At 35.9% G+C, this 72,089-nt stretch overlaps 2 protein-coding genes and 4 pseudogenes across 2 annotated transcripts in view; all 6 read left to right on the forward strand.

Moving 5' to 3' along the window:
• The window catches only part of LOC120191180 (mitogen-activated protein kinase kinase kinase 1-like), a 5,850-nt gene extending 4,290 nt beyond the window's left edge, over nucleotides 1-1,560 (forward strand). The window contains exons 7-9 of the mRNA XM_039194152.1: nucleotides 393-503; nucleotides 762-1,012; nucleotides 1,261-1,560. Coding sequence (XP_039050083.1) covers nucleotides 393-503; nucleotides 762-974 — 324 coding nt within the window. The 3' untranslated portion in view covers nucleotides 975-1,012; nucleotides 1,261-1,560. The remainder of the gene's footprint in view (nucleotides 1-392; nucleotides 504-761; nucleotides 1,013-1,260) is intronic.
• Nucleotides 1,561-18,745: 17,185 nt separating this feature from the next.
• On the forward strand, nucleotides 18,746-34,661 carry LOC120191130 (annotated as a pseudogene).
• A 1,053-nt stretch (nucleotides 34,662-35,714) lies between these two features.
• LOC120191109 lies at nucleotides 35,715-39,785 on the forward strand (annotated as a pseudogene).
• A 9,780-nt stretch (nucleotides 39,786-49,565) lies between these two features.
• On the forward strand, nucleotides 49,566-51,397 carry LOC120191267 (annotated as a pseudogene).
• Nucleotides 51,398-62,578: 11,181 nt separating this feature from the next.
• LOC120191339 (probable N-succinyldiaminopimelate aminotransferase DapC) lies at nucleotides 62,579-65,250 on the forward strand. The gene is made up of 2 exons (XM_039194312.1): nucleotides 62,579-62,942; nucleotides 63,813-65,250. Exons 1-2 carry the CDS (start codon nucleotides 62,685-62,687, stop codon nucleotides 64,962-64,964), a joined length of 1,410 nt encoding a protein of 469 aa, XP_039050243.1. The 5' UTR covers nucleotides 62,579-62,684; the 3' UTR covers nucleotides 64,965-65,250.
• Nucleotides 65,251-68,558: 3,308 nt separating this feature from the next.
• LOC120191215 lies at nucleotides 68,559-70,260 on the forward strand (annotated as a pseudogene).
• Nucleotides 70,261-72,089: the final 1,829 nt, after the last annotated feature.

Here is a 72,089-nt window from a genome sequence, read left to right on the forward strand (position 1 = left end):
AGGTGTAAATTCCTCTTGCTGATCCACTATCCATTTCATGGGGCATCATTTATATGAACATGAGTTTCATCAGTCAGTTTTCAAATCGTAGCCTGAATCTTTAGCATTTTAGCTATCATGAACACTAAAAAAGACAGCCACCTGTAATTTTTGAACGACAGTTGTATTTAGTTAGACAATTAATTGCTAATGTTTGATTATGACATTTCACCTATTCTCAAAGCTATTGGCTCCTCGTTAGATCAGACTTAAATGACTTCGGGGTTCCAGTGCTTTTTCTCTATAAACATTTTTATCCTCGTTGCCTTTGCTACAGTAATTTACTTTGTGCGCAAACTTCCAATAATTTTTAGTCTTCCAGTGAATTCTGATCAACAGCTGTTGAATTACAGGTTGTCAACCAGAAAGGTCAAGGGTATGGAATTCCTGCTGATATATGGAGCCTTGGTTGTACTGTGTTGGAGATGTTAACTCGCCAGATTCCATACCATCAGTTGGAATGTGTATGTAGCTTTTCTCTTGGATACAAGCCTTGTCTAGAATATTTATTAAGTGGTCTAATATAGAAGTAAAAAGAACAGATGATATGAAAATTTGTATGTTGTCATCACCAATTCACAAATTGGCTTATAGAATTTTATTGCATGAAACTGGGTCGGAGGGAGTGGTGGAGGGATGTTCCAGTGTGTTTCATTGCTGATTGTTCATGATCAATTCTATATTGCATCTTGTTTAATGACATTTTGTGCAACTTGAAACAGATGCAAGCATTGTTTAGAATTGGGAGAGGTGAGCCACCACTGGTTCCTGATTCTTTGTCAAAAGATGCGCGAGATTTTATCATGGAATGCATACAAGCCGATCCCGATGCTCGGCCCACAGCTGCAAAGCTCTTGCAGCATCCATTTGTGAAAAGGCCTCTTCCGCCTCACTCAGGCTCAGCATCTCCTCATCTTCTTGGCCGACGGTTTTGATTGTTTAGCCTTGTAACTAAATTGCAACATGTAACGAGGTAAACATTTTCTGCTTATCACGTCTGCAATTGAAACTCTCTTATCATCTTCCATTTATCGCAAGATGTTCGGCTTTAGATCCTAAGATGCCTAAAATATCTAAAAAAAGGGGGCCATATTGATTCTTCTGAAACACGAGTTTGTGAAAGTTTAGAATGGGTTTTCGGTGTTCCGTTATCTTATTACATTGCGAAACTAAACAAGTAGGCTTCCCAGTAATCCGGCTGACTTGGATTCTTACATGCAGATCTTTATTCTCTTTGGACATGATGAAGACAACTTTGGGTCCTTGAGCAGGAATGGTTTTTAACCTTTATGAGGGCATTGCTATGGGTCCTAAAGTCAATTTCCATGGGTCCACAATGATGCTGTACAGGAAAGGACTGCTTTTAAGTAATTTTTTGAGTGGAAACATTGTTAGGGCAAACTCTGAGGTGAGAATATTGTAAGAAATACAAAGTGAGGCGGCGTTTGTTTGTAAATATGTACGTGGGTAAATGTTATTTTTGGAAGTGAATAGTAGGTATGCACTCAACTTGTTTGTTTATCTGCTTTGCTTGCTATTTGCAACTGTAAGTACTGTAAGGTCTCTTTTTTCTCTTTTGGATTTAATCGAAAGGTAGATTATAAATAGTTTGAAATTTCAGATTACATCTAAAATGTAAGATAACCTAAAAAAATCATACCGAATTTAGATAATTTTTGAAGAAGAAATAACATATAGTATAAGGTTTTAAAATCAATCTGATAGTGGAATTGCCCTGTCGGTGGGAACCTGGAAAAAAAATAAAGACATTCTCCAAGCACATCTTGGTTTAGAATTATCCAGGAAACTCGTTTTAAGTTACTTGTCGATCTCTAAAGTCTCGTTTCAATGTCGTCGTAGTAGTATAATGATGAGCATTTTCAGCATTCTCCAAGTGCATCCGGCTTTGTATTTTTTTCTATGCCATCTGTTTACTCAGCACGTATTATTTAAAGTTTTTTTTAGTACTATGATATCATTGAGGGATCTTTCATTTTGGGGTATACTATGCCGTTGACCACTTAACTATAGTCTCTTTTCATTTCGATCAGTATTTTGGAATTATTGTTAATCGGATCACCTAACTATTTAAATGCATTCAATCAAACCACTAGCCGTTAATAGTTAACGGAAGTGCTAACGAGTCAGTTAATAAAATTGGTGTAATTTACATTTAGTCCTTTTTCTTATGCAATCTATCAAATCGGTCATAATTTTAAATTAATTTAATACATTTAATCCTCAAGTTATATGATGACATGTGTCACAATATAATTCGAGGGCTTTTATTATATTAATTTATATTTAATCTAAATATTTTTCCTCTAATCAAATAGTGACACGTGGCACCATTTGATGGTAGGAAAATAAATTGAAACAACATTGTAATTGGAAGGGGGAAGGGGAGTCAAACCTAGGATTCCTTATATGGCAAGGAGTAGCCTTAACCATTGCTCCAAGATTAATTTTTGGTCTAAATGCTTACATCAACTAATATGTATCTTATAATATAATGTAGGCAACGAAAATAGAAACAACACTAAAACGATTTAATTCAAATAAATTAATTTTTTAAAATATATTGTTTATATTCAACCCGACCCACCCATAAAATATATTATTTATATTTGATTTGTCTCAATTTTGTTCAAATAAATTAATATTTTAAAATAGTTAAAATAATATAGTTATAATTATTTATTATATTTTAAATAATTAAAATAATATATTTTTACCTTAAACCTGATCCGGTTTGAATATATAAAAAAGGTAAACTAGTAATTTATATCGGTTGGGGTCGTGTCGGTGATTTCTTACCTTAAACCCGGTCTCGTCCTGGTTCAAATATATTAATACTTTAAAATAGTTAAAATAATACATTTATAATTATTTATTATAATTTAAATAATAAAAATGATATATTTTCTCTTAAACCTGACCCGATTCGAATATAGATATAAAAGAATAAACTAATAATTTGTACCGGGTTGGATCAAGTAGTTTTAGTGTTGCTTCTATTTTCATTGTTTTCACCTTCATTATATTATAATATAAATATTAGCTGATGTAAGCATTATACAAAAAATTAGTCTTGGTGTAACCCCCAGACCCGGTCTATAAGTTAGACCCAAACCTAAGTGGTCACATATCCCATTCAGAGGTTTTTTTACAACTTATAAAACATTAAATATAATATAGAACAAAATATTAATAATACAGATATATCCAAAACGATAGCAAATACATGTCACCAAATATAACCGAAAACCATATAGAGATATATGTTCATAAAAAATAAGTAGTTGATCTCTCCTGATGCCAAATCTGCTAGCTTACAGTCTGCTTTTATCTGAAAAAGGTAAAAACTACAGAATGAGCTAAAAAGCCCAGTGTGCTCCATACAGTGTATAAAAACATATTAATAAAATATTATAATAAAATTTGTTTATGCAACATGTTTTGAAAACATGAACACTACCCCCATCCTTTCACAATCTGTTTGTGTAGGTTCCCCAGAACCATACACCTCGCACAACCAATAAGGCCCTGAGCACACAGCCGAGGAGTCTGCAGAAAATCTTCCTCCAATAATATTCCCCCCAATGATAGTAATTAACATGAATGTATTCGCGTAAAACAATGAATAATTATTTAAAAACATAAGAATGTTTCAAGCTTGAAAACCATAAACAAAAATACAAAAATCAAAAATCAAATCAGTAATGTGTGGTAATTCAGATGTTGGGTAATCAGTATTCAGAAAACGGTATAAAATACCGTAACCAGAAATCATATCAGAAATATGCAGTAAATCAGAAATCAGATACACAGTATTCAAATATTTATATACTTTAAAACAATAATATAGCACTATAAGGAAACACACCTGTAACAGTCTGAGAAATCAGATAGGGAAGCCTACTACTGGGTTTGTCGATTAAGCTCTGCTGCAACGCTAGATCATACGAATTGGAAAAATCCATATTGGAATCCTAATATACATAATCTTAATATTTATTTAAATAATATACGGAAACCTACGGGTAATTCTCGTAGTATGCGCTTCGGGCTGATCTAACGAACAAACAATTCCGGACCTAACTGATCCTCTCTCAGTTGAAACACCAGTACCTTCATAAAATATTTTATTGAATCAATTCCTTAACCAAAACTCAATTAAATAATCAAAATATTAAAATACTAAGCCTTTTTGGGTTCACATGCTCGATTTAGGAATTTTGGGTCAGAATTTGGCAAAACGGACTTCGGAATCAGATTCAGGATGTCGAAAAACATAAAGTATGACCTTCCGGATATTTAAATTCTTGGTCAAAGTCAAAGTCAAAAGGGTTTGACTGATAATTTTGAGACTTTCGGGTTCGAATTTGGTGAAACGGACTTCGGATTCGGATTTGGAACATCGACAAATGTCAGGATATGTATACTCGGCCAAAATCAAAAGTCGTTTAATGCCCGGTCAAAGCCGGTCAAAGTTTTGGTCAAAGGAGGCCAATGGTCAACGGGTCGGTCGGGTCAACCCAGTTCAAACTGGTCAAACCAGTTTCAAGCTGCTGCCGAAGCTTCCCCACGCGTAGTGGCGGCGCGTGGGGGCACGTGTGACGTCCTACGGTGTCCTATAATTCACGGAAAAATTTCTAAAAATTATTTTGAGCGATTTTGAGATACTTACAAAGCTCGGTTCAAATTTTTGAACGGTGGAGAGCTCGATTTCAACAAATCGGAAACTTTGACCGCTTCACCTCCCCACACGCCACAGTCTACGGAGACCAAGGATGACACCGGTGGACTCGGAACGACACAAGGAACATGATGGTGCGGGAGGTGTCGTAAACAGAGCAACGATCGACGATGAATTTAAGATTTTCTCGACGATTGTGCTAAAAAAACGTCGAGACTTTGACTGGAAATTCCCGGCGTTTGGCAGCGTTTTGCTTCAATTAATTTAAGGGTTTTGTTCCTCGCTCGATGATGAACACGATGGTGGTTTCAAAACGACTATCGGAGGTCGGATGGCGTTTTAATCGGGTTTGGAAGTTGTGTGAAAAAAAAAAGAAATTTGAGCAATTGGTTTCTGCATAAACCAATTGCACGTCTAAATACACCAGAGCCTGCCGACACTTCAAGGGTAAATTTAGGGCTTGGTCCCTGAATTTTCTTTAACTCTTGAACAAGCTACAAGTTTTAAAAACTTTCAATTTAGTCTCCAAAATTTACCAATTTACAAAATTAAAACCTCAAATTTCATTTAAATAATATTTTCAAATTTCCGGGTTGTTACACTTGGAGCAATGGTTAAGGTTTCTCCCTATCATCCAAGGAACCTAGATTCGAATCCTCCTCCCCCTGTAAGCATATAAGCATAACGTTATTTAAATTTATTTCCTTGCATCGGATGGTGCCATGTGTCACCATCTGATTGAAGGGAAAAATATTTAAATTAGATATAAATTAAACTAATAAAAGCTCTCCAATGATATTGTGACACGTGTCATCATATAATTGAAGGATTAAATATATTGAATTAATTTAAAATTACGACCAATTTGATATATTGTGCAAGTAATAAGGACTAAATGCAACACTTCCGTTAACTGTTAACGGTTAGTTGTCTGATTAAATACATTTAAATAATTGAATAGTCGGATTGATAAAAATTTAAAAATGATAATCAAAATAAAAAGAAATTATAATTAAGTGGTCAACGATATAGTTTACCATTCATTTTATTGGAACAAATAGTTTCTTTCGGATTCGATGTAGCTGTCATATATAGTGAATATATGATGTAGATTACAAGTGGTGTGTTAGCTGTCTCTTTCGGTTTAATTCTTAGGATAGCAAACCGCGAGGGTTGAAATCGTATGTTCAAGGAAGAAACTAATTTAAGTATGTTTTTTTAGTATCAATTATTAATTAGTTAATTTTTTAATTATTTATTTGGGATATCTAATTTTTTCGGATCATATATGAATCACAATTTTAAGTGATCTGAATTTTTGGATATTCGAAATTTTAGATCAAATACTATCCAATATCCAAAAATAAACACTCATATTTCGTCCTTCAATTCACCAAGGAGAGTCCTTCGTATCTTCGGTGTGGAGAGTAGCTCTTCAGGATAGATGATTTGCAAGTTATAAAGTGTTGAAATCCATAGAAAGAACTCCAGTAAAGGCTGCCATGTGCGGATGTGCCACTATCACTCAACGAAATTTTCATTAACCCTTCATTTGTAATAAGAACAATAGTTTTGACATATTTTTAAAATAAATAAAATTGAAATTGCTGAGATAGTGGTCTACGTCTTTTAGATTAGGTAAAGTTTGATATCTAAATTTTACTTTTTACTGAATCTGTATTTTATCATATATTTATTTAGAAGGGTTCGAGAGTCAATTATATGTGAGTAAGGATGACCATCCCATATCACTCTCTCGATACCAACAAAAGTTATGAGTTGTCTTAATTACAAAAGTTAAAATCGGACCCAAAATTTAAAAAGTTATCCAAATTACTTACCTTTTGAGCATTTGTTACTTTTATTACTCTTGTTTCTAAAGATAAGGAGAAGACCTCTGTCCATAGTTGAGTCTCTAAACATTTAATGATTTAGATTATTTACATCAACGGCTAAGATAAGCCTAAATAATAGAAGATTTTCTTTTGTTAGTAGTATATTATAAAATTAAAGAAATATAATGAAGCTTTGATATTAAATGCTTTTGTGGAGTTGTTACACTCTTAATTTCTTGGATATAAATATAAATATACATTAGCATTTGCTACACTTTATCAATTGGGGATCTCCTTTCTATTTGTTTTGGATACTGTGTCGTTCTTAAATTAAATTAGCTGACCCTTATTCCCATATGTAATGGGGTAAGGGGAAGGGGAATGTAAGATAGTAGGCTACCCCCAACGCCAGGTTGGGAGCAGCTTCCGTGGGAGACCTCCAAATTATGAAATACCCTCCGTGGAACTTGATCCCACGACCTCAAGGTTAAGAACTTTGTGCTCTACCAACTGTGTCGTTCTTGTGGTTAATATATTATATTGTCATAATCATTTTTAATAAAATTAAATTTAAAAAATAATTATGATTTTATTTCGGTAAATTCAAATTTTTCGATTAATTTGAAAATTTAAAATCACCATTGACCTTTGGGTTAGGTAGGTCGAATACCTAAAAACGTCTTTTAAAATAATTTTAAGAAAAATCATTTTTAAGATGAAATTGGTCTGCGTTTACCAAAAAATTATTTTAAAAGGTTCGAGAGTCGATTACACACGGGGAAGGGTAAGCATCCCTACAACACCCAAATTTGGTACCTCTTGATTATACGTTTTCTACATAGTGAAATTTTACCTATTCGAATTCAAAATTTAAATAACGATCCTTTTACTTCGACAAATATTTTTTTAAAGGAATGAGTGAATCTATTTTTAAAATATTTGACTCGATGAATATGATTTAATTTACTCGATTTTATTTGAAAAGGGTGTCCCCTACTACGTGAATTAACAAAAATTGAGATCTAATCATGTTGGACATAATTTCGTTAACTCACAACGCAAGACAACATCGCCTTTAATTAATTTAAAAAATGAAAAAAAATAAATGATAATGATTTATGAATGCAACATTAATAAATAACATACATAAGACGAATAAAATATACACATCATAACAAATAAAGTAAAGTAGCAAACTACTAGAAAAGAACACAATGGATATTTAGTTATTAAAATGATTTTATTATATATAAAAAATATGAAAATGTAAAAATTATAAATTTACTTAAAGTAAAATAAAATACATTCATTTTCCTTAATAAACCTTAAAATATAAATAAATAACAAAATTATATTAAAACCATTATATTCGAATAACCATCGGAAGGACACCCCAGATGTTGAGAGGTCTTTCATAACTTAGTGGAATAATTAACAAGAAATCTCATAAATTTTATGTAACACCCCCTACCCGTATCCCAACCCAAATACGAGTCAGAGATATTACATTGACTTTTAAAACACAACTCATTACAAATAATAGTAAAATACTCGAACTTATATTACGAAAAATACAATAATATACATATGGTAATATAAGTTTATCAAAATATTCAGAGCATACACAACTTAACTCTTTAATTACATGCCAACATCCATTTTCATAACAAAATGACCTACTGATTAAGTTGCTTCTGATATGATAGTTGCAGGAGTAATGTTGTCCAGCTGCTTAACCTCGATCGTCTACTTTATCGGATCCTACGTGTGAAACACTCACACGCTAAGTCATCGACTTAGTGAGGCAATAATATAATAATATCAATAAACTAAAGTAATTGCCAAAATGAGATGGGTTGCATAATAAGATGTATGTAAACAATGCAATAACCAAAATCATGTTCTTAACATATACTTATCAAATTCACCTTCATAAGTTCGCCTTAGTAAGTTCATTAGCCCATGGTACCATACAGAGAACTAAGGTATGTGAGTATTGTGAGGTTGTGCACTATGCTGTCACCACAGCTCATATATTGCACCTAAGTGCCACGTAAATTGCACCGGAGTGCCGTGTAGAATTGCAACGTAGTGCCATATAATGTCCATAAGGACCACATATCATTCCTTAAGAACCATACATATGCCAAGGATCAAGTATGTGTCTCACCAGACTTCACATGTTCCAAAGAATACATATATGTCCCGAAGGACCCATATCATTCCTTAAGAACCATATACATGCCAAGGATCAGTATGTGTCTCACTAGACTTCACACATGTTCCAAAGAATACATATATGTCCCGAAGGACCACATATCATTCCTTAAGAATCATATACATATACCAAGGATCAAGTATGTGTCTCATCAGACTTCACACATGTTCCAAGAATACATATGTCCCAAGGACCACATAGACCCTCTACCCTTGGCATACCAACTATACCTATAGCTCATTTACATAACATGGGCTTTCACAATTTATCTAATTCATATCACGTAGACATATTATTTCCATACCTTTATCATGTAACTCATATAACTTTTCTTTCATATTCGTGTCCCATAATGCATATGGTATGGATTCATATCATATATCATCATATGAACTACGATCATGTATCAAAATATTGAATCTAGACTTATCACAAGTCTAGAACTGAATAAAATACATATTCATGCTATGCATATGCACTCACCTATATTTCTTTGTTTTTTCCCTCGATGATCCTACTTGTCAATGGTTTCTGGAACTCGATTAGGCTCAATATCTACATAATCAAAATTTTCAAGATGATTATCAGATGCCTAAGTCTTGAAATTAACCTCTAATAGCCTACCAATTTAAGGGATTAATAGTTTAGTCTTTCTTCTTTCTTCTTTTTTTTTTCATTATGGGGGAATCGGTCCCCCTGGGGTATCGATTCCCCTCTAGCATTCTGGAAATTCATATTCGTTGAGGGGGTATCGATTTTGAGGGGTATCGATTCCCTTTGAATGGGTACCGATTCCCCTAGCCCAGAAATCCTATTTTGAGCTCGAAAATCATCTCATTTCAGCTCAAACATTCATATTTCACTCCATTTAATACTCTTAACTTTCATACACTTACTTAAACTAATTATTATCCATTCAATACCTCTAAAACTAAAAAAAAGTAATCCTCCATATAGAATTTAAGAATCTTACTCAAATTCCAACTTGTTCTAATTTTAATTCTATCACCTCATACTTCTTAATTAGCTTGATGACAAGTCAAATCCAGTTTCTAATTCTTATTATGACCTTTAATCTAAGATTTCATTCAATGGCTCCCAACCTTTAATCTCCCTTAACTTACAATTCTTTGAGCTTCTAGGTCCTTGTTTCTCTCCATCATATTTCCTAAATCTTCATTAACCAAACTCATGCTTAACTCATAAGAATTATTCCAAAAGAAGACAACTCACCTTTGTTTGCAAGCTTCACGGTTGGAGAAGAAGAAGAAGAAGAGAGAAATATCTGGAACCTTATTTTCTCTCAAATGCTTTCCACGTGATTTATAAAATCACCTTAAGGAATATTTAATTATTTCACTTACTAAAATACTCTTTTGCCCTCTTAATTTTCCTTCTTTATAATTCAATCCTACACCAAATAACTCAAATAGTCATTGAACTCTCCATCATTTTACTTAAATCACCAAATGTTGAAACTTTACAAATTAATCACTAACCCGGCATGGAGGATGTTACAAATCTCCTCCCTTAAGAAAATTGTCATCGAATTTTCAATAAGAAAAGAGGGGGATACTGATTCCTCATATCCTCCTCACGCTCCCATGTGTTTCCTCTACTTTGTGATTCTTCCATAAAAATTTAACCAATGGAATAGTCTTGTTCCTCAATTGCTTAGCCTCATGAGGTAAAATTTGAATCGGTTATTCCTCATAAGTCATATCCGGTTGTACATCGATCTCTTCTGGGTTTACAATATGGAAGGGATCCGATCGATACCTTCGAAGCATTGAGACATGGAATACATTGTGAATCTTTTCCATTTCTGGTGGTAAAGTCAATTGGTATGCTATAGGTCCCACCCTTTTTACAATCTCATATGGTCCAATAAACCGGGGACTTAACTTTCCTTTCCGGCCAAACCTCAACACATTCTTCCATGGAGATACCTTTAAAAACACTTTATCCCCAACTTCAAATTCAATCTCCTTTCTTTTAAGATCAGAATAGGACTTTTGCCGATCAAGGCCACTTTGAGGTTATGCTGAATTTCTCGAACTTTCTGTTCTACATCTTGAATTAAATCCGGACCAAGAACACTTCGATCTTTGAGTTCATACCAATTTAATGGAGTACGGCATTTTCTTCCATATAATGCTTCATATGGGGCCATCTTTATACTACACTGATAAGTATTGTTGTAAGCGAACTCTGCCAGAGGTAAATACTTTTCCCATGATCCTTTAAATTCCATTACGCATGCTCTCAACAATCTTCCAATATCTGACTAGTTTCTCTCTGATTGCCCATTAGTCTGAGGATGAAAGCCGTACTAAAGTTTATTACGCATGCTCTCAACATATCTTCCAATATCTGAATAGTTCTCTCTGATTGCCCATTAGTCTGAGGATGAAAAGCCGTACTAAAGTTTAAACGAGTCCCCAACGCTCCATGCAAAGATTCCCAGAATCTAGAAGTGAATCGAGGGTCTCGGTCAGAGACTATGGAAACAGGCACTCCATGCAATCTAATAACTTCTCTAATATACAACTCTGCATACTTTTCCATAGAGAAATCCGTTCTAAACCGGAAGGAAATGCGCTGACTTAGTTAATCGATCAACAATTACCCATATTGATTCTCTTTTTTCGGAGTCAAGGGTAACCCCGAAACAAAATCCATCATAACATTTTCCCATTTCCATTGAGGAATGAAAAGCGGTTGTAATAATCCTGATGGAACTTGATGCTCGGCTTTGACTTGTTGACATATCAAACACTTAGACACAAATTCAGTGATGCTTCGTTTCATCCCTGACCACCAAAATCGATCCTTCAAATCCATATACATCTGGTTCCACCCGGGTGCATCGTTAACGGACTGTAATGAGCCTGTTAATATTTCTTTCTTCAAGTCGTCATTGTCGGGTATTACAATTCTTCCTTTACAATATAGATTTCCATCTGACTTAATCTCAAAGTCTTTAATCTCTTTGTCTTTACTTGTTCAATTCTTTCAAACACATTTCATCTTACTTTGCAATTCTCCTATTCGTTCAACCATGCTGGTTTAAGGGTTAATTCTGCACAAAGACCACCGTCTCCCGTTAAAGATAATCTTGCATCCATAGCTCGTAAAGCTGCAAAGTCTTTCTACTCAAAGCATCTGCTACCACATTAGCCTTTCGGGATGAGTCAATTATCAATCATAATCTTTTAAGAACTCTACCCATCTACGTTGCCTCAAATTCAACTCTTTTTGAGTCATCAGGTACTTCAGGCTCTTATGATCCGTATAAAGTAACAACGCTCCCCATAAAGATAATGACGCCAAATCCTGAGAGCGAATACTACAACAGCCATTTCTAAATCATGAGTAGGGTAATTCTTTTCATGTGGTTTCAACTGTCTCGATGCATACGCTACCACCTTTCCTTCTTGCATTAATACACACCCCAACCCATTATGGGATGCGTCACTGTATACTACAAAATTCTTGCCAGATTCCGGTTGAACCAATATCGGAGTTTCCGTCAGAATTCTCTTTAAAGCTTCGAAACTTTCTTGACATTCAGAAGTCCAAACAAATGGTACATTCTTTCTCATTAGCTTTGTTAGAGGCAGCACAATCATCGAAAAATTCTTAACGAATCTTCGATAGTAACCGGCAAGTCCAAGAAAGCTCCGAACTTCAGACACATTCTTAGGAACTTCCCAATCCATTATAGCTTTAACCTTCTGAGGGTCTACTCTAATCCCAACTGCCGAGATCACATGCCCCAAGAAAATTACTTCGTTTAGCCAAAATTCATATTTGGACAATTTTACATAGAGATTTTTATCCCTGAGAATTTGCAGAACTAGCCTCAGATGTGCGATGTGCTCTTCAATGTACTTCGAGTAAACCAGTATGTCATCAATAAAGACAACAACAAACTGGTCCAAATAGGGCTGAAAAATCCTGTTCATGAGATCCATGAAAGCAGCTGGTGCATTCGTTACTCCGAATGGCATTACGATGAATTCATAATGACCATATTTCGTTCTGAAAGTCGTCTTCGGAATATCTTTCTCCTGGATCTTCAATTGATGATAACCCGAACGTAGATCGATCTTCGAAAATACCGAAGCTCCTTTTAGTTGATCAAACAAGTCATCAATGCGCGGAAGGGGATACTTGTTCTTGATGGTCACCTTATTAAGCTGTCGATAATCAATACAAAGACGCATTGATCCATCCTTCTTCTTAACAAATAACACCGGAGCTCCCCAAGGTGACACACTTGGTCAAATAATTCCTTTTTCTAACAACTCTTGCAATTGATTTTTTTAACTCTTGCAATTCTTTCGGAGCCATCCGATAAGGTGCCATTGCAATTGGAGCGGTTCCTGGCATTACTTCAATTTGAAATTCTACCTCTCTATCTGGAGGTAATCCTGGCAACTCAGCCGGGAAAACTTTAGGGAACTCTTGAACTATTGGAATCTCCTTTAGCCATTTCTCTATAGCTCTTAAATCTATCACATTTGTCCCGGGCACTATGGCCTAACGGAGTTGTTACTATAATCTCATTACTCGTAGCTTCTAAGGGAATCCTCAATTCCTTTACTAACTTACTTGTAATATAAGAATAATTAGAACCCAGATCAATCAGTACCAATACTAATTTATCATACAACTGAAAAGTACATACTATAATATCAGGGTCATCACGGTCTTCACTTGTCTTTAGATTGTACACCCGTGCGGTTGATCGAACTTCAGGTTGAGCAGAGAATTCAGACGGGTTCCTTCCTCTGCCTCTTCCTCGTCCTCTTTGTGAGGAAGAACCAACTCTTTCAGATGGTGCAGGCTCACCAACAATCAATGGACAATCCCGGATAAAATGTCTGGCATCTCCACATCGAAAACAAGTCCCAACAGCCATCCGACAAACCCCAGAATGGTTTTTCCCACAGTGCTGACACTGTCTCGCTTGACTCGGAGTAGATCTCCCAGCACTAGATCCCACTGACTGCGTCTGTCTAGGTCTTGCCTGACTTGCTCCCCTAGCAGACGATGCAACTGATTCTGATCTAGCTTGTGATTGAAATCCCGAGTCTCTTCCCCTTTTTGATGGTACTGAGCTAGAAGAAGCACCCATTCTCTTTGATGTCTGAACTCTAAAATCCCCGAATCTCTCATTCCGAGCTCTTTCAAGAGCCTTGGCGTGATTGATCACCTCTTAGAACGAGGACAAATTCAACACTATCAGTATCTCTTTCAATCTAGGGCGTAAACCCTCCACAAACCATTTGCAAGCCTCTTTTTCAGTAGGCACAAGCTCGGATGCAAACCTACTCAGCTTGTTGAACTCACATTCATACTCATATACAGAACGGTTCATCTGTTTCAAATTCAAAAACTCCTGCTTCATCTGCCGAATGAACTGTTCTCCTATGTACTTGTTTTTGAATTCATCTAAGAACAAAGACCTAGTCAACTGGTCACTGGGAATCCTTATGGTGACATTCGTCCACCATATCCTCGCCTGACCCCTCAATAAAGATACAGCTCCATCTAACTTCTCCACTTCAGAACAGTGGAGACCATCTAGCATGATTTTCAAATCATTTAACCAAAGATCCGCTGACACTGGACCTTTCTCAGCTTCTCCCTTAAATTCAGGAGCTCCTAAACCTCTCAACTCTTTTGCTACATTTATTCATTGAGTTAGTGGAACAGACGCGTCAGAATAGCGTCTAACGTTCTGAAGAACGTATCTTGATCTTGCACAGGCATTCCTTGAGATGCCTGTTCTTCACCTTGCCTGGCCAGGGCAGGTGAATTACTGCTTTCAGCATGCCTATCTTCTCCCGCTTCACTTCGGGAGCTATTATGTCCGGACATCTAATAAGAATAAACACATTGTTCTATTAGCAAAACATCATACTCATACTATACCAGATCAGAAGTTCTCACTATTTGTTGGCATGTATTCCATTTAAAGACTCTATAGACTCTGGTTTATGCCTAGAATCGGCTAAACCATAGCTCTGATACCATTAAATGTAACACCCCCTACCCGTATCCCAACCCGAATACGAGTCAGAGATATTACATTGACTTTTAAAACACAACTCATTACAAATAATAGTAAAATACTCGAACTTATATTACGAAAAATACAATAATATACATATGGTAATATAAGTTTATCAAAATATTCAGAGCATACACAACTTAACTCTTTAATTACATGCCAACATCCATTTTCATAACAAAATGACCTACTGATTAAGTTGCTTCTGATCTGATAGTTGCAGGAGTAATGTTGTCCAGCTGCTTAACCTCGATCGTCTACTTTATCGGATCCTACGTGTGAAACACTCACACGCTAAGTCATCGACTTAGTGAGGCAATAATATAATAATAATATCAATAAACATAAAGTAATTGCCAAAATGAGATGGGTTGCAATAATAAGATGTATGTAAACAATGCAATAACCAAAATCATGTTTCTTACACATATACTTATCAAATTCACCTTCATAAGTTCGCCTTAGTAAGTTCATTAGCCCATGGTACCATACAGAGAACCTAAGGTATGTGAGTATTGTGAGGTTGTGCACTATGCTATCACCACAGCTCATATAACTGCACCTAAGTGCCACGTAGAATTGCACCGGAGTGCCGTGTAGAATTGCACCGTAGTGCCATATAATAATGTCCATAAGGACCACATATCATTCCTTAAGAACCATATACATATGCCAAGGATCAAGTATGTGTCTCACCAGACTTCACACATGTTCCAAAGAATACATATATGTCCCGAAGGACCACATATCATTCCTTAAGAACCATATACATATGCCAAGGATCAAGTATGTGTCTCACTAGACTTCACACATATTCCAAAGAATACATATATGTCCCGAAGGACCACATATCATTCCTTAAGAATCATATACATATACCAAGGATCAAGTATGTGTCTCATCAGACTTCACACATGTTCCAAAGAATACATATATGTCCCGAAGGACCACATAGACCCTCTACCCTTGGCATGCCAACTATACCTATAGTTCTCATTTACATAACATGGGCTTTCACAATTTATCTAATTCATATCACGTAGACATATTATTTCCATACCTTTATCATGTAACTCATATAACTTTTCTTTCATATTCGTGTCCCATAATGCATATGGTATGGATTCATGTCATATATCATCATATGAACTACGATCATGTATCAAAATATTGAATCTAGACTTATCACAAGTCTAGAACTGAATAAAATACATATTCATGCTATGCATATGCACTCACCTATATTTCTTTGTTTTTCCCTCGATTGATCCTACTTGTCAATGGTTCCGGAACTCGATTAGGCTCAATATCTACATAAGCAAAATTTTCAAGATGATTATCAGATGCCTAAGTCTTTAAATTAACCTCTAATAGCCTACCAATTTAAGGGATTAATAGTTTAGTCTTTCTTCTTTCTTCTTCTTTTTTTTCATTATGGGGGAATCGGTCCCCCCTGGGGGTATCGATTCCCCTCTAGCATTCTGGAAATTCATATTCGTTGAGGGGGTATCGATTCCCCTTGAATGGGTACTGATTCCCCTAGCCCAGAAATCCTATTTTGAGCTCGAAAATCATCTCATTTCAGCTCAAACATTCATATTTCACTCCCTTTAATACTCTTAACTTTCATACACTTACTTAAACTAATTATTATCCATTCAATACCTCTAAAACTAAAAAAAAGTAATCCTCCATTCAATACTCTTAAACTAATTATCATCTCATTTCAGCTCAAACATTCATATTTCACTCCCTTTAATACTCTTAACTTTCATACACTTACTTAAACTAATTATTATCCATTCAATACCTCTAAAACTAAAAAAAAGTAATCCTCCATATAGAATTTAAGAATCTTACTCAAATTCCAACTTGTTCTAATTTTAATTCTATCACCTCATACTTCTTAATTAGCTTGATGACAAGTCAAATCCAGCTTCTAATTCTTATTATGACCTTTAATATAAGATTTCATTCAATGGCTCCCAACCTTTAATCTCCCTTAACTTACAATTCTTTGAGCTTCTAGGTCCTTGTTTCTCTCCATCATATTTCCTAAATCTTCATTAACCAAACTCATGCTTAACTCATAAGAATTAATCCAAAAGAAGACAACTCACCTTTGCTTGCAAGCTTCACGGTTGGAGAAGAAGAAGAAGAGAGAAATATCTGGAACCTTGTTTTCTCTCAAATGCTTTCCACGTGATTTATAAAATCACCTTAAGGAATATTTAATTATTTCCTACCCAAATAACTCAAATAGGTCATTGAACTCTTCCATCATTTTACTTAAATCACCAAATGTTGAAACTTTACAAATTAATCACTAACCCGGCATGGAGGATGTTACATTTTATAGTAGTAATAATAATATTTTTTATGAAATATATAATGTGATAAATAAACAGAATAAAAGGAATCCTTTTAAATAATATAGGTACGTGCGTAATTCTTATAAAAGTTAATATGCATATATATTATATATTTTAACTAGATATTTTAACACATATTTAAAATATTACTTTTAATAACGTAATACATATGCATATTACACATTACGTTTATATTGGAACATATTACATAAATTCAATATATTATTGCTTACGGTAGTACATGGGCTAAATCGAAAACATAAAAATATATGAGGTTATCCATGCATTTACCCACAATATTTTAATAAATAACTAAAATGAAGTATGATTAAAATGAATATGAAATAATGCTAGAATGATCTAAAATAGAAATATAGCAATTTTGACCATATGAACACGAAAGGACTAAAATGAAATAACTACAAATTAACAAGGAAAATTTGAAATTAAACCATAACTCAACAATAAATCAAAAAGGGCCAAAATGTAACCGTGATAAACTTAAAAACTTGAAATAAAAAATTGTAAACTTATATTCAGTGACTAAAATGTAAGTTTACAAAACCAAGATGACCTATCGCATAGTTAAACCAAGCATTAATTCTAGGCAACCCTAAGTCCCAAAACGGCATCATTTTAGAAATCATATAAATAACCTATTATAACACCTTATGAAACCCTAGCCCCCATTCTTATTTCTTACCTGCCACCTTTGATTAAAAGAGAGAGAGAGAGTTCTTAAAACTCTCTCAAGACTTCAACCGGAAGTCTTATTCTCCAGAATCTGATGGACCTCAGTCGTACTGGCTGTCGTGAATTGATGGCGATTGTCGTCCGTTAACATTGGAGAAGAGAGAAGAAAGCACCGTTCGAAGCGTCTCTTTGACCTAATTAAGGATCTGAACTCGTTTAGCAAAAAAGGATCCCTAGAATCGTAGATCTGAGAAGATCTCTTCGGTTCTTTGATTCTCCGGTAAAGAAACGAAGGAGATAAGTTTCTTCTCTCTTTCTTTTCTTTTTTTTTTCTAATTTTTTGAACCCAACTTCTCCCTGATTTCTTTCTTTTTGTTTCATTTTTCTGTGCTCGAATCCTCCCTCATTTTCGGCTTCTTCTTCTCCCTTTTTATGGTGTTGTATGTCATGATGATGCTCCTAGATTCTTTGAGATTTTATAGATTTAGTTTATTTTTTTATTTTTTTGTTTTGTTTTTTCACTATTTTGTGGTTCAGTGAGGTGACCGACTAGTAGTGGCGGCGATGACAGGTCTTGGCAGTGACGTCAGTTGGTAGCTAGGTTTAGGTTAGGGTTAGGGATAACTAAGGTTTCAATTGGGCTTGGTGGGTTGGTTATTGTTTTTTGGATTGGGTTAAAGGGTGAATGAGTTTGTATTTTGAGCCTTCAAAATAAAAATAAAATTTTATAATAATAATAATAATAATAATAATAAATTATATTATTATTATTATCATTATCATTATCATTAAAACGACGGACAAAAAATGGTGTCAACAGCTGCTCCTTTTTACCCATTGGTATAATAACACCAATAGGGTAAAGACAACCAGACAACATTTTTCGGTCAGTTACGTCTTTTGTTTTGAAAAATTGATGTTGTTTCAGTGAGACTAAAAAAGATATTTATTTTAAAAGATAATGTTCATGGTTTTGTTTCAAAGGAAACAATTTCAAAAGGATTGAAAATTGCAATGTCAAAATTCATTTTTTCAAGAGAAAGAAATTTTATGCAAGGAAGAATTTGTTTCAAGAGAAACTATGTCAATGCTTAGGGTTCCAAAAGAAACTTTTTCGAGTGAGACAAAAATTAGTTTCAAAGAAATTATCTCATATGAGATAATTTTTTTTTGCTTTTGAGGTAAAATTCCCCCGAGAGAGGCAAAATTTGTTTTGTGTTTCAAGGGAAACTGTGACAAGCAAGATGAATTTTTTTCAAGAGAAACAATCTTAAATGATACAATCGATGTTTGTTGACGACGTTGTTCCTTTATGATGAGGAAAACTAGCCACTTTTGAATGACTATGTATATGAAGACAACATTTTTCATTCTTGTTGAGGAAATCTGATTTCCTAGAGAAAATTTGATGTTGGAAACGACACGACTCCTACGTAATGAAGAGAAAATGATCATTTCTGATGATATTGCTTATTTAGAATCAAATAATATCATAAATATTTATAATTAAATTTAAATAGAAACTCAAAAATTTGACTCGACTTAAATTTTATTAACTCGACTCGACTCGAAAAAATTTCAAGTCAACTCTGAGTTATGAAATAGGATTCGTCAACTCGAATAACTCGAATTTTTTTTTACTCGATTCAACTCGAATCGATTGAATGATCACCCCTAAATGCACCCCCGATGACTGGATCCAACGAGCATGATGGTGTAATATTTGCAGCTTGATAAGCTGAAATGCGTTATCAATGAGTTAAACATCAACTCGGTGATCACGACGCCTTGCCATGAAGAGATCTTACCCATCAACTCGTGGACGACTCAGAGGTCGTACACTTTGAAAGGTTATGCATATTCGGGTGAGTTTTGTTGGGTAAACTACCTATTTAGTCATCCACTTATTACTTAGTATATGTTTTGATAACCCAATTATTACTTTTTTTTTATTTCCAAAATGATACTTAACGATAACGTTATGTTTTGATTCTGTTTGAATAATCAATAAAAGGTCGTGGGAAAAAGGTAACACGTGTGGAGGTAACAATGGAAGACGATGAAACCTGGAAAGTATGCTCGTTAGACCAACCGGAAAAGGCGAACAAATATGGTAAATAATGGTGCTGGTGCTTTTGGTCACTGCAGGTCGAAGTGCTTGACCTTTTGGGAGCCAAAGAGATCGCGATTCGTGTATGAGATGAAACCCTCAAAACCCAGCCCGAGAAGCTCATTTGGAATGTTATGGTAAGTCGTACAAATGGATTACTAGAAGGGCTAAAAGTATAATTTGACCCTAACACTACAGTAAAACTGAGTTTCAACGGCGTTTTTTAGTTCTTTAGAGGCATTTTTAAGCACCGCTAAAAGAACTTATGGTGATAGGAAAAACGCCGCAAAAAGCGCTAGCCATACCAGTGCCACAAAAGATGACGGCGTTTGAGAACAAAAAACGCTGCAATAGGTTGATATCTATAGCGACGTTTTTGGAACAACATCGCAAAAGGTTGATATATATAGCGGCGTTTTGGAACAAACACCGCAAAAGGTCGAGATCTATAACGGCATTTTTGGAACAAACACGGCAAAAGGTCGAGATCTATAGCGACGTTTGTTGAACAAACACCGCAAAAGGTCAAGATATATAGCGGCGTTTTTGGGACAAACGTCGTAAAAGGTTAGATCTATAGCGGCGTTTTTGGAACAAACGCCATAAAAGGTCATATCTATAGCTGTATTTTTGGAACAAACGCCGCTAATTACCTTTCTTTAGCTAAAATTAATTGATTTTGCATATTTCATTTATGTTCTTAAAATTAGCTGACCTTATTCCCATATGTGGGGTAAAAGGGAGGTAGGGTAGTAGGCTGCCCTCAACGCCAGGTTGAGAGCAGCTTCCGTGGAAGACCTACATTATGAATTGCCCTCAGTGGGACTCAATCCCATGACCACAAGGTTAAGAGCCTTGTACTCTACCAACTGAGCTAGACGGACAATTCTTTCATTTATGTTCTACATCACCTAAATTTAATATCATGTAGCTTTATCTAATTAACAACATCCATACATTTTAATTAAGACACAAGTCATGCAGAAAAATACTTAACAGCAAAATAAATTAAAACTTATAAACATTAAAATTAAATGTAATGTTGTTTGACATTGTTCTCTAGAATTTAGTCTAGGTTCTTTCACTTTTAATTAAAAAATATATATTGTTCACTAGAATTTAGTCTTCATTGCTCTTTCGTGGGGAAAGAAAGTAAAAAAAAAACAATTTTTTGTTTGATGAAACATCATTAAGTCTTTCCTCCGTGTAAATTGTATATGGAGAAACTCTTCATCAATTTCACCAAATAAATCCCCTAGCTCCGGTTCACCAAGAAGACTCCTTGCGCGCTTCAGTGCTTCACTTCAAACAGATAACTACCTTCTACCTACAGTCTGAAACTTGATTAGAGGTGGCTTGGGAACTGAATCAAACATTAAACAAAATAATATTAAAGTAAAAGAAAGAAGTGTTTACTTGGAGTAACAGTAGAGGCAATGTCGTCTTCATCGAGGATAGATAATGCTTTTGCATTAGAAGATTTTTTCAACGCCACATATTTCCCCAACCCGGTTCTAAACATCGGGTATTTATCCACTCCTCTATCATCGTTCTCAATAAGCATCGAACATCCCGCGTACGATCTATGAAATTTTAGAGTACAAAATAAAAATATAGCGGCGGAAAGATTAAGAGATTATTACCTTGAAGTAGGAGATCGGCCATGGAAGGGTATGATGCAATAGGAGTTCCTTTCGGGTCATCATCGGGTTTCGACGGCAAGAACGGACCGAAAGCCTCTCAACGATAATTTAATCCATTGTCAGAGCAAATACGCCACGTAGACATTCCGACGATAATTTCTCTTACTCTGTCCATACATATCAATCATGTTCAATAACTCACCGATTACCAAATTTGACTGGCAAAAGTTAAAGTGAAATGAACAAAAAGAGAAAACAATGTCTATACGTGTGAGAGAACACCACAAATAATTAAGGGATTCATCGTTTTCCAATGCCCAAAATTTAAGGATCATGTCAAAAAAAAAAAAAAAGAAAGAATATAACTTCCAGGTTTAACTCCAATTAATGAAATGCAACAAAAGATTAGACCCTCTTGTTATCTGATCTAAGAAAACCCATCTGTTCTGTAAGCTCATCCATATTCTGAGTTTTGTCCCATCCATCGTCCATCAGTTGCCCTTCTTCATCTTTCACATCAAAATTCTCACAAGATCTCATATTCCATTTTTTTCAAAAACCATTCTTCAATCTTAATTTTATCGATAAATTGATGTTATTGCCTACTTCCTAAATAATTCTGAAATAACTTGCCTGCAACCTTCTTTCATGATCCAACCATTTAGAAATTTAAATAGTTCGGCCCCCTAATCATCATTATCTGCCAAAAGTAGCACTAGAACATGATCCGAAACCATCATCTTCAATCCTAATTGCACCATATCTTTAAACTCAACAAGCCAAAATTCATCCAGTAAAAACCTATCTATCCTGCTCCTACTTTGAGGCCCGAACCAAGTGAAATTTCACCCACTAGTTTTCATGGAAGCTAGCATCAGTAATCATGTTACAACTTTCTACATAAACTATTTTAAAGCCTAATTGACATGGGGCACAAACCACCTGCATGGAAGCTAACATCAGTAATCATGTTACAGCTTTCTACATAAACTAGACAACTACAATAAGCTTAAGATAATTAAGCTTATAAATGTTTACAACATTATTAGAGGTGCCAATTCCACCATCGACCATATCACAATCTATATGGTAAGTATCTCGAGTAATTACGATCTGTTTTATGTCGAAAGAGAGTTCAACAACTTGCCTCACCATAACATTGATCAATACTTGAAGCAATGTACTCAATTACCAATCTTCCCTATTAGCTAAGTTTGTGCATCAAAACAAATTCATACACACTGCTAGCGGGTACATTGATAAAAAGAAAAAGGTAAACAGCCAAAGCATCCTAGAAAATTTATTGTGAATTTATTGTGTATTTTCTTTGAACTTTCTATTGATAATATGTTTTCGCCCCACAAAATTTTATAAGTTTGCACCCAGCATAAAATCCTACGTCCGTATTTGTGTGCAACACATGTTTCATGATTAACCTATAGACTTATGCTAGAGATCACATGCGAATTTAGTAGGCCATCATACAAGGCCTTAGACTGCATGTACTCACATGTACACATCTTTATGGGCATTAATGCAAAAAAAGAAAAAGTAAAAGAAAACAAGACCATGCCATGAGCTTTGCATACTCCAGCCATGATATAAATCATGCTTCCAAACATGCAAAATGCAACTCATCGTCTTCATATTAACAGAAAGCAGATCTTACCATATTTTCCTTGCTAGTTTTACCTAACATTTTATTTAAAAGGGAAATTCAAAATTGTACAGTAGCAAAATATATCCCCACCACCGAATATTTTCATTAGAAAAGAACTTAAAAATTAACTTTCACTAGAACAATATTGTAAAATGCCTAGGAATGGCAGAACGACCCGATCCCGATGGGGAAACCCGAAACCCGACTAAATTCGGGTCGGGTCGGGTATCGGGGTTTTTTTTCGGGTTCGGGTTCAGTATCGGGGCAGGGTATCCCTGCCCCGACCCGACCCGATTATATATATATATATATTATTTTATATTTTTAATATTTAAGTGATTTAACCTAGTTTTCTTAGTTCTCTCCCGATCCTCACTTCACTCTCGTATCTGCGGCTGCTCTCTTCGTTCTCTAGAATCCAAATCCAATTTTCTCACCATCAACAAATCTTCCTTTCATCATTCGTTTTCATTTACGAACTACGGTTAAATTGCGCCCGGTAACGTCAGTCGTCAGGTTCGTTCTTCCTTTATGTGTTTACTTTTCTATACATTCGATTCTGCTATTTGATTTTCAGTTTTGTTACTTTCGATAGGGTTGTGTATTTCTATCCTTACCTTCTCAGTTTCCTTTAATTTTGGTTCTGAATCTAGTAGTCACGGTTGATTTTTTGATTAATTATATTTTGAGGGGCTTTTGAATCGGATTTAATCTATGGGACTTTGAAAATATGCTTGTCGTAAAAGTAATGGATAATTTTTCCTTTTGAAAGTTTAAACTTCTCTGCTTCATGGAAACAACTAAAACCCACCCCTTGCCCATAATTTAGGATTATAGAACAACACTGCTTTTCATTGGTTGGTTAATTTGAGCTAAAGCAAGATTTATTATATGATACTGTGTTTTGTATTTATTTCTCGTATTTAGGTTTTCATTTTGTTAAGGTTATGCAATTGTTTTAAGATTTTCAAATTGTCATGCTTCTGGTCTGCTTCCTGTCTCAACCTGTAGCATTGCCTATTATACCTTTTCTCCTTGCTGTATTGATCTTTTGCTTCTAACACTGATCACTTTATTTTGTTCTTATGAGCATGGTTGGTATGAAGATTTATTTACTGGCTTGGAGTCTTAGGCAGTTTAGTTGTGAATGTTGGATTTTGGTTTGAATTCACACCCAGTCTGAATGGGCAATTGGAAGTTAGAACACTGTTTTCAATAAAAAATATTTATGATCACTAATTACAAACTATACAGTGAATCAATGAGTATCAGATGAGTAGCAAGAATTACCCCTACCCTTTTTTAGGGTGGGGGCTATAATTAGTAAATAATGATGTCCCTTCCTCCTTTCATGTCTAGTTACATCCTTTGTATTATGAATTTAGTAAGCATCCTTTCATGGCTATTTGTTTCTTGTGGTTGCACACTTTATGTTCAAGTCTTTTTGGTGTCATTTTCTCCATCTTTTCCTATTATTATACATTTATTAGGATTTTTCTGTTTTTATGTTGGATGTAAAAACTATTTCTTATGGATGTGTATGAGAATTACATTGTAGCAATCATATACGTTACATCTATAATCCTTTATTACTTGATAACTTGTGTCATTTGGTTGTTTAGGTACCTTTTACCGTTGTTGCTTCAGTATGATTCAACTGTAGAGGAATGAGGAATCTGATCAAAGTCCCATGGTGTTGGTGCTAGCATTCAAAAGAAGAATGGGAACGATGTTTGGAACTGTTGGAAATTGTGATGTTTGGAACTGTTAGATGAGGTAAATTGTGATATGGAAATTATGATGTTTGGAACTGTTGGTTGAGGAATCTCTATATTTCTTTGTCAACATTACTACTTTGACGTGAATGATTGCTAATATGATTTGATGTGGTCTTTTAATCTTATTGAATTTAATAGCTAGTCGTCTAATCTCTGCAAATTTACACAATGTAGCATACTGGGAACTTTAAAATGGACTTTTAATTCACAATTACTTCAGCAGGTTTGATTATGGATTATCTAACACCAACATCAAACCACTTTTGAAATTTGAATAACCATCCTTAAACAATAACATAAATTATGCCAATTTTTGTAAATGATTGACATACAGTATTCGGGTCGGGGTCGAGGTCGGGTATGGGTATAAAATTTTGGGTCGGGTTCGGGGACGGGACAAAAAAAATCCCCGACGGGGCGCCCCGATAAAAAACTCATTGGGGATCGGGTCGGGGTCGGGGATGAAGATTCATTTCAGGTTCGGGGATGGGTTTTTTATCGGGGCGCCTCGTCGGGGATTTTTTTTTGCCCCGTCCCCGAACCTGACCCAAAATTTTGTACCCGTACCCGACCTCGACCCCGACCCGAATACTGTATGTCAATCATTTACAAAAATTGGCATAATTTATGTTATTGTTTAAGGATGGTTATTCAAATTTCAAAAGTGGTTTGATGTTGGTGTTAGATAATCCATAATCAAACCTGCTGAAGTAATTGTGAATTAAAAGTCCATTTTAAAGTTCCCAGTATGTTACATTGTGTAAATTTGCAGAGATTAGACGACTAGCTATTAAATTCAATAAGATTAAAAGACCACATCAAATCATATTAGCAATCATTCACGTCAAAGTAGTAATGTTGACAAAGAAATATAGAGATTCCTCAACCAACAGTTCCAAACATCACAATTTCCATATCACAATTTACCTCATCTAACAGTTCCAAACATCACAATTTCCAACAGTTCCAAACATCGTTCCCATTCTTCTTTTGAATGCTAGCACCAACACCATGGGACTTTGCTATATCAGATTCCTCATTCCTCTGCAGTTGAATCATACTGAAGCAACAACGGTAAAAGGTACCTAAACAACCAAATGACACAAGTTATCAAGTAATAAAGGATTATAGATGTAACATATATGATTGCTACAATGTAATTCTCATACACATCCATAAGAAATAGTTTTTACATCCAACATAAAAACAGAAAAATCCTAATAAATGTATAATAATAGGAAAAGATGGAGAAAGTGATGACACCAAAAAGACTTGAACATAAAGTGTGCAACCACAAGAAACAAATAGCCATGAAAGGATGCTTACTAAATTCATAATACAAAGGATGTAACTAGACATGAAAGGAGGAAGGGACATCATTATTTACTAATTATAGCCCCCACCCTAAAAAAGGGTGGGGTAGTTCTTGCTACTCATCTGATACTCATTGATTCACTGTATAGTTTGTAATTAGTGATCATAAATATTTTTTATTGAAAACAGTGTTCTAACTTCCAATTGCCCATTCAGACTGGGTGTGAATTCAAACCAGAATCCAACATTCACAACTAAACTGCCTAAGACTCCAAGCCAGTAAATAAATCTTCATACCAACCATGCTCATAAGAACAAAATAAAGTGATCAGTGTTAGAAGCAAAAGATCAATACAGCAAGGAGAAAAGGTATAATAGGCAATGCTACAGGTTGAGACAGGAAGCAGACCAGAAGCATGACAATTTGAAAATCTTAAAACAATTGCATAACCTTAACAAAATAAAAACCTAAATACGAGAAATAAATACAAAACCCAGTATCATATAATAAATCTTGCTTTAGCTCAAATTAACCGACCAATGGAAAGCAGTGTTGTTCTATAATCCTAAATTCTGGGCAAGGGGTGGGTTTTAGTTGTTTCCATGAAGCAGAGAAGTTTAAACTTTCAAAAGGAAAAATTATCCATTACTTTTACGACAAGCATATTTTCAAAGTCCCATAGATTAAATCCGATTCAAAAGCCCCTCAAAATATAATTAATCAAAAATTCAACTGTGACTACTAGATTCAGAACCAAAATTAAAGGAAACTGAGAAGGTAAGGATAGAAATACACAACCCTATCGAAAGTAACAAAACTAAAAATCAAATAGCAGAATCGAATGTATAGAAAAGTAAACACATAAAGGAAGAACGAACCTGACGACTGACGTTACCGGGCGCAATTTAACCGTAGTTCGTAAATGAAAACGAATGATGAAAGGAAGATTTGTTGATGGTGAGAAAATTGGATCTGGATTCTGGAGAACGAAGAGAGCAGCCGCAGATACGAGAGTGAAGTGAGGATCGGGAGAGAACTAAGAAAACTAGGTTAAATCACTTAAATATTAAAAATATAAATAATAAAATATATATATATATATATATATATATATATATATATATATATATATATATCGGGTCGGGTCGGGGCGGGGATCCCCTGCCCCGATACCGAACCCGAACCCGAAAAAATCCCCGAAAAAACCCCCGATACCCGACCCTACCCGAAATTTTTTAAACCCGACCCGACCCGAATTTAGTCGGGTTTCGGGTTTCCCCGTCGGGATCGGGTCGTTCTACCATTCCTAGTTTTAATCTTACCTTCGCTACTAAAAACATTTTTGCACTCAGACCAAAAAAAATATATTTGCAAACATCATTAAAACTAAAGATATTTTATATTACCTTTTGAGAAACAGTTGTTGCCTAAATCGCAGCGCCTGCAAGACTACTTGACGGAAAGAATACGGCAGCGTCGAGAAGATTGACGGCAAGAATAATGGCATGTGGCGGAGAAGATGTACCAAAGAAGAGGGAAGATAGGGAAAAAGAGGGAAAATGAATTACAGATCGGGCAGGAGAAAGAGGGAGATATAATTGTCCTTTTGCGGCGTTTACATGACAAAAGGCCACTAATGTACTTGATTTTGCAGCGTTTTAATTAAAAACGCAACTATTGCATAAGTTTATAGCGACGTTTTGCAAAAAAACACCACCTTTTGTCGTTATATAGCAGCGTTTATTCTAAAACGCCACTAACGTATATGTTTATAGTGGCGTTTTTAATTAAACGCCAATACAGTTGTAAATTTTAGCGGCGTTTTTACAAAAAGTCACTATATATCTGGGATATAGTGACTTTTTTTTTTACAAAAAGGCCACTAAAATATGCATTTTTAGCGTTGTTTTCACAAAAAACTCCACTATGTATTCGGATATCGCGGCGTTTGTTCAAAATTGCCGCTACATTTAAAACATTTTTGGCGTTTGCTGTAAAGACACCGCTAAATCTACCGCTAAAAACTACTTTTACTATAGTGTAAAATGGTTTAATCATGTGTATCAGGGAGTGATGAACAACTGCTGGTTTCGGGTAAAAAAACAAACATATGCAAACCGCACAAAGGAGAAATCAGAATCATTTTCGAGCACCCAACTTTGTCGGGCAATAAATCCAGTGGATGGATGGCTAAGGAACGATTCCTCGAAAAAGCGGATTCAAACCCGAGTTTAAAGAAGAGTGTGTCGTCTCCTTTCATGAACACTGCCTCCAAAACATTTTCCATGTCGGAGGTCAAGAAACATAACTCTGTCGATTCGGCTTGGATCGTCGTACATGGTAACATCTATGATTGCACTAGTTTCCTCAAGGGTCACCCAGGTGGAGCGGACATTATTTCAATCAACGCCGGGACTGACTGCACTGAAGAGTTTGATGCGATTCAATCCAACAAAGCTAAGAACATGGTCGACTGTTATCGAATCGGCGAGTTGAACACATTGGATTATGCTTCCGACTCGGCGGCATCTGTTAGGAAATATAACGAGAACAAGTAATTTCCCTATAGCCAGATTAGTGAGAATACGAAATAAAAGCGGAAAAATAATACCCGAAAAATTGATAACGGAGTTCAGCCAATTGTGCTTACGTCTCCGGACTGCTGCAGATCTTTTACTGAAGAGAAAAATTACAAGTGTTTACAAAACACACTTGAGAGAGAACTGGAAGATTTTGGGATGATTTTGAAGCTAAATGAGCTAGGGTATTTATAGCTGAAGCTTAAGGATTAATATTGTAATTAACCCTATTATAAAAAATAAAAAATTACAGCAGCCCCCCTTAGCAGCCCATGTGTTTTATTAATTTTCAACAATCTCCCACTTGAAGACTGATTTTAATCTGTCTTCACACCTCGATCAATGCAGCAGCATTTCTGGTCTTTTATTCTAGCATGCCAACTGAAGCTGAACACAACTTCAGTTTTTCTGTGGTCACCGTCTTTGTTAACATGTCTGCCGGATTTTGAGCTCCACTAATCTTTTCAAGTTTCAAAATCCCATCTTCCAGAAGAGACCGGATAAAATGATATCTCAATTGTATGTGCTTCGTCCTGGAATGAAAAGACGGATTCTTCGCTAGATGGATAGCACTTTGACTGTCGCAATACAAGACATTGTTTTCTTGTTTCTTGCCTAACTCTTCCAAGAAACTTTGGAGCCAGACCATCTCTTTGCTGGCTTCCGTAACAGCGACATATTCTGCTTCGGTTGTAGAGAGAGCAACTATCTTCTGTAGTTGAGAAACCCAACTCACTGCGGTTCCTCCTAGAGTATAGACATACCCTGTAGTGCTTCTTCTGATGTCAACATTTCCGGCTAAGTCAGCATCTACATAGCCTGTCAGTATCGTATCTCCACCTTTGAAACAAAGTGCTTTGTTTGTGGTACCTCGCAGATATCTGAGGATCCATTTGACTGCTTCCCAGTGTATTTTGCCTGGATTATTCATGTACCTGCTAACAACTCCCACTGCTTGAGCAATATCTGGTCTGGTACAAACCATGGCATACATCAGACTTCCAATTGCTGAGGCATACAGCACCTTCACCATGTGTGCACGTTCTTCCTCCGTCTTTGGTGACTGTTCTTTGGAGAGTCTGAAATGAACACCTAAAGGTGTATTTACTGGTTTAGCATCTTGCATGTTGAACCTGGAGAGTACTTTGTTGATGTACTCAGCCTGTGATAACATCAAAGTCCCCGACTTTGTGTCTCTCTTGATCCTCATCCCAAGAATCTGCTTTGCAGCGCCCAGATCCTTCATAGCAAACTGCTTCGACAATTTTTGCTTTAAGTGTATAATCTCTTGCATGTTTGAGCCTGCAACGAGCATGTCATCAACGTACAATAATAAAATAATGAAGCTGTTGTCGAACCTCTTGATGTAACAACAATGATCTGCTTGGCATCTGGTAAAACCACTACTACCCATGAAACTATCGAACTTCTTGTACCACTGTCTAGGAGCTTGTTTTAAACCATACAAGCTCTTCTTCAACCTGCATACCAGGTTTTTCTTGCCTGTCTCTATGAAGCCTTCTGGCTGCCTCATATAGATTTCTTCCTCCAAATCACCATGAAGGAAAGCTGTCTTTACATCTAATTGCTCAAGATGTAAATTTTCTGCAGCTACAATTTTCAACACCAGTCTGATTGTAGACAGTTTCACGACTGGAGAGAAAATTTCATTGTAATCAATACCTTCTTTTTGCTGAAAGCCTTTGACAACCAATCTTGCTTTGTAACGTTTGCTCCCATCGTGCTCTTCTTTGATCCTGTAAATCCACTTGTTATGGAGCGCTCTCTTGCCTGGTGGTAATTCAGCTAATTCCCACGTCTGATTTGACATAAGCGAGTCCATCTCATCTTTCATGGAAGACTCCCACTTGACTGAATCCTCCACTTGCATTGCTTCATCATAACACTCTGGTTCACCATTGTCAGTCAGCAACAAGTAGTGTAAAGAAGGTGAATACCGTTGGGTTGGTTTAGGAATTCTGGAGGAGCGTCTCAGTTCTGGTGTGCTTGGTTCTTCTTGAACTGCTTCAGGATTGATTTGAACATCATTTCCAGGAATCTCCTCAAACTCAGCAAATTCCTTTGTTTCAGCTTTGGTATTTGAACTACTTGATTCTACAATTGACCTGTCTTTGTACATCACATTCTCATTGAAAATGACATCTCTGCTTCTGATGATCTTCCGATTTTCATAGTCCCAAAACCGGTAACCGAACTCATCACCGCCATAACCAACAAAGGCACATTTGTTGGACTTAGCATCAAGCTTACTTCTTTCAGCAGAGTCTATGTGTACATAAGAAATACAACCAAACACTCTTAAGTGTGAAAGGTTTATTTCTTTCTTGCTCCAAACTTCCTCTGGTATTCTGCCATCCAAAGGAACTGAGGGCCTACGGTTGATCAAGTAAGCTGCAGTGTTGATTGCTTCAGCCCATAGAAATTTGGGCAAGCCGGCATGTATCCTCATACTTCTGGCACGTTCATTCAGAGTTCTGTTCATGCGCTCTGCTACACCATTATGTTGCGGTATCTTGGGAACTGTTGTCTCCATCTTGATTCCATTGTTTGCGCAGAAATCTCTGAATCTACTGTCTCTGTACTCTCCTCCATTGTCAGACCTCAACCGCTTGACTTTCAAACCAGTCTCATTTTCCACCATGGCCTTCCATTTTCTGAAGATATCGAAGACTTCTGATTTCTTCTTCAGAAAATAAACCCACACCTTCCTTGTTGAATCATCGATGAAGGTGACATAATATAGTGAGCCTGCAAGAGATGGAACTGGGGATGGTCCCCATACATCAGTATGAATCAATTCTAACCTTTCTGCCTTGGGTGCCTTGCCAATCTTTGCAAAACTGACTTTCTTTTGTTTTCCAAAGATGCAATCCTCGCATAGTCCGACATCCACATTCTTTAGATCCGGCAGCTTCCCTTTTGACAGAAGTATCTTCATTCCTTTCTCGCTCATATGGCCAAGCCTTTGGTGCCATAGGTTTGATTTTCCATCAGCATCTGCTACTGCAATGATATTCTCTAAATTTGAGGTTACATAGAGTACCAGTCTTCTTACCACGAGCAATGACGAGTGCTCCTTTGGTAATCTTCCATTCACAGCCTGAAAAGGTTGTACTGTATCCTTCTCCATCAAGCTGTCCTACAGAAATCAAATTTCTTTTGAGACCAGGAATATGTCTCACTCCTGTCAGCTTCCAGGTGGTCTGGTTTGGCAGCTTTAGTCGGATATCTCCTTTTCCGACGATCTTCAAGGTTTCATCATCAGCAAGATGAACCTTCCCAAAATCACCACTGATATAGTTCTCCATGATTTCTTGGCATGGGGTGGAGTGGAAAGATGCCCCTGAATCCAAGATCCATGATTCAATCGGACTGTTGACGCTTAGAATCATGGCATCACCTGTCTCCTCTGTCACGTTGGCAGATTCCTGTGCACCGGTATCTTTCTTCAGTGCTCGGCAATCTCTTTTAAAGTGACCTTTCTTGCCACAATTATAACAGGTAAAATCTTTCTTTCCCGTTCTGGATTTTTCCCGTCTGGATTTGGATCTGCCACGATTTGAATTTCTTTCTGAAGTTCTCCCTCTGGACTCCGTGTGCAAGGCTGAGGAGGTTGATGCTTCACCCGATTCTCTCCGTCGAATTTCTTCGCTCAGTACCAGATCCCGAACATCGTCGAATTTTAATTTGCTGTTTCCCGACGAACTGCTGACTGCTGTAACAGTAGCATTCCAACTGTCTGGTAAAGATGATAAGAGAATTAAAGCTCGAACTTCATCATCGAATTCAATTTCCACTGAACTCAACTGGGTTGTGATTGTGTTGAGTTCATTTAGGTGTTGTGCCATCGATGCCCCTTCCGTCATCCGCAAATTAAATAATCGCCTCATCAAATGAACTTTGTTTGAGGCCGATGGCTTCTCATACATACTGGAGAGAGCCGCCATAAGACCCGCCGTGGTCTTTTCCTTTGCTATGTTGAAAGCAACATTGCGGGATAACGTCAGTCGGATAACTCCGAGGGCTTGTCTGTCGAGAAGAGCCCAATCTTCATCCTTCATGCCCTCTGGTTGCTTTCCTGAGAGGGGTTGATATAGATTTTTCTGGTACAGAAAATCTTCGATCTGCATCTTCCAAAAGCCAAAGTCCGCACCATCGAACTTTTCAATTTTCACCTTCCCTTCGTCTGCAGCCATCGCTTCCACTCGAATCTGGCTTCTTTGAATCGTTTTTGACAATTTCTGCGAACCGCCGTGTATTTGAACACCTCTGTCGACAAATTCGTATCGCCGACAAAATTTCACTATTCACGAAATTCACTATTCACGTGAATAGTAACCCACAGAAAAATTGGTAAAATTCACAACCAAAAGCTCATGATACCAGTTGTTAGGAAATATAACGAGAACAAGTAATTTCCCTATAGCCAGATTAGTGAGAATACGAAATAAAAGCCGAAAAATAATACCCGAAAAATTGATAACGGAGTTCAGCCAATTGTGCTTACGTCTCCGGACTGCTGCAGATCTTTTACTGAAGAGAAAAATTACAAGTGTTTACAAAACACACTTGAGAGAGAACTGGAAGATTTTGGGATGATTTTGAAGCTAAATGAGCTAGGGTATTTATAGCTGAAGCTTAAGGATTAATATTGTAATTAACCCTATTATAAAAAATAAAAAATTACAGCAGCCCCCCCTTAGCAGCCCCCTTAGCAGCCCCCCTTAGCAGCCCATGTGTTTTATTAATTTTCAACAGCATCCTCACCTAATGGGGTGTCAAACTCGACCCTTTCAGCTCATATTAAAGAAGCTGTGCCCACAAGACCGGTAGCGTTGGTTCCACGTGAGAAAATCCCATGCGAACTCGTCGAAAAAACATCGAGCTCTCACAATGTTCGTCGATTTCAATTCGCATTGCTGTTGGAAGATCAAGTGCTCGGATTGCCCGTAGGGAAGCACATATTTTTACGTGCCACGATTGATGATAAGCTTTGCACGAGAGCCTATACCCCAACTAGCTCCATTGATAAAGTTGGCTACTTTGATCTAGTCGTCAAGGTTTATTTCAAAGGGGTGCACCCGAAATTCCCTAATGGTGGGCTAATGTTGCAATATTTGGACTCTCTCCCACTCGGTTCTTCACTAGACGTGAAGAGTCCTTTGGGTCATATTGAATACACCGGTCGAGGCAACTTTTTGGTTCATGGCAAACCCAAGTTTGCCAAGAAACTAGCAATGTTAGCCGGCGGAACCAGGATCACCCCGATCGATCAAGTTATCCAAGCTATTTTAAAAGACACCAAGGACGAGACAGAGATGTACGTCGTGTACGCAAACCGAACCGAAGACGGGTTTTGATGAAAGACGAGCTCGACTGTTGGGCTAAGAAACATGACCTGTTGAAAGTATGGAACGTAGTGCATGAATCGATAAGGCAAGGATGTCAATATAGCTTAGGTCACATCACGGAAACTATACTCCGGGATCACATCCCGGTGGGCTCCGGCAACATTCTTGCGTTGGCTTGCGGGCCGCCGCCAATGATTCAATTCGCCGTGCAGCGTAACTTACAGAAGCTGAAGTATGACGTCAAGGAGTCCTTGTTGATCTTTTAGAAGAAAGTGATAGATGATGTTGTTGGGAAAATGATGTTGTTGGGAAAATGATGTATATAGGGAAATCAAGGGTGTTGTAGTTTAAAACAAGGAAAAAATATATTATCTTCCTGTATCAAATTTCTACATCGATATATCCTTTCCAATTAATTCCAAAATATTTTAGTCATTCACGAAAAAAAGTGTTTATATATTAAATATTAATATAAAAAACAAATTATATAAATTTAAAATATTTAAATAAATAATTTTAAAATATATAAAATTAAATAAAAAAAATCACCATCCAATATTTTGGAATCACCACTCATGCTCACCATCATAAATCACACATAATTACACAAAACTTAGATAAGTTATATACTAATAGAAAAATTACTACCAATATAATATAATTTTTTTGACAAAGAATTATAGATGTAAAGTAAGTAAAATAATAACAGTTCTTAACAGGTCTTTAATATAAATTTAAAAAACAATTAAATAAAATTATAAGTGGGTGATGTTATAAAATAATTACACGTGGCTGCAATACCCAAAACAAATAAACATTGCATGAGGGGGCAAATATATATTTTTCATGAAAATGGGGAATGGGGTCAACACTTTTAATATATTTACAATAGGAAAATTAAATTTTGAGAGGAATAAGGATTTTTCGTTTATCAAATAGTTTGATTCCTATAAATTATTTATAAACATTTAAATAATAATATTAATTAAATTAAAATTTTATATCACACTTAAATATGTTTAAAAATGATATATAAATATTAGTTTTAATGTATAGGAAATACGTAAACCTACCAAAAATTTCATGTAATTAAAGTTTAACAACATCTAATCATAAGATACCTATTTTGTAACAAAATAAAAACTTTAATATCTTTTTCATAATTTTAAAAATTAACTAATCAAAATATAATTTTGAGATAATTTAATGGCCATTTTTAAAATTTACCATTTTCTTTTATCAGAAACCCTCTGCTATGATCCGACTTACCTCCCTCAAAAACATTTGGAAACTTGGATTGCTGAACGGTGCCGTATTTATTCATCCTCCACCGCGTTTAATTTTCCCCCTGTTGGACGAAAAAACAAGCATTGAGGATTAGTCTTCATCAGTCTAAAGCAAAACCTTCCAGAGCTTACTAATAGTTGATGGAGGAATTACAGGCTGCTCTTCAAGTTCGTGGCTTATCCCTCTCAAGCTTCGCCGATAAAGGCCGTTCCCTCGTCGCCGCCAAGGATTTCTATCCAGGTTTCCTTCTTTTCACCATTTTTTTCAACAAATACTTTGATATATTAATCTATCAATAGCATGCGGAATATGATAAATTTCTTCGGAATAAGATTATGATTCCTTTTTTATTTTCATTACAAATTCGTAAAATGATTCTAAAAGAAGCTTTGATTTATAGGAGAAGTAATTATAAGCCAAGAGCCATACGTCTGCGTGCCAAACAACTCCTTAACCGAATCAAGATGCGATGGATGTTTCAGCAAAAGCAATCTTAAGAAATGTTCAGGTTGTCATGTTGTTTGGTATTGTGGAAGCTCATGTCAGGTTTTGTTTATGTTTGAAGTCTTTATTAATCTTATTGTAAAAACATATTTGAGAATTTACTGATTGGCTTAATGATTTATTTACAGAAGTTGGAATGGAAATTGCATCGGCTAGAGTGCCAGGCACTTGCTAAGCTTGACAAGGAGAGGAGAAAATCAGTTATGCCTACTATCCGGATGATGGTGAAACTTTACCTTAAGAGAAAATTGCAAAATGAGAATGTAAGGGGGGGCTACTTGTTATTTGTTTTGTATTTGAGAATTATGTGCATTGTTTTTTATGAGGAATTATTAAAATTTGCTTATGATTTTCAGGTCGTTCCTGTTACTGCTTTGGACAATTACAGTTTGGTAGAGGCCTTGATTTCTCGTATCCTTTGATTTTTTTGTCCTTTGGTTTAGTTGAGTTTGCTTTATTTCCTTGTATGATGTTATAATACTACTTGAATATTATGCTAAGCCTTAAATTGGAGAAAGACATGTCGGATATTGATGAGAAACAGCTTGTGCTATATGCTCAGATGGCTAACCTTGTTAGCTGAAAACTTTTCCAAGGTCCGCTTTGAGCAGCTTTTAGCTTCTAATTCCTTTGTTTCTTGTTTGATTTATAAGTACTTGAAACATATTAAATTTGGTATAGTTTCGCTTCCTTACTCAAGAAAGAAATTAATGAAGGTTATATCTAGGTACCATGGAAGCAGTCTGGGAATGTATTACATTGTAGTTTTATGTCTCTATTTATCCTAACAAAGTTAGGAATCTTAACAAGTTCTGTCTGAACTGGATAAACATATGTCCTTATTTACTATTATGAAAATGGCAGTTTGCATGTAATGCACATACCATTTGTGACAGTGAACTGAGACCCCTGGGGACAGGACTGTACCCTGTTTTTTCAATTATAAACCACAGGTAACAACGCTTATGGATTCATGCAGTGGTACCCATTCTTGTGAGTTTGATTTACTAAACAATTATCGTGTTGTAGCTGCTCGCCGAATGCTGTCTTGGTATTTGAGGGAAAGCTGGCTGTGGTACGTGCTGTACAACATATACCCAAAGATTATGAGGTGAGAATTTTTTAGCTTTTGGTTTTGTTTTTGTGGTAGGAGCTCTTGTATTAGGACATCTTTATTGGATATAGGTTGTTAGAATAATTCTTTAGTCTTTTCGTGTTGCAACTGAATTCTCAATTCATTTTCTTAGGTATCAATCAGTTATGTAGAGACTGCTGCAAGTACAGTTACTCGCCAAAAGACTCTCAAAGAACAATACCTTTTCACTTGTACATGTGCCCGCTGTGACAAAGTGGTATTTGCTCTATCCAATTTTTTATCCTTTCAGTGTGTATCCTTTTTGCTTTTGGAACGACCATTTTTCGTTCTCTAATTAACCGCTTCTTGTATTTCTTAAAGGGCCAGTATGATGATATCCAAGAAAGTGCAATTCTCGAAGGCTATCGATGTAGAGATAATGGATGCAGTGGCTTCTTGCTTCGAGAATCAGGTACGCGGTTATATCTAATTTAAGTCTGTTAAATGACCTATACAAAACTTATACATTTTGTAATTTGGATACGCAGATGAAAAAGGGTTTGTTTGCCAAAAATGTGGCCTCACTAGAAGGAAGGAAGAGATAAGAAAGATTGTTACTGATATCAAAGCATTGTCGGACGAGGCTCTTAAGTCTAATTCCTCAGGCAGTATCCTTATCTACTTTTCTTTATCAAGTAAAATCATTTAAATATTTTTGAATATGATTTTTCAGTGGTTTTACTAGTTATTAATTTTTAATCTTATTTCCACTGCCACGGTTTTAAGAATATAATTTTCTCTTTAGTGAATTAATGTGATCTGATAATGATCTAATTCGCATTCTGTTGACAATATTATGGGATGTTATGGGTCATTGGTATATATTATTGTTTAAGTTTAGGCATTCCTATATATAGGTGTATGCTATTAGCTGCAAAATATAACAGAAGATCATTCATTCAAAATCTTTACATTCGTAGAAACTAGAAAGAAATGAATGAAAGTTGTTTCTTAACCTAAAGTTCAGATCTTCGGGAAGCTGCTGTTTTATATAAAAATATTGAAAATCTCCAGAAGGAAGTCTGCCATCCTTTTTCAATCAGCTTGATGCGAACCCGGGAAAAACTTCTAGAGGTACTTCCATGAGTCGTATTCACATTTTTGAGCCGAATATTGCTTGAAGAAACTTAATTTAAGGATAGATCGATTTCATGTGATGTAGCAGTAGGGTTCTTAATGCTATTTCATGTTCATATAATTTCTTGTTACTTCCATATCCAATGAACCACTAAATAAGTTCTGAAGCTAAACCAAATGCAAATACATCTTGTTTCCTCTTCTATCATCCTTTGGTGAAATAACATCGGCTTTCTTGGCCATAACAATTGAGTCATCTTGTGATTCTGATAAAAATTGGATCAATTAATTCTGCAGATATTAATGCAGCTGGAAGAATGGAAACAAGCTTTGGCAGTTTGCAGATCAACGATTCCGGTGTATGAAAGTATGCCATCTTTCAACTTGAATTGTTGATCACTTAGCAATATTCATCGAGTTTTTTTTCTTGTTTTCTTTTTCCAATCCACAGTGAGTTTAGCAACCAAATCTAGTGCTTTCAATTCCTGTGAATAACATGAAAGTGCATTTCTAATCCTTAGTTTCCCCTGTGACATTTTCAAGTTGGCCTAAGCAAGAGTTTTTATAAAATTCGCTGTCGTAATTTACTTTACCTATATATATATATATATATATATATATGAATATGTTGCAATGTTCCCAAGTTGAGAAATTATCCGCATCCTGAATTGACCTTCCTGTTTCATGGCAGGGGTCTATCCAGGATATCATCCTTTGCTTGGATTACAATATTACAGTTGCGGAAAGCTTGAGTGGTTAGAAAAATTATCTTGTCCCTGTTATATTTTTTTTTCAGTTGTTCGTTTTAGATAACTTCAGTTACATTCAGTACCATATCCATTTTATAAGATGGAGGCCATGATTTTACGAAGTTTTGTTACGGGACTTTTGTCTCCCTAACATTAATGTGATATCCACTGCATTTTATGATCTTTTCCACATCACTCTGATTCATCGGATTCTTGTAGAATCTGTTAAAAGCTTCAGTATCTTTTATCAACTTTTCTTGAACATGGCAAAGTTCTGTATCGGATCGTAAAAAGCCTTCGATGTTTATTCATGACAGGTTGCTCGGAGAGACGGATGATGCTATCAGAACATTTACCAAAGCGTTCGACATACTGCAAATCACTCATGGGACAAATACTCCATTTATGAAGGAACTGTTGATGATGTTGGAGGAAGCTCGTGCCGAAGCATCTTTCAAGCTTTTATCGAGGGAGGACTCATGATCATGAATATTATAGCTTCGGCATTGACTTGTATGTGAAGCTTATAAGTTTGCACTGAGGAACGACTCAACAGCCAGAAGCCATGAGTTCGGTTTCTCTTGTGCTCGTCGGAGAATTTTTCAGCTTAAATGAGAAACGTTATGTATTGACCGAAACATCTGCAGTATGAGTAGTAGCGAGTGTTGTCGATGTTAAACCGGTGGTCTAATCGGTGCGGTACATTTTATGAAATCACTGGTGGTCTAATCGGTATGGTATATTTTATGAAACCACCAAGATAAAAGCCTGGTTTCATATAAATAGATCCTTCGGTACTGGGATTTTGTCTTGAGGGAAAGAAAATAGGTTAACATTGTGGTAGCCCATAACATTGATACTTCCCCATGATCAACTGAGACCTACCAAACTTAGTTTTAAGGTTGGGCATAATAAGATTAAATCTGTCACAAATATTAGATTTTATCAAATAAAATATTTTGTATATATATATATATATATATATATATATATTTTAAATTTATCTAATAATTACCACAAGTTAAATGAAAAAATAATTTAGATGTGAATTCATTTTTTAAGGTGAAGTTTTTTTTTTTATTTTATCTAATATAAGATTGATTATGTTTTAAATAAGAAAAATACTCTAATAATTTCCCAATTCGCATGAACTGTCAATACTCGTATAGATTATAAAAGAACTGGAGTTTAATTTGCTTATATTAAATAAATTATTTCTTTGTGAATAAAATTCAACTTAATTTGAAAAATATTTTTTTTATTTGACTCCAAAAAAAAATTTGTTTGAATTGATTTTAAATTATAGTTTTATAGACTCGAGTCGAAAAAATTTCTAATTCAAGTTGAGTTATAAAATAAAACTTAAATAGTAATTTGAATTTTTTTAGTAATTAGCATATTGATTTTTCAAGTTTGATTCGAATATTTATAGTTAAATTTAAATAAAAATTCAAACAACTCGACTCGACTCAAATTTTATAAACTTGATTTGAAAAAATCAAATCAAATTTAAATTATAAAATAAGATTCATCAACTCAAATAACTTGAAAATTTTTCACTTAACTCGATTGAATGATTAAGTATATTATTGACCCTCAAAATTCTAGATTCGTATCCTATGACTTTAACTTAGATTATTATTGTTGTCACAGTAATTAAGTCTCTGGGCATTTTTACTTAATTAAGAAACTTCGTTTTAATATATCATTTTAATCAATATTAACGTTTAAATTTAATATTTATTTTGAATACGCTCGAATTTGGATCTTTTAAAAAGAATAATATTTCTTTTCCTTGAGACTAGTTCAATTTTAATTGTTACTTTTAAATCTTATTTAAAAAATATATATATTTCACATGGCAAAATCACATATTATGCGAGTGATATCTAAAAAGAAACTGTCTAGATTTTATTATCGAAGGACTTGAATAACCTAATTTTTTTACTTTAAGATTGATTTAATTTTTAGAAAATTCAATTAGATGTATAAAATTCAAGAATTTTATTTATCTTTTTTCTAAAAATTTAAAAGTTTCATGCACCATTAAACCTATTTATAATGACATTATTTTACGATTGTAAATTGCAAACACAAATTAATTTAAAATAAATAAAATTTTATTTTTTAAGGCACATGGCATTGATAATGAAAAATGGGAAACTGAAAATAAAACTAACTACTCCTTCCCTAATATTAACGGTCTACAAATTATTCAGCGTTTAAATCATTTTCCTTTGGAACCGTTGTTATTAGACTATGGTTTATACAGAAGCAGTTCCCTCATACCGAGACTATAATAGATCGATTATTAGAGGAGTTGATAACCTAATGTTCTCGTCTCGATAACGATGACGTTTATCAGCACTCAAAAGGCTCCCACCCGGTCACGCGGAATCAGCCGTAGTTCGGAACCGTGTTTGAGGAAGACATTTCCTGCCAAAACCAAATGAGCAAAATGTTTACACGAACAGAGGGTCAGATGAGAACTAAATTCAGATACTCTTTCACTTCTTCTCAAACGTATTTACTGGTTCAACTACGAAATGGGAATGCAGCCTGCATGCAGCTAACGAATAGGACATAGGACACGCTGAAATAACAGAGATCATGCATAATATGGTAAATGGTGAAGTGGTAAGATGTGAATTATATCATAGAATTCGGTATTACTGAGTGACATACATACTATCCTTGAGCTATTTCATCCATTGTTAAGGTAAGACGTGATAAAGATGCATAGGAAAAGCAAGGACGTGAATGAAACAACGAGCTTTTGTGAGTGTCCGGAATAACAACAACCAACTAGTAGTCTTGGAGTTGCAATGCCAGTCTGCCTAAATGATGTATAAGATTCCACAGCTATTCAATTCATTTTTTATGTCATTTTCATTATCATCAACACATGCCTTGAAACTCAGTTACAGAGTTTATGAAAATAACAGTAAAAAGTAAATATATGAACAAAAAAACTAATGCCCAAACATGATGTAAATTCTCATTGCTTTGTTTAGGCTTCTTGTAAATTCATAACTGAGTTGGTCCTTCCCATCTTGGTGAAGACCAACTCAGATTATCGTAATATATTACTAAGAATATCTATTTGATTCCAGTTCCATTATGTTGAGTTTCAAAAGTCATCAAATCTGCATCAGAACCAGCCCTCATAAAGTATCGTGAGTACTGATGACAGATCCAAAGTTCAACCAAACGAGAAGACTCCATTTCAAACATGGAGAACTTTATTAATAAGTTTTTAGAGGTTCCCTCTAGACAATGCAATATCATTTTGTTATCCTCACAGGCATGAAATTGTTATAAGTCAAAGTTTGGCACCGAATGGTGCATTGTTCAAAGTTTGGCAGTTTTTTTGTTGAAAAATGGTAAGGGGAAATTATCAAATTTAGTCTCTGCACTTTAGAGTATTTACAAGATTAGTCCTTAAGCTTCAACTATAAATACTCTAACTCATTTAGCTTCAAAATCATCCCAAATCATTTCTTTCTCTCAATATTAGAGACATTTCTTGTGAGTTTTGAGTGTTTTTGTAAACACCTGTAAATTTTCTCTTTTTAGTAAAAGATCATCAATAGTCTGGAGAAGTAGGCATAATTGGTCGAACTCCGTTATCAATTTCGGGTATTATTATTCCTCTTTTATTTCACATTCTCACTAATCTAGTTATAGGGAAATTACTTGTTTTATTTCCCAACAACTGGTATCAAGAGCTTTTGGTGGTGAATCTTGTCAGTTTTTTTACGATGTTACTATTCATGTGAATAGTGAATTTAGTGAATAGTGAATTTTGGTCGACGATACGAGTTTTTCGACGGAGGTGTTCTTATACACGGTGGTTCGCAAGAATTTTCAGAAATGATCCAAAAGAAGTCAGATTCGAGTGGGAGCGATGGCTATTGACGAAAGGAAGGTGAAAATTGAGAAGTTTGATGGTGCAGACTTTGGTTTTTGGAAGATGCAGATTGAATATTTTTTGTATCAGAAAAATATATATCAACCTCTCTCAAGAAAGCAACCAGAGGGCATGAAGGATGAAGACTGAGCTCTTTTCGAAAGACAAGCCCTTGGAGTTATCCGACTGACGTTATCCCACAATGTTTATTTCAATATAGCAAAGGAAAAGACCACAACGGGTCTTATGACGACTCTCTCCAGTATGTATGAGAAGCCATCGACCTCAAACAAAGTTCACTTGATGAAGAGATTATTCAATTTGCGGATAGCAGAAATGGCATCAGTGGCTCAACACCTAAATGAACTCAACACAATAACAACCCAGTTGAGTTCCATGGAAATTGAATTCGATGATGAAGTTCGAGCTTTAATTCTCTTATCATCTCTACCAGACAGTTGGAATGCTATTGTTATAGCAGTCAACAGCTCATCGGGAAACAATAAATTGAAATTCGACGATGTTCGGGATCTGGTATTGATTGAACAAATTCGACGGAGAGAATCGAGTGAAACATCAAGCTCCTCAGCCTTGCACACGGAGTCTAGAGGAAAAGCTTCAGAAAGAAATCCAAATCGCGGCAAATCGAAATCTAGAAGGGGAAAATCAAGAACGGTAAACAAAGATTTTAACTGTTATAATTACGGCAAGAAGGGTCACTTTAAAAGAGATTGCCGAGCACAAAAGAAAGATATCGACGCAAAGGAATCTTCCATCATGACAGAGGAAACATGTGATGCCATGATTTTAAGCGTCAAAAGTCCGATTGAATCATGGATCTTGGATTCAGGGGTATCTGTCCACGCCACCCCATGCCAAGAAATTATGGAGAATTATGTCAGTAATGATTTTGGGAAGGTTCATCTAGCTAATGATGAAACCTTGAAGATCGTCGGAAAATGAGACATCTGATTAAAGTTGCCAAACCAGACCACCTGGAAGATGAAAAGAGTGAGACATATTCATGGCCTCAAAAGAAATTTGATTTCTGTATGACAGCTTGATGGAGAAGGATATTGTACAACCTTTTCAGGCTGTTAATGGAAGATTACCAAAGGAGCACTTGTCATTTCTCATGGTAAGAAGACTGATACTCTCTATGTAACCTCAAACTTGGAGAATACCATTACAGTAGAAGATGCTGATAGAAAATCAAACCTATGGCACCAAAGGCTTGGCCATATGAGCGAGAAAAGGATGAAGACACTTTTGTCAAAAGGGAAGTTGCCGGATCTAAAGAGTATAGATGTCGGACTATGTGAGGATTACATCTTTGACAAACAAAAGAAAGTTTTGCAAAGATTGGCAAGACACACAATGATGAAAAGTTAGAGTTGGTTCATACTGATGTATGGGGACCATCTCCAGTTCCATCTCTTATAGGCTCACTATATTATGTCACCTTCATCGATGATTCTACAAGGAAGGCGTGGGTTTATTTTCTGAAGAAAAAATCAGAAGTCTTTGATACTTTAAGAAAATGGAAGGCCATGGCGGAAAAGAAGACTGGTTTGAAAGTTAAGCGGTTGAGGTCTGGTAATGGAGGAGAGTACAGAAATAGTAAATTCAGAGAATTTTGACCAAACAATGGGATCAATATGGAGACAACAGTTCCCATGACACCGCAACAGAATGGCATAGCAGAGCACATGAACAAAACTCTGAATGAACGTACCAGAAGCATGAGGATACATGTCGGATAGCCCAAATTGCTATGGGCTGAAGCTATCAACACTGCAGCTTACCTGATTAACTATGGGCCATCAGTTCCCTTGGACGGTGGAATACCAGAAGAAGTTTGGAGCAGAAAAGAAATAAATCTTTCACAATTAGGAGTGTTTAGTTGTATTTCTTATGTACACATAAATTCTGCTGAAAGAAGTAAACTTGATGCTAAGTCCAACAAACATGTCTTTGTTTGTTATGGTGGTGATGAGTTTGGTTACCGGTTTTGAGACTACGAAAATCGAAAGATCATCAGAAGTAGAGATGTCATTTTTAATGAGAATGTGATGTACAAAGACAGGTCAACCATAGAATCAAGTAGCTCCAATACCGAAGCTGAAACAAAGGAATTTGATGAGTTTGAGGTGATTTCTGGAAATGATGTTCAGATCAGTCCTTAAGAAGTTCAAGAAGAACTAGGCACACCAGAACTAAGACGCTCATCCAGAATTCCTAAACCAACCCAGCGTTATTCGCCTTCTTTGCACTACTTATTGCTGACTGACAATGGTGAATCAGAGTGTTATGATGAAGCAATGCAGGTAGAGGATTCAGTCAAGTGGGAGTCTTCCATGAAAGATGAGATGGACTTGCTTATGTCAAATCAGACGTGAGGATTAGTTGAATTACCACCAGGCAAGAAAGCGCTTCATAACAAGTGGGTTTACAGGATCAAAAAGAGCACGATGGGAGTAAACGCTACAAAGCAAGATTGGTTGTCAAAGGTTTTCAGCAAAAAGAATGTATTGACTGCCATGAAATTTTCTCTCCAATCGTAAAGCTGTCTACAATCAGACTGGTGTTGAAAATTGTAGCTACAGAGAATATACATGTTGAGCAGTTAGATGTAAAGACAACTCTCCTTCATGGTGATTTGGAGAAAGAAATCTATATGAGGCAGCCAAAAGGCTTCATAGATGCAGACAAGAAAAACCTGGTATGCAGGTTGAAGAAGAGCTTGTATGGTTTAAAACAAGCTCATAGACAGTGGTACAAGAAGTTCGATAGCTTCATGGGTAGCAATGGTTTCACCAAATGCCAAGCAGATCATTGTTCTACATCAAGAAGTTCGACAACAACTTCATTATTTTATTATTGTATGTTGATCACATGCTCGTTGCAGGCTCAGGCATGCAAGAGATTATAAACTTGAAGCAAAAATTGTCGAAGCAGTTTGCAATGAAAGATCTGGGCGCTGCAAAGTAGATTCTTGGGATGAGGATTAAGAGAGACACAAAGTCAGGGACTTTGTGTTATCACAGGCTGAGTACATCAACAAAGTACTCTACAGGTTCAACATGCAAGATGCTAAACCAGTAAGTACACCTTTAGGTGTTCATTTTAGACTCTCCAAAGAACAGTCACTAAAGACAGAGGAAGAACGTACACACATGGTGAAGATGTTGTATGCCTCAACAATTAGAAGTCTAATATATGTCATGGTTTGTACTAGACCAGATATTGCTCAAGCAGTGGGAGCTGTTAGCAGGTACATGAATAATCCGGGCAAGGTACACTGGGAAGCAGTCAAATGGATCCTCATATATTTGCGGGGTACCACAAACAAAACATTTTGTTTAAAAGGTGGAGATATGATACTGACAAACTATGTAGATGCTGACTTAGCCAGAAATGTTGACATCAGAAGAAGCACTACAGGGTATGTCTATACTCTAGGAGGTACCGCAGTGAGTTGGGTTTCTCAACTACAGAAGATAGTTGCTCTCTCCATAACTGAAGTAGAATATGTCGCTATTACGAAAACTAGCAAGGAGATGGTTTGACTCTAAAGTTTCTTGGAAGAGTTAAGCAAGAAACAAGAAAACAATGTCTTGTATTGCGACAATCAAAGTTTGGCACCGAATGGTGCATGATTCAAAGTTTGGCACCAAATGGTGCATGGTTCAAAGTTTGGCAGTTTTTTGTTGGTAAGGGGAAATTACCAAATTTAGTCTCTGCACTTTAGGGTATTTACAAGATTAGTCCTTAAGCTTCAACTATAAATATCCTAACCCATTTAGCTTCAAAATCATCCCAAATAATTTATTTCTCCCAATATTAAAGAGCTTTCTTGTGAGTTTTGAGTGTTTTTGTAAACACTTGTAAATTTTCTCTCTTTAGTAAAAGATATGCAACAGTATGGAGATGTAGGCATAATTGGCCGAACTCCGTTATCAATTCCGGGTATTATTATTCCGCTTTTATTTCACACTCTCACTAATATGGTTATAGGGAAATTACTTGTTTTATTTCCCAAAAGAAATAATAACCATATGTACACAATCTAGAAAGTATTTATAGATCTACACTTTCAATCAGATGTTACATGTCAGGTATATTCTTGCACATTCATACACATTCCGCCCTAACAAATCCATGGAATTATAAGAAAAAAGAGTTACAGATAAAGAATAAATTCTTCGGATATTAAGATGAAGTTCTCTGATAGACTTTAAATTTGTGTTTTACAGGCAGTCAAGTGACTCTGGACATCTTTCTTAAATACATATTATAAAAATTCTTAAACGAAATAAGAATGACTTTAGATACAGCAAATTCGCCACCATCAGCCACCACAGCAAGAGCCGCAAGCCGGAAGTGAACCTGAAAATACAGCAGTGGCAAATAAAAACCTAATTTGCCTGGTGACAGACAACAGATAATTGGCAAGTTTTTCTGGCAATAAGGCAACGCTACTGTAACAATTCCTCCAACAATTCTTAAACGAAATAAGAATGACTTTAGATACAGCAAATTCGCCACCATCAGCCACCACAGCAAGAGCCGCAAGCCGGAAGTGAACCTGAAAATACAGCAGTGGCAAATAAAAACCTAATTTGCCTGGTGACAGACAACAGATAATTGGCAAGTTTTTCTGGCAATAAGGCAAACCGCTTACTGTGAACAATTCCTCCAACATTTGTCTAGTCCACGTGGTGGTCGGCGAGGGCCACCACCACCCCCGCCATACGGTCCACTTCCAGGTCGTCCCGGACCACGACCGTCCCATTTCTTGCCCGAACCAAAGCCTTTTCTACAGGCATCCGTCTTTTCCATCTGATCCACAATCCAACATTCAAGTCCCCAAATGATTGTTGCGGATTAACCAACAAAAAGGGATCCCGGCACTTACCGAGAAGAAATCGATGATGGTTCTCAGTCGCCATATTAATCGCTTTGATTTCCCAACACCTGAACAGGCATAAATGAATGAATGCTTTAAACAACATGAAGATTGAAGAGATGGCCATGGGATGGTGATAGGCCAAATCAATGAAACAAGTTGGCTTTTTCAGCAAAAAAACCACACCTAGAATGTTTAAGTATAGATTGTCGGCCATAAACTCTATGAAAAAGATCGAAAAAAGGTTTCCCAAAAATGTTCGCAATCGATCAAGTCGGGAAACGCCACAACGACTACATGGGGAAGAACATAAGGAAGCTCCCTTGAATTCATCGTAGCATTGGGAAGTAGGAAACACTTGTCTTCAAAATAACACCATAATGTGGAGAGGTTAGTAAAACGGGATCTACATACACTAAATTGCAACCATAATGCCAAATGGATTCCAAATTTCTAATTCAAACTGCTTTTAAATGTTAAAAAGCAAGGACCTTTTAAACATAGTCTGAATGTGTGTTGCTTGGACTTTTCAGTTTTCATGGAGTGCCCGTGTCCAACATGGTAACGACTTTCATGGATGCTTCAAACATATGGAAGAACTTTGAAAACTCCAACAACATTCATCTCGGATACATATTTGTGTCCGACACTAACACCCGTGTCCGAGTAACATAGAATCTCAAAACACTAGGACAAGGCAAACAGGGACCAACCCAGAAAAGTTTAACTAGGGGGCGAGATTGAATTGTAACTTTTTAGGGGAGGCAAAGAGCTATTTTTCCATTTGGTTAACTAAATACTTGATAGGTTTTGGACCAAAATAATACTTTTACCAAACTAGGGTGCAAATGGTAATTTTACCATTTTTATTAGCTAAACGTTGTGTACTTTTAGGGATAAAAAGAATAATTTTACCAAAACAGGAGGGGCAAAATCCCTTCACAGCCAGCCCCTGAAGGCCAAACTAGGCCCAAGGCTAGCTGAAAATCTCCATTCCGGCTATTTAATAGCCGCATAAGGACAATAAAACAATCCAATTCATATGCTAAAGAACTCGGAAAAGAAAAAAATATCGAAGATTGTTCCAAGGTTGAACAATTATCATCAAAATTCAGCGAATTACACAACTAAAACCTCAGTTTCCACCGACATGAATTGATTCAAGTGGTAAGCAATTTGATTCCGCTTAAGCAAGGTTTCAGGTTCGAGATTTTGTGTATGTAGAAAATTCCTGTTCGGAGACTCACCCACCAAAACCAGGTGTGCGACACATGTCAGTCTAAATTCGTCATGACAAAACCTTAGAACCAGGAGGGTAAAAAAAAAAACCTCAGTTTCAGTCATTCAAAAGTTTTATATTATTAATATAACATATGCTACTTTCGAACATATTTTTATCCGTTAGTGTATTGAGTAACCTTGAAATCCATTTTTTTTAATGCTTTGGGAATCATCAAGCCAACAAGATATCTAGATACACATCGGATACCATTTGGTAGACCTAAAGTCCTAAACTTCAACATCGATATACTCATGATCATGAAGTCTACACTATAAATTAACCAGAGTTCTTCACATTATTCCATACCATTTATAAAAATGGAGGTCGAGAGAGTTCAAGCTTTAGCCTTCATTACTGGCGGCCTTAAAGAACTTCCTGCCAAGTTCATCTGCCCACCCCACGAGCGACCGGAGAACAGCAAGCCACTCGAAGGGGTCACCGTGCCCGTCGTTTCGCTGATGCTGCCGCACGGTGTCCTCATCGAACGAGTGTTCGAGGCATGTACCCAATGGGGCTATTTCTTGGTAAAGGACCATGGGTTGTGTTTGGAACTCACCAAACGACTGCAACAAGTGGGGTGAGAGTTCTTCGATTTGCCGGCAAAGGCAAAGGAAGCTTATGCGAACGATCCATCGACAGGTAAGTTTGAAGGGTATGTCACGAAGATGACCAAGAATCTTGATGAGAAGGTCGAGTGGGTTGACTCTTTTTTTCATCACATCTCGCCTCCTTCTAAGGTTAATCTTGATGTATGGCCTAAGCACCCTCCCTCCTACAGGTATTTGCATTAATTTAAAAGAAAAGTTTTGTTTTACTTTGTACTTTTATTTTTATTAAGGCCAACAAAATAATACCGTGTTTGATTAAATAGTTATTATTGTATATATATATATATATATATATATATATATATATTAGTATTTTGTTCTTTAACATTTTGTTCTTTAACATTTTGTTTTAAGGAAAAAGACTCATTAAAAAGTTACTTTAGTCGTATTTAAAATATTTTGATTTCTAACATTTTATTTTAAGGTAAAAAAATTCATCTTTTAGAGTGTTAATCGTACGTTGACTCACAATTTTCATCTACGAATAGACTTTTTGCCCCAAAATAAAATGTGGGGTTAAAATGTGCCAAAATAAGAAAGGGCCAAAATGATTATTTACTCGAACATTAAGAGTTATTTTTAGGCATAATGTTAAAAAATACCCTAAACGTTTGTTAAATAGTTACTTTGTCTCCTATTATTTTTTGGAGCATTTATTTTAGGGTAAAATACTCATAACATTTGACTCAATAGTTACTTTAATTATTATTATTATTTTTTGAGCATTTTGGACCTCAGTATTTCATTTTAGAGAGAAAGTCTCTTATTTTAGAGCATTAAGTATTTGTTGACTAACAACTTCTATTAAGAGTTAAAATACTGATAAAAGTAATTGACTATTTAATCTGACATTAAATGAAATTATACCCAAATTTTTTATATTATGCCTATTTTTTACTTTGGGTAATGTAATGCAGGGAAGTTAATGAAGAATATAGCAAGGAAATGCTAAGGATAACGGGTCAGTTGCTGGAGCTGTTATCAGAGGGTTTAAAACTGGACAAAAAGGCATTGGCGACGCCATTGGGGGACCAAGAAATAGAATTGGAGATAAAAATAAACATGTATCCGCCATGCCCTCAGCCTCATTTAGCTTTAGGAGTCGAATCCCACACAGACATGTCTGCACTCACATTGCTCCTCCCTAATGAAATTCCAGGCCTTCAGGTTTCCAAAGACGGTCATTGGGTCGCCGTCGACTACTCGCCGGACGCTCTCTTCGTCCATGTCGGAGACCAGATTGAGGTAAACTGATAAAACTCCAGCCAAACGGCAAAAAGAAAAATGATGCTGAAGTTGATTACTACTGCATGTGTTTCCAGGTTTTGAGCAATGCAAAATATAAGAGTGTTGTTCACCGTAGTGTGGTGAGCAAGGATCGTACTCGGATGTCGTGGGCGATGTTCTCTGTGCCACCGCACGAGGCCGTGATCGGGCCGCTTCCGGAGCTTGTGGACGAGAAGAATCCGGCGAAATATTCGACCAAGATTTTTGCCGAGTACCAGTACCAGTACCGGAAATTCAACAAGCTCCCTCAGTGAGGGTAGTTTCAGATAGGGTCTTAGGGAATGTGTTATAACATGGGTAGACATAATTAGTGTTAAGTTGATGAGAAATTCTAAAAAGTTGGATGACTAAAATGTAATTTATGAGTTTGGTGATCATTTATATAATTTTCTCTTTTAAGTTTAAGTTATTTTGAAATAATTATCGATATTCAATCTATTGGTTGATAAATACGTGTTAGTTGATAAATATTTATTCAAACATAATAATTTAAATTCAACTTACTCTAATTATAATATTAAGATTTGAATGTTGAGTTAATTGTATCGTATATCTCCGAAAATATTGATTTAGTTTTTAAATTAATTTTTAAAATTTTAAAATGTTTCAATTGATTTCTCGAAGTTTAATATCACATTAGGATGATCTTTGATCAACTTAACCACTAATTTGTGTGTTAAAAATTATCTCAAATTTGAATTTGATTATATTTTAAATTTGGTGAATTTTTTTTAAATACTTATAGGTAATTAAAATTTTAAAGTGTTAAAAAATATTTATCTTAAATTTTAATAGCACTAGTTAAATTCATGTATTTACACAATAAGTGTGCATACACATTTAAAATTTAATTTATATATCTTAAATATATTTTACAATAAAATATAAATGATATTTGTTATTTTTTTTCTTTTGGAAAATAATGATATTTGACATTCAAATTCACGATCAAAGTAACCAAACTAATTAAAATTAATTTTAATTATATGGTCAACTCTTATTCAAAGCGGCATGAGCCACCCCTAAAATATAGGATAGACTACATGTATAATCACTAAACTATTGGTGTGATTCTATTTTGACCATTAAACTGTATATAATTTAAATATTTAAATTGTATCAATCAAGCCATTTACCTTTAACGATTAACGGGAATATTGATGTGGCAGTAAATTAAATAATTCTATATTTGGTTCTTATTACTTACACGTTACATCAATTTGTTATAATTTTAGTTTAATTCAATAAATTTAATCATTTAATCAGATAGTTCAAAATGTTGTTACAAAAGGTCACTCTATTAATAAAAATGAAATAGATGTCTAATGCGATTTAGTATAATCTTTTTAGTCCAAAACTTTATAAATTTTATTAATTCTATCCTAACACCAAATAATTCCATAAACCTAATCTTTCATATTTAAAAATTTCATCAATTAGGTATTTTTTACAATACTTCAAATCAAACAAGTCCATCAGATCAAAGTAGTAATTGCATAATTATATTTTCTATAAATCAACAATAATTTACTGTTAATTTGTTATTATACAATGAAAATAATATAACATTTATGAGAGAAGAACAATAAATTTAGGGGGAAAAAGAAAAAAATAATATATATATATATATCATAAATTTTAAATTTAATCTTAATCCTACCCAGAGGAGAGGGAGAAGGAGAACTAGAAGGGAAGCAAGGGGAGTGCTCTTAGTAGTCTAGAATTCATGACCTAAGGAAATACAAGAGAATAAAGATAAACAGTTTGACCACCCGATCAAATGTGCTTGCTAAAAAATGATATGATTTCTAAATATAAAAAGTTAATTATTTTAAAAATATTTTAGCATTTGGACCAATTTAATGACTAAAATTATTAATGTAGCATATCTTATCACTATTCCATGCAACTTTAACAAAGAGGTGACGTTTTTTTGTAATAATATTTTAGTTGAGTAATTTGTTTATAATTTTTAGAAAAATGAGCCAAAATTATAATTAGGTGACTATTGATGTAATTTACCCTAAATTTTGGTCGCTAAACAATTTTTTAACAATAAACAATAAGACATAACAAATAAAAGTGATAATATAACTTTTTCAAAACCGATGATGAAACTAAATCATATCAAAATATAAAATGATTATTAGTATAATTTAATTAAAATTTAAAAAAAAATCAAAATCAACATCGACTAAAATAAAAAAAAATATTAATAACTTTCATTATTTTTTTTTTTGGATAATTAAGCTTTATTACCCAAAATAGCATATCCCTGCTACAAAACAATACATCAGGATGTCAAAAGAATAGGGAACCTATTTACAAACAAAATTAAGCAATACCCCAATTACGATATAGATCTAAATTGATGCTATCGTTTCTATTCATGGACCTATCACTTAAAACAGTCCCTACAATCATCTTAACGTTGTTGACGATTTCCTCATTACTTCGGCTTTTCCCTATAAAAAACCTTCGATTTCGTTCCTCCCAAATGGTGTAATTAAAACCGCACCAAGAGAGTCTCAAAATAGTTGAAATCAAGGACTTACCCTTCCAAGAAGATGCTGCCCATTCTATCAGATCAGACCATGAGGAGAAAGCAGAATTTAACCCGAAAAGTTGGAGCAGAGAACTCCAAATAAAAGCTGAAAACCTGCATGTAGCAAATAGGTGGTCTCTAGTTTCAATTTCATCATGGCAGAATATACAATCAGCATTAGAAATAATCCCGAATCGTTACAATCTGTCCTTGGTTGGGAGACGATCTAGAATGATCATCCAAGAAATAATACTATGTTTCGGGACATAGAGAGAAAACCAAATCAGCTTATGCCAAGAGACTTTGCTATTTTTAGGCCGAATATATTCCCAGATTTGTGCGGTGTTAGTTGCAGAAGAAAGCGTTAACGTTCTGGTTATGGTTCGTAATTTTAAAATACGCTTCAAAATCCAGCTTGCATTATGCGGTTCAGACATGGTCCAGAAATCCTGGTTCTTGATGATATTACTGCGAGTCCATGCTACCCAGAGAGAACCTTCACCAGCAAAAAGTTTTCTGGTGAGTTGAATCAAGCTCGCACAATTCCAGGTTTTAATATCCTTAAGTCCTAAACCGCCTTCAGACTTTGGGTTACAGATTTTCCTTCATCTCACCCTTGCTCCTGCAGCTTTTGAATCTGAGCCCTTCCAAAAGAATCTTGAGCACAGTTGTTCAATTTTCTTGATAATAGAAGGAGGCAAAACAAGTTGTCGACACCAGTAGTTTGCAACGCTATAAAGAACAGTCTTGATCAGCTCCACCCTTCCTGCATAACTCATATTTTTGCTAGACCATTGGTGAATTTTGTTTTTGATATTGTCTATAAGAGCTTGAAAATCCTTTTCAGTAAGTTTCTTGGTGACCAAAGGAACACCCAAGTAACGTACGGGAAGTCTTCCTTGCTTAAAGCCAGTAAAACTTATGATAGATTCAATGATGTGATGAGATATACCAGCCGTGAAGAGTTCACATTTTCCAGCATTAAGCTTCAATCCAGAAAATTCATAGAAGCAGTCCAGGACTGTAATGACACCCAGAACAGATTCAAGCTTACCTTTGCAGAAAATTAGTAAGTCGTCAGCAAAACACAAGTGAGTGAGTCCAATATTCTTGCATTTTGGATGAAAAGAAAACATCCCTTTAGAAGTAGCAGTGTTGAGAAGATTGGACAGGACATTCATAATCAGAACAAATAAAATGGGGGAAAGAGGATCGCCTTGTCTTATTCCCTTAGCACCCTTGAAATAACCGATCAAAGTTCCATTGAATGCAATAGAGTACCTAGCATTCGAATAGCAAGCAATAATCCAGTCAATCACTTTAGATGGAAATTCCATAGAATTTAGAACGATCGAAATGAAATCCCAATATATGGAGTCAAAGGTTTTTTGAAGATCAATTTTTAAAGCACATCGTGGAGATAAAGATTTCCTCCCATACCCTTTGACAATCGCTTGTGCAAGAAGAGTATTATCAACTATACTTCTTCCCTTGACAAATGCATATTGATTTGGAGCTATAATCCCTAGAAGCAGAGGAGTTATCCTATTAACAAGGATCTTAGTAATTGCTTTGTAAATCACTGAACATCATGATATAGGACGAAAATCAGAAACTTTGCTTGGATTTGGCATTTTAGGAATTAATGCAATAGTGGTCGAGTTAAAGGCTGGATAAATAAAAGATTCTTGGAAGAAATATTTGACAGCTTTAAGAACATCATTTTCAACCACCGACCAAGCTTTTTTGAAGAACAAGGCGGAATAACCATCGGGGCTTGGAGCCTTATCATTGCCAAGATCCAGGGGAGGTTACTAAAATTAGATTCAATATGCCTAAGATCATGCCAAAGCTGTCTTCTAAAAATTCTATTGTTTCCACCATAGATAGCAGTAATAATGTAAGGAACATCCTGAAATATTCCTTTAACAGTGATGGTTTGAGCCAAAACATAGCATAAAGAGATATCAATATCTTTTCGCCACAGTAACCATAATCTTCCATTCACAGCAAAATCGTAGTTGGTAATGCAATTCCAATTTTCAAAAGTAGTAGCAAGAATGTTTGCAGATTTATCCAGAATGCTAAATTCATGTCCCCTGTGACGAGGAACACATGTCTCCTCCCTTACTACATAATGTAGATGATTTGCGTTTATAAAATTGGGGCTTGGAGCCTTATCATTGCCTTGACTGAATATGGCTTCTTTAATCTCCTCGTTGGTAACTTCTTTAGCAAGCATTTCCTTATCTTCCAAGGAAGAAATTGGGTGCACCAAATCTTTAAGAATAGAAGGTGGACAAACTCGAGTATTAGGATCTTGAGTACCTAATAATTTTGTGAAATAATCAATAAGTTCCACTTATATATCTTCAAAAGAATCAAGTCTATCCCCCTAATGATTGACCAAGACTCTTATTGTCTGTCTTTTGTTCTTGGAAGCAATGACGGAATGAAAAAATTTTGTACGACAGTCACCTTCTTTAATCCAATGAACCTTAGCGTTTTGTTTCAAAAACATCGATTCAGCTTCTTCTAACAAGATAAAATCTCTCTGCAGTTCAAGTTCTTTCTCCAAAGGTTCATCACCGTTTAAGGTATGGAGTTATTGCAATTCAAGTTCCTCTCTCTTTTGAATGACTCTAGCAGTAATGTCGCTAAAACAATCCTTGTTAAGAAGTTTAAGACTAGTTTTGAGGCGTTTAAGCTTTGTGAATAAGATCTTCATTAGGTTGACTTCAATCTCCAAATTCCAGGATTGACTCACAGTATCAAGAAAGTTTGGGTGGAGTGTCCAACAATTAAAAAATTTAAAAGGTTTTAGTCTATTCACATGGATCTCTTTACTTAAATTCACCAAAGCCATGTAGTGATCAGAAGGATCCGGAGCCATGAACTCCACATAAGAAAGGGGAAAAGATTCAAACCATAAAGGATTGATTAAAACTCTGTCTAATTTCCGAGCCAAGAAATTATCTCTTTGCTTGTTGCTCCATGAAAATGTAGGACCAAAATAAGGATGATCTTGGAACTGGAGTTCTTGAGTTGTTTCTTGAAAATATAATGTTTCAGAAGAGGTGATCATACCCATAAGTTCACTGTCAGAGCTCTCATAATTATGCAGAATCACATTGAAATCACCTCCCAAGATCCAGGGGAGGTTACTAAAATTAGATTCAATATGCCTAAGATCATGCCAAAGCTGTCTTCTAAAAATTCTATTGTTTCCACCATAGATAGCAGTAATAATGTAAGGAACATCCTGAAATATTCCTTTAACAGTGATGGTTTGAGCCGAAACATAGCATAAAGAGATATCAATATCTTTTCGCCACAGTAACCATAATCTTCCATTCACAGCAAAAGCGTAGTTTTTAATGCAATTCCAATTTTCAAAAGTAGTAGCAAGAATGTTTGCAGATTTATCTAGAATGCTAAATTCATGTCCCCTGTGACGAGGAGCACATGTCTCCTCCCTTACTACATACTGTAGATGATTTGCGTTTATCCAAGTGAGACTTTTTCTCTGGAATTTGAAGAAGAAACAATTTCCTTGTCAAACTCAGAAGGCTTAATATTTACTTCTTCTCTTAAGTCGGGAGCAGTTCCTGGGTCTATTGCAGCGAGAGAAGAATCTGTGGGAAGATTAAGATTACTAGAAACAACCATATCAGTAACTTGATTGTGCGAATCAGAGCCTAGTACAAGTCCTCCTTCATTATCCTTACTAGGAATAACAGCAGGCTGAACAAGTTCAAAGGAAGTTAAATTTTGAATATCAGCCGTATTAGCTTCAGGATCAAGGGAGGCAGAAATAACATATTCTTTTCCCCTCCAAACAAGTGAGGCAGCTTGAGAAGAACTAGGAATTTGATTACAACCTTTTGTACTGTGACCAAACATGTTACAGTTCTTACAACAAGGAGGAATCCACGGTACTTCAACAACAATTTTAGTTGTTTGACCATTATTCAGAATGACATCAATATACCTAGGAATAGTATCATTTGCCCCAATCTCTATACATACTTTAGCGAATTCTAGCCTAGATTTGGATGCTATGACATAATCCATAGAAAGAGGAAAGCCAATTGCACTAGCTATATAGTTCAGACCCTCGTTCGAGAACAATTCAAGGGGAACATTATATAAATGTACCCACAAAGGGATTTTAGAGAGGTCAAAATCTAGCTTAGACATGTTTGGCTCTCAAATCCTAAGAATCAAGGGTTTGTTGAAGATATGCCAAGGTTCATTTTCCATAACCCAATTCCTAGCTTGCTCGGAATTAAAAGTAAAAAGGTAAAGGTTGTTACATGCGTAACTTGTCTGCACTGAAGCACCCTGTAAGGGTTTTTTCCACAGATTTTGAACAATCTGTTGCAACACTGAAAATTTTGGTGCTGGTCCGAGGAAGTGCCCAACAAGTGAGAGTCTCCATCCATCAATTCCATCTTCAAAAACTCCCGGGGGTGGGTGAACAGTCGGGGTTCCATCGCGCAAATTTGGAGGAAAATACCGAAGTTGATTTCCAGTAGAGCATGAGAAGAGTTTTCGCCAGTCCATCAGGAACCCAAGACAACCTATGAAAACTGATAAGGAAAAGGAAACGATGATGAAGAACGAAGAACAGTGAAGGAACGATCGAATCTCCGAGAATGCAGTTGCAGATCTTCAGTTTCCATTAGACCTGCTAATGTACGCCGAGAGAGAATTGCAAACGTGCGCCATTTAACTTTTATAACTTGAGTAGTAATAACTTTCATTATTGTTGTCTCTTAAGTTAAAAAAATACCCAGACTCCTTGGAATTCAGCGCCGCCCCTGCTCCCAATTCTAGAAAACATCGGAGATTGGACGACGATCCCCCCGATAGAGGAGGCATCTATCCGGCGTTATGAGTCAAACTAAAATCATGACTCAGGGATCTCGATTTAATCCAATTTTTGAAGCAGAAGCAGATGACGATAATAACCAGAATACTGCCAGTGTTACGAGTCAGCCCTCCTCCCCCTCGATTCATCAACTCCCCTTACCTCCATCCCGACTGAACCCTAAATCAAAGGCCAAAGGGAAGACAGCTGCTGCTCCCAAGGTACCAAAAGCCATCACCATCCGTAAGCCTCTCACTGTTACATTGTCAGACTTCCTACCCCTTTCACGCCAAGCTTCCAAAGCTTCCAGTTCTCGTACAGCTCCTCCAACGAATTCAAATTCCTCTTTTGACAAAAGTAAGCATACAATCATGATCATTGATGAGAATGCTGATCCTAACGTTACTCATAAGGCACCAGCTTAAGGATTAAATGCGGATACTACTTCACAGTCACAGTTCCGGTGGTGATCCGGTATTGGCAATGATTGAATGATTTTTGTATTCTTCACCTCGCCATTTATTTTATGGATTTTAAAATTTTTGTTGGAATATCCAAGGCTGCATTCATTCTTGTTTCTTGCCTGCAGCGAAACAATTCTTGAGAGATCATAAACCAAACTTGGTGGCTTTTGTTGAGCCTCAAATTATTGGTCGTCCACCTGACTCGGTTATCTTTGCATTTAATTTTCGGAATTCTCATCGCGTTGAAGCTGATGGCTTCTTAGGGGGAATTTGGTTTGTTTGGTATGATACAATCACTGTGGATATTGTCATTAATCATTTTTAATTTATCCACCTCCGCATCAGTCTTGTTAAGGATAGAGCTTCCTTCCGAGCTACGGCCTACTATGCTAGCCCCTCTTCCTTTGGCAGAAAGATTATTTGGCCCCATATGCGTCGCCTGGCAATTTCCGTTCGATCCCCTTGGATTTTATTTGGAGACTTTAACGCAAATCTTAGCTACGAGGATAGAATGGGTTGCGCTTCTTCAGCTAAACCGAGTAAGGATTTCAAGAACTTGATCTTTGACTATGGCTTACGAGACACGGGCTATCACGACCCTGATTTCACTTGGACGAGGGGTCCCTCCTCGGTTCGGCTTGACAGGTGCATTTGAAATAGCTACTTGGATTAAGCTTATCTTGAATCTTCCGTCCATCACCTTCTCCGCTTGCAGTCTGATCATCGACCCATCCTCCTCCAGGTTGGGAAAATATTGCGAGCTCCCAACGAAACTCAATTCCGTTATTTTTCTTACTGGCTTAGTCACGTTGACTTTCCGAGAATGGTTAAGGATAATTGGGTGCCTTCTTCCTCCATGATCGGGAGTATTCAGAATTTCTCTATTGTGACGGACACTTGGAATAAGACAATTTTCGGTTATTTGGGAACCAAAAAACGAATGATAATGGCGAGGCTCAGAGGAACTCAAAGAGTGCTTGGTACATATTCTTCTTACTTCTTGATCAATTTGGAATCTGATTTACTTGTTGAGCTCGAAAAAACCCTTGATCAAGAAAAGTTACTTTGCCGTCAAAAGTCTCGATCGGAATGGATAGCTAACGGTGACAGAATCACTCGATAATTCCATTGTAGAGCCATTTGCCGCAGACAAAAGAATCATATTTCATCTCTCAAAATTCATGATGGGATGTGGTGTGAGGATGACTCTATCCTTAGAGACGAGGCTGCGTCTTTCTTCCGCAGTCTCTTTGAAGATGCTATTCAAACCATTCATATTCTTCTACCTTTAGATGATGTGTGGGTTCCAACTACAGGTCCCTTTGGACAGTTCATATTAAATGGAGATACTCAAATGACCTTGCTTTCTCAGATCTTATGAACGATGCAGAAAATTGAAACGTGGCAAAGGTCTCATCTTTCTTCTCACCAGAAGCTGTCCCTCATATTCTTGCCATCAAGTGCCCTGATCCATTAGATCAAATTGACACGTCAATCTGGCGTTGGAGTGTAGATCATTCCTTTAGCACAAAATCAGCTTTTACAAGCCTGGCAAATACTTACTGGAACCCTGCCCATCATTTTTGGAATTTGATATGGAAGCTTCAAATTCATCAGCGGTTGCGCTTATTCCATTGAATGATTGCTCATCAAAGATCAATGACTAACGTTGAAAGATGTCGTCGATCCGTAGCCCATTCCCCAAACTGCCCTTACTGTAATGCAGCCATGGAAACAATCTTTCATACCTTGAGAAAATGCCAATCTGCTAGCAACATCTGGTGCCAAGTTCTTCCCGTAAATCTTACTCATTTCTTTACCCGTGATAATATTTTTGACTGGTTCCAGTTAAATTTGCAATCCCATAAATTGCGTTCTGCCTGGAATCTACCTTGGCCTATGTTATTCGCTTCAACTCTATGGCAAATATGAAAAAATCGGAATGAAGTGGCATTCAACAACTCTTGATCCTCCCCAGATTCCATCATCTGCAGAAGCATCACCTGAGCGCGTTACTATTCTGAAAATCAGTCCTTTATCTCGCTTCCCCCGAGAGCCAAACACCAGACTACCTCATTAGCTTCGACCTCAGGAAGGCTGGGTTGTCTTGAACACTGATGGTGCCCTCTCCTTAGTAAATGACATTGGTTCAATTGAAGCTATTATTCGCGGTCATGAAGGCTCCTGACTTGCTAGATTTAATAAATCGATTGGAATAGCTCAACCGCTACAAATTAAACTGTGGGCTATTTTCATTGGAATCCAACTTGCATGGGACCATGGTTTTATAAAACTAATGATACAATTGGATAGCAAAGAAGCGATCGATCTTCTTCGGAGCCCAAATGCTAGTTCGTGTTCAATTCCGCTTGTTCCTGCCACTCATAAATTTTGCAATAAAGGATGGGCAACCGACATCCTTTGGGTCCCCAGCGAAGGAAACAAGGCTGCGGACATGATAGCTAAACTTGGAAATCTCCCCTGTTATGACTTATCATGCTTCGCTGAACCACCTGATTCCCTCTTTCAAACTCTAGATTTCGATAAGCTGAACACGGTGTAAAACTTTGGCTGATTTAGCCCAAAGATAACCGGATTTTTATTTAACACATTAGGACAAGTAAAAATTTATTTTGGGATCTACTATATTTTTTAAAGTATTATTGGAACTCGTCACATTGAGATAATGAATTCTAATAAAAATATTTTTATTCAAACTCGTCACACCGAGATGAATAGTTTGAATAAAATATAATTTTTTTATTAAAATCTATCAAATCGAGATAAAAAGTTAAAATAAAAAAAATATTTTTTATTAAAACTCGTTACTTCGATGTAACGAGTTACATTTCATCGTAGAAAAGACTACAAACCACAAAATAAATTTTTATTTACTCTAATAAACTAAATAAAAAACTCATATAATATACTGCGTCAATTTTACCTAAAACTTTTGTTTTATTTTATCTTTACAATTCAAAAAATATATATATTAATAATAATTTGGGAAAAATACATAAATATTCTTTTAATTATAGGATGTTATTCTATTGAGTACCTCGAATATTAAAAGATACAAAAATAGTCCTTTGACTATAAGAAATTAATTTATTGAGTTCATTGACTATTAAAATTTACAAAATAGTCATTTGACTATTCATATGTTCTAAACTCGTCATTTTTCTTTAAAAATTTGACTCCAATCTGAGTTGGACGCCAATATGTTGACTGAGATATGATAGTCGGTTTAGATTTTGAGATAAAATTTTCTAATATCCCATACATCATATTAATGTCTAATTTAGATTGTCGTTAATTTTTAATAGAAAAAAAATACGTTTGAAACATATGAATATTCGGGTAACTATTTTATAATTTTTAATAGTCGAGGAACAACAAAATAATATCCTATAATTTAAAGATCATTTTATAACTTTTAATAGTTATGAAACTTAATAAATCAACGCCCTATAACTAAGGGACCATTTGTGCACTTTACCATAATAATTTTATATAGAAAAATATTTCCCAAAAACTTCAGGTCTCACGGATTTCACCAAAAAGAACTCACTCAGGCTTTCTATCCTCTGACTCCGAACTTTCATAAAAGAAAGAGGGTCAAATTCAAAATAGTTATAAAAAAATCCACCAAAACTTCGATGCAGGCTGCTGAATGTACTTGGTCACATTTCCAGATGCTTAGACCACTTTGCTTAAAACCCTCCACATCAACACCTACTTTTTTTAATTTTCCAAAGCATTTTAAAAAAGCTTCTTTTGATTCTCCTTTCGTCAGCTCTAACAGGAGATTCAACAATTACCCATCGTTCATAGCCACCATGTCCCCTGCTTCTACCCAGAAAGACACTGTTTCAACTCACGATGGGACTCCCCAAATCAGCCAGCAACCAGTTCAGGTACCCATTTCTCCTTTCTTTCTTGATTTGATTTTTGGTGATTTGAGGAGGTTTCCCCCTTTTCGTTTGTTGTTTGCTGTTGGGTTTGGTTTTGTAAAGGTTGTATTGGATGATTTTATTTGTTTTAGTTGATCTTAATTTTGACCCTACTTTGTGTTTTTTTTCTTTTGTGAGATTCCCCCCCCCCAACTGGTTTGGCATGTTCTTTGTGGAATTTTTTATAACGAGGTCCGTGTCGAGAGTGTAGAAATTTCTTGATTTGAATCTTCTAAAATCTGCAAATTGATTAAATCATATGAGATTTTTTAATATGAATTCATGAAAATGGTTTGTAGTATAACAAATTGAAGAACTATATCGTGTTGTTCTTTCAATCTCACATGGATTAGTTTCTGAATTTAGTAGAAAATGAGATTGTTTCTGCCATGCCTTTTTTGGATTTAACATGCAGGATGGATGCTTGATTTTATGCTAAAGACCGAACTTGTAAAATATTAGGGGCAAATATAGATTATCAATAGAAAAAATGAAGAAAATATGAAAAGAAAAGATGGGAATTTGAAATTTTCACGACCGCCCCATGGGATTTATAGAAGTATTAATTTGATTCACACAACACTTAATCCCCCGTTTACCCTTGCAGTTGGCACACATTTTCAGGTTAAAAGCAACACTTAAGCCCCGCAGGATCTAAAGAAAATGTTGGCTTTTCTGATTAAAATCATGGTCTAGCAATTCAAATACGGTTGCAATCTTGAAATGCCATGTGTGAGCTGTTTATGTTTATGTAGATGTATGTGTATATGTGTATATATGTATGTATGTATGTATGTATAGTGTTCTGTCTGGTAACCTAGTATGTTTTCTTAGGTTGCAAAGCGACTGGAGAAGTTCAAAACTACAATTTTTACTCAGATGAGTATGCTTGCTATCAAGCATGGAGCAATAAATCTTGGCCAAGGCTTCCCCAACTTTGATGGTCCTGATTTTGTAAAAGAAGCGGCAATTCAAGCCATTAAAGATGGAAAAAACCAATATGCTCGAGGATATGGAGTTCCAGACTTCAACAACGCCATCGCTGCTCGCTTCAAGAAGGATACTGGTCTTGTGATTGACCCTGAGAAGGAAGTTACGGTCACCTCTGGGTGCACCGAAGCTATTGCTGCAACCATGTTAGGCTTGATTAATCCAGGTGATGAGGTGATCCTCTTTGCTCCGTTTTATGATTCTTATGAAGCGACATTATCTATGGCTGGTGCTGAAGTAAAATGCATAACGTTGCGCCCTCCGGATTTTTCTGTTCCTATTGATGAGCTTAAATCCACTATCTCGAAGAACACTCGTGCCATTCTTATAAACACTCCACATAACCCCACTGGGAAGATGTTTACTCGTGAGGAACTTAATACCATTGCATCATTGTGCATTGAGAATGACGTATTGGTTTTTACGGATGAAGTTTATGATAAATTGGCTTTCGAGATGGATCACATTTCAATGGCATCACTTCCTGGAATGTACGAACGAACAGTGACTATGAACTCCTTGGGGAAGACATTCTCCTTAACTGGGTGGAAAATCGGGTGGGCGATAGCTCCCCCACACTTGACTTGGGGAGTGCGGCAAGCACACTCGTTCCTTACTTTTGCTACTTCCACTCCAATGCAATGGGCAGCTACAGTCGCTCTCTGTGCCCCTGATTCCTACTTTGAGGAGCTAAAGAGAGATTATATGGCAAAGAAGGCGATTTTGGTACAGGGGTTGAAAGATGTTGGGTTTAAGGTGTTCCCGTCGAGTGGAACATACTTTGTTGTGGTAGATCACACCCCTTTTGGTTTAGAGAATGATATTACGTTTTGCGAGTATCTGATCAAGGAAGTCGGAGTTGTGGCAATTCCTACAAGTGTATTTTACTTGAACCCGGAAGACGGAAGGAATTTGGTGAGATTTACCTTCTGCAAGGATGAAGAAACTTTAAGGTCTGCAGTTGAGAGGATGAAGGAGAAGCTGAAGAAAAAGTGATTAAAACACGTGGAACGAGGTTTTCTGGCCAAGGTATGTCACTAGATTTCGGTTCTTCACACCGAGTAAGTTGTTATCCATAAAAGACAGTCTGAATTTAGGTTGAGTATGACTCAAACCAAATCTAAAACTTTAATTTGAATAATAAAAATCATTGTAGGTGTTAACAGACTATTCATGGATGAATATGCAGTAGTTTGTGCTTAATTGCTTGGACTGAAACATAACTCGAGTGATACCTTCGCTTCGGTAACAGTTACATCTTGATGGATGGAATGCGTGTTTGCAGATGTTGAGATTTGAATCCTGGATTTATGTTGTCATTTCTTAAGAAAGACCGAATAAATTTGACGTCCGGCGATACGAAATTTCCGTTAGAAAAAAGGGCATGAAATCTTAAGAAAACAAACTTTCTCATCATTTACTTTGCATGGACTATAATAGGGTGGACATATATATTGGTTTATAGGTTCCTCTATCTTGTGTTGATTTCATAACCAAATTTAATATTTACAACAACAAAAAAATAATCCAAAAAACCAGATGGAGAGTATGTCTGAAAACCAACCTGGAGCAAGGGTTAATGGCACTCGTGGTAATCATTTTTATATTATTCTTTCATTAATGTTGATTATATTCATAACTATCGCGCATTATCCAAATTTTTGTATTTTAATATAAAAATCACGCAGCTGTTCTTGATTGTTGTTATTCATGCAAAATTTTTTCTTCTAAAATGTGTTAAAGTGCATGGATGAGTTAGATTGGAATCGATTCGAAAAAGTTATATTTTTTGGATATCAATGGCTCAGCCCCAGGGAGGCACTACAAGCTTTACTGGTGCTACCAGTGTTATCAATCTGTTAGGATTGCCTCTGAATCTTTCGGATATCATCTGCCCTCATGTTTATGAAATCAGCAGGCCGAGAATGGTTGTTGATTTCGCAGCTTTCGATCCTTCCGTTGAATCTCATCAGTTCGAATAACTCTCTTATCATGGATCATCGATCTGGATATTCAATCGTGGTGGTTCTGGTAATCAAGAACCTTTTGGCTCCCCTTTGCTCAATCGTTGAAACAATTTACTGGACTCCAAATCTGGAAACAACCCCCTGAGCGTCTTGAAGGCATGGAGTCGTAGTTTCAATGGGAATGAAACCGAGAACACGAACCTGAAGCTCTACATTGACATTGTCCTGGGACTTGGACTATCAGCAGACCTACGGATCCGAGCAGAGCTTAACCAAGTTTGCAACAAGCAAACACTGCACGTCCTAGTTTGATCCTTTTCTGGACTAGGACTCAAAAGAGTTGATTGATCAAATAACACAAAATGACAGTCCGGATTAACTCCGGCTTACGATACAGAATGTCCGGTTTGTAAAGAGGAATTTGATGTCGGGGCAAAGCAAGAAAATAATAACTTATTTGAGTAGCTTGTCATATTTTTCTTTAACTAAATCCATATACTTACTAATATACGACTGCAGAAAATTTAGCAAGAACCAAGTGTAAATACATACATACATACATATATATATATGCACACCTGAAGAATCTCGCCCAATGCCTCTTCTGGAGCCATTCTTAGACCACCCTAGCATAAATTTATTTAATAATAATATTTATAATATTAATAATAATAATAATAATAATAATAATAATAATAATAATAATAATAATAATAATAATAATAATAATAAAAGGTTGGATAAAATATGGTGATTACATGCAAAAACCTTTGGAAAGTTTAGCTGAGCATGGATTGGATCATGCTTAGTATGGTGAAGATGGAATTTTGCTTCTCGAGGTCAACAGGATGCTTAGAGCTGGAGGCTATTTTTTCTGGGCTGCACAGTATACATGAAGAGATTCTACAAGAGCAGTGGAAAGGTAGCCCCTCATGTCAAGTTAGATAAATTAAGGGTCAAAACTTAATTTTATTAGTTTCAAAACTGACATGATCTTAAAAAATACATAAATCAAAAATCTTTGAAGGGTAGTGATTTAATTACAATGATGTCAAAATTATTAGTGGACTAAAATATAATTAAACCATTAAATTTGAAGTCCAACGCCTCTCCCACCTCTAATGTGCCCCCGTCCTGATTAATAGGTTGTCGAAATGACATGTCAATGTATGTATTAGTTTAATTTTTTTTTTTAAATTCAAATGTTTTTTTAAAATATCTATATCTAAATTCATACACACGTACGAACTATACCGTTCGAATCTATATCGTTAAAGGAGAACAAAATTCCCTTAACCCATCCTAATATTTTCATTGCCATTACCATAGAAGAAAATAAAAGGAGGGGTCCATTTGATTTCCACACATGTAAACTCAAAGTCATAGATACCCTAAATCTAAGTGATTAAATAATAATCAGCCAATTATTCCAACGTTTGGAACTAATTTTCAGCTTCAACTTTCAACATTCATGCATTGTAGACCCGATTAAGAATATTTTCATTTTAGTTTAAAATAAATATCAATAAAATATTTTTTTTTAATGGTAAGATAGGCTTTTTGAACTGATTCCTATTGTGGTCACAACCCTAATCTATAAAATAATTAATCTTACAAATTGAGTAAAGGGGACAAATAAGATAGGTTTCCAGCAATAATCTATCATACACAGAGCAAATATAATGACTTTCACAAATAAATTAAAGGGTAAAGAATGCAAATGGTCCCCGACTATAGGATACTGCTTTAATAAATCCTTCGACTATTAAAAGTTATAAAATAATCCTTCGACTACAGAGTGTTGATTTGTTGAGCACCTCGACTATTAAAAGTTACAAAATGGTCATCGAGTATTTATTATGTTCCAAACTTGTCATTTTCCATAAATATGGATGATATTCTGAGTTGAACGTTAACTTGTTGATTGTTGTATGATAAAATTTAAGTCCAAAATCTCAAACGGCTATCATATATCATTCATCATGTTAACGTCTAATTTAAACAAACGTCAATTTTTAACGGAAAAGGACGAGTCTAGAATATAATGAATAGTTGAGGAACTCAACAAAGCAACACTCCATAGTTGAAGGACCATTTTATAACTTTTAATAATTAAGGGGCTTAATAAAGAAATACTTATAGTTGGGGACCATTTGTGTTCTTTACTCTAAATTAAAATGAGAGGTTTTTTTTTTTAAAAAAAATTCTCTGTTTTGATCCTATTATAGTATATATCAATGTTTTTTCATTTGAATAAACTTACATATATTTTGCATAAAATATTGTTCGAACTCGAATCATCAAAATAAAAAGCATCGTATTCATAGAGATCCACATAGACTACTTCTTTCTTTTATTGTTTTTTTTATTTCTCTGATTCTATCAGCAAAGTAAAAGGATTATGATAATAGTGCTGTGTTTTTGTTTGACGGGTCATGGAATCTTATATCAAGTGGGAGTTAGTGCATTGTACTAATACAATTAAAGATTACAAATATTAAAATTCGAACTTTAAATCGAATTCCTCGAGCATTTTCTTGCTTATAAGAAGGGCCATTTCTCCTTCCTGAAGTTGGCAAGCCTAAGAGGAAGGTAGAGAAGAGGAAGATAGTAGAGGGAAACAATGGGAGCATTGTGCAATGTGTTAAACAAAGTGAAACCATACCTTACAATAGTATCCCTGCAGTTTGGATATGCAGGGATGTACATAGTATCCATGGTATGTTTGAAGAATGGCATGAGCAACTTCATCCTTGCCACATACCGTCGCCACCATTGTCATTGCACCCTTTGCTTTCGTTCTCGAGAGGTTCCTCTTTCTTCCTCCCTTTTCTTTCCTTTACGGATTTAAGTTGCAGTCTCGATCTATTACCACAACAATGAGAATCGACACTGCAAAATAACGACGGTAATGTTATCTCGTGGTCTCGATTTAAACTCCCCTTTGTATTCTTTTATGCAGGAAAATAAGGCCAAAGATGACCCTCCCTATCTTCCTCAGGATTGTAGCTCTTGGTTTCCTTGAGTAATGCTGCAAAAACATTTATATACATGTATATATGTATATATTATGGATGTTAAACGTTACTGATTGGATGTTGCAGGCCAGTGCTTGACCAAAACTTATATTATCTGGGAATGAAGATGACAACAGCAACATATTCATCTGCTTTTGTCAACATGCTTCCTGCTGTTACCTTCATATTGGCAATGATTTTCAGGTGAGTAAAAACCATGCCATTTCTCACCGAGATCGAACGAATTTACCCATCTTTAATATACAATAGCCATGTTGAATTCAGGTTAGAGAAGGTGAATGTGAAGAAGATAAGAAGTGTAGCGAAGATCATTGGAACAGCAATCACAGTCATGGGAGCAATGGTGATGACTTTATACAAAGGTCCCATTATCAGCTTCATCAAGTCAGGGGGAGCTATCCATCATGGAACCACCGCCGAATCCAAAAACAAACACATGATTACAGGCACAATATTTGTTCTTGGAAGTATTTGCAGCTGGTCAGGCTTCTTTATTTTGCAAGTGAGTCCGAATCCGACGAACCGTTGAATGAGAAAAACAGAACTCAATTGAAACTACTAATGTTTGAGCTAACATCTGGTTATGGTTTCTGGTTCAGTCTTTCACGTTGAATCAGTACCCTGCAGAGCTCTCTCTTACAGCAATGATCTGTTTCATGGGGATGGTTGACGGAGCAGGTGTGTCGCTCATCTTGGTTCGCGACCTAAGTGCGTGGAAATTCGGTTGGGACTCGAGGCTTCTCGCTGCAACATACTCTGTAAGTGCCTATGAACATATGCACAAGAAACACATGTATTTCAGCATTACTAATATCCAAATCTTGAGCTCGATCAGGGAATAGTATGCTCCGGCATCGCGTATTACGTGCAAGGAGTCGTGATCAGGCAACGAGGGCCGGTTTTCGTAACATCATTCAGCCCTCTATGCATGATCATCACTGCAATGCTAGGGGCCATTGTTTTAGCAGAAAAAATCCACCTTGGAAGGTATGCTGCAAACTGCAAAGTACAAAGTTTACTAATTGAAACATAATAAACTTCTGCTGACACTGACAGAAAGCATACCATCGTTGTTTTTTTTTAATAATCAGCGTTATTGGAGCACTTATCATAGTGACAGGGCTTTACACAGTGATATGGGGCAAAAGCAAAGATGGCAAAGATTCAGAAACAGATGAGAAAAACAATGTTGTGCAAGAACTACCAATCACAGGCAAAGCTAGAGCAATCAGCATTGATGATGTGATCAATGGAATTGCCAAAATTGTTAATGTTCCATCAACCTGAACAGTGTTTTGGATAATGGTTTAAGATGATAGAAATAGTTATGAAGTATAATAGGTGTATTTGGTTGATTTTCCTGTTGTCATTTTTACTAGTTCATTGGAAATAGAAAAAATGGCTTGTTTTGCTTCCCTCTTGTTTCTTTCACCAGTTCATCAATGACGATTACTGTTTGTTTTTGATGGTTTTATTATTGAATGGAGAAGAACCCAAGGATTAAAATACCGATTTCGATAATAGCAATCATAATCGGCCGACTCAGAATCCGAGTTCTAGTAGTTTAACTCACAATTGTTCATGTTGGAAACCATCGGTAGCAGCTGTAGATAACTCAATTGCATAATTAATCTGATGAATACAAATTTATTCATACACAATTTTTGGAGAAAGTTTCTTACTAGAACTAAATTATCTTATAGTATTTTATTCTAATAAAATGAGCAAGTTTCCTACTTGAACTAGACTACCTTATTTTATTCTAATATAATATGCTAATAGTTAGGATTAGAATTAGAATTACTTTAAAATACACTACAACAAAAGTGTTCTGTAGCGGCGTTTTAAGGACAAACGCCACAAAATGATACTTTAGTGGCGTTTTTTAAACAAACGCCGCAATAGAGTGGGAATTTAGCGGCGTTTATAGCTAAAACGCCGCAATAGAGATGTTTATAGTGGCGTTTTTAAACAAAAACCGCAATAGAGTGGTAATTTAGCGGCGTTTTTACACAAACGCCGCGATAGTGTTGTTTATAGTGGCGTTTGTTCAACAAATGACGCTATAGAGAAGTAATTTCGCGATGCTTATCAAACAAACGCCGTAATAGTATTGTTTATAGTGGCGTTTGTGCAAAAAACGCCGTAATAGAGTAATAATATAGCGGCATTTGTCCTACAAACGACGCAATATGTTGTTTATCGTGGTGTTTATATAAAAAGTCTGCAAAAATATGCACTACAGTGGCGTTTTTTAAAAAATGCCGCAAGAGGGTCAATATATGCTCCATACTTTTCTCCTGCCCAATCCCTAAAATCATTTCAGCACTGTATCCCTAAAAGGGATTTCTCTGGTACAATAACAGCCCTCACACGATTGCAGCCGACATCATCTTCTGTATGTCCCGATGACCAAATTTGCCCTCTCAGTAGCGAACAATTATCTCACGATTGCACAGTTTGATCCCTTCTCTCACTATTGAACTTTTTCATTTATTTTTTGTTGGTATTCTGAAAATGGCGAAAACCCAGAAAGCTAACGTAATGGAGAAATATAATAGCTTTCAAATAGGAAAAATAATATATATACATATTGTTTTACTGGTTTACTGCTTGGGAGAAGTGTTTTTTTGCTTTCGAATAGAAAAATAATTGCTTTTGAAAACGTGAACAAATGGTTGTGGTACAAAGAGCATGTGTTGCATTCAGTAAGAGAAATTATTGTCGGAATGTCCACGTGGTGTCTTTGCTCTAACGATGGATCAAATTATCGTTGGAAGGCTATCAGTCCGAACTTGCCGTCCAAACTCGATGATGACCCGAAAGGCCCTCCTATTGCAAAACACCCTTCCATGTCCGATCTCCTAAATGAAGGTAATAATTAATCGTTGAAAGTTTGTTGCGCTAATTTTTTTTACTATAAAATTTCTTAGATCGCACACATGTAGGATGTTCAAAGCTTATTGAGAACGATGATAGAGGAGTTAATAAATACCCGATGTTTAGAACCGAATTTGGTAACTCTGTGGCGTTGAAAGAATCTTCAATTGCAAAAGCAATATCTATCCTCAATGAAGAAGACGTTGCCTATACTGTTACTCCAAGTAAACCTTTAT

Source organism: Hibiscus syriacus, unplaced genomic scaffold, assembly GCF_006381635.1.
Source record: "Hibiscus syriacus cultivar Baekdansim isolate YM2019G1 unplaced genomic scaffold, ASM638163v2 tig00116965_pilon, whole genome shotgun sequence".
Classification (NCBI taxonomy): Eukaryota; Viridiplantae; Streptophyta; class Magnoliopsida; order Malvales; family Malvaceae; genus Hibiscus; species Hibiscus syriacus.

Coding starts and splice junctions, on each gene's coding strand:
- LOC120191339 (XM_039194312.1), top strand. CDS start 62,685: ATGCAGGCTGCTGAATGTACTTGGTCACATTTCCAGATGCTTAGACCA. Junction 62,943..63,812: donor TCAGCCAGCAACCAGTTCAG/GTACCCATTTCT, acceptor ATGTTTTCTTAG/GTTGCAAAGCGACTGGAGAA.